General features: G+C 38.4%; 2 protein-coding genes across 2 annotated transcripts; both read right to left on the minus strand.

The window, feature by feature from the left end:
* Window positions 1-13,036: 13,036 nt before the first annotated feature.
* On the minus strand, window positions 13,037-30,360 carry LOC148016872 (uncharacterized). The gene is made up of 4 exons (XM_087662650.1): window positions 30,080-30,360; window positions 13,905-14,010; window positions 13,645-13,793; window positions 13,037-13,551 (listed from the first exon to the last, which is right to left on the minus strand). The coding sequence occupies exons 1-4, from the start codon at window positions 30,218-30,220 to the stop codon at window positions 13,447-13,449; spliced, it is 501 nt and encodes a 166-aa protein (XP_087518776.1). The 5' UTR covers window positions 30,221-30,360; the 3' UTR covers window positions 13,037-13,446.
* A 26,780-nt stretch (window positions 30,361-57,140) lies between these two features.
* LOC148016873 (pentatricopeptide repeat-containing protein At2g33680-like) lies at window positions 57,141-62,085 on the minus strand. Its single transcript, XM_087663110.1, has one exon. The coding sequence runs from the start codon at window positions 61,649-61,651 to the stop codon at window positions 58,754-58,756; it is 2,898 nt and encodes a 965-aa protein (XP_087519236.1). The 5' UTR covers window positions 61,652-62,085; the 3' UTR covers window positions 57,141-58,753.
* Between the last annotated feature and the right edge of the window lie 10,004 nt (window positions 62,086-72,089).

Below are 72,089 nucleotides of genomic sequence, written 5' to 3' on the forward strand. Positions count from 1 at the left end.
AACTAATAGTTCTTTATCATATGTGCTATAATTTTGCCCATATAGTTTTAGATTGCAGCTCTCGTAGGCAATGGGATGGTCATTCTACATGAGTACACTACCTATTCTTGATACATTGGCATTAGTAAGAACCAAAAAGAAAGGGTGATTAAAATCATGTAATTGCAAGACAAGAGCATAAGTCAAGGAATATTTTGAAGAGTTAAAAGATTTTCGTTGATTTGACTTCTAATAGGAAACAATATTTTATGAACTAAAAGCATTACTAGCAAAGCATTTTAAAAAAAAAACTCACAAATTTCTTACAAAACAACCTAAGCAAAGAAAAGATAAGCTTCATGCACATTTTGAGGGACATACCATTCATTAATAGTACATACTTTCTTTGGATCAACACTAATGCCTTGGATGAAAACAATATGACCTAAATATTCAATTCGATCTTGAAAGTATACGCTTTTTACAAGGTAAGCATATGAGTGATCAACCTTTAACAAATTGAAAAATACTTTTAAATGTTCTTTATAGTTGCTTTTTGATTTACTAAAAACTAAAATATCATTGAAAAATACAATAACATAATGCTGATAATCAATAAAAACTTTATTCATAAGCCTAGCAAAAGTTGCAAGTGCATTCATTGAACTGAAAGGCATAACCACAAATTCATATGTTGAAAATTGTGCAAAAAAAACAGTTTTAATCATGTCAACAATATCCATTCTAATTTGATGGTATCTAGACTTTAAATCAATTTTGCTAAAGATTGAAGCTCCCTTTAATTTATTCAGCAAATCATCAACATAAGGTATAGAATACCAATGTTTAACAGTGACTTTGTTAAGTGGCCTATAGTTAATACACATGCAGTATATTTTATTTTTCTTTTCTACTAGAAGTATAGATAAGCCAAAGGGCAACAAGCTAGGATGAATGAGGCATCTATCTAGAAGTTTAGTGACTTTCTATTGAATTTCCTTTTGGTGAAGTGGACTATACCTCTATAAGGTGCCTTATGTGGAGGAGAAACTCTAAGAAATAATTGCTTGTGATCCAACTCTCCTCAACAAGATGGCAGCTAAGGTGGATAGTCATTGGTAAAACTATCCTTATAGGTAGCTAAGAAATGCTTTTGTGATTATGTAAGAAGTGCACTCTCAAAAATCTCAACCTTGGTGACATAAATCATGCAAACTTTGCTTTGTTTTTTAAGAGTGCGCTTGGCCTCGGTATGTGAAATCAAGGGAAATAACTCTAAATCAATATTGCCATGCAAAGTGATATGCTTGCCTTGAAATTCAAAGGTTATCAAATGATTGTAAATGAGCCACAAGAAAATAATGTTTTTCTTTATATAAGAACCCATAGTTATTTGGAGACATTCAACTTCACGAGTTGCATTGTAGTAGTCCTTGAAAAGTAGATTTTACCTTATATAGTGATGGAGTGGTTTCCAAATGCAATCTTCAAATCAATTTCTCAAAAATATGTTAGCTATCGTCATTATGCAAGATAACTACATCAAAACCTTGAACAGTGCCATGCATCTTTAATAAATCATGAGGAGAAATGTGTGTACCTTGTTTACCTTCAATTGTTGTCTCTTGTTGAAGAGAGTCAATTGTCCAGTTAGGAGCATATTCTGGCACTTCTTCTATGTTGTGTGATTAAGCAATAATGTTGTTATTGGTGCTCTTGTTGTTGGTGTTTTTGGGCAATTTAACTTGGTAGTTTATGTGACGATGGCCAGGGCAACCGAAAATAGAAATAGGTTAGTTTCACCTTCTTACATTATACATTGAGATTTGCATTTTGAAAATTTACCTTGGGTGCTTCAACTTGTTGTCCATAGGGTCTCTAGGTACAAAATTGGGTGGATGAGGAGGTGGAGCAGCAATTGAATGGAAAGGAATGAAAGACTTTCATGGATTGCGGTTGGTGTTATAAAATGATTTAAAGAAAAATGTTGTATGAAAAGGATATGTGCAATAGCTTGGAATTCTTTTTTAGCATTGTGTGCATGGAATATGGCAGATTGTAGAGAGGAAGGCTTAAGACAAGGAAGTTTAGCTTGTATACCTAAGTCTTTATATTTTTGTTGGAGCATGTCTTTTGGAACTTCTTCTAACATTCACAACAACAAAAGTTGTTGCCAAAAGCACTAAGTATAGGTAACTACATTGTCACCTTCATGCATGAAAATTTTGCCCAATTTCTTCAAGCATTAAAATGGAATTAAGAAGGTAAGAAAAAATCCTTGAAATGCTTTTGGGATGCCTCCCATATAAGAGGATGATCAGCTCCTTGGTAGAGTAGATTCCACCATAGGGATGCCTTATCAGAAAAATAATTTATGATACACTTGAGATTATCCTTCTAAGAAAAGGATTCTTGATCAAATCAATCATTAAACTAGCTTAAATATATTAAAACAATCTTACTATCTTTCTTACCATCAAATTTTGTAAATTGGAAAAACTTACAACCAATGCATTACTTCTAAATTTGTTGCATATCGGTGAAGACACCACAAAGAATACACGCAATGTAGTCATCTTCGTCTCTTGAATAGATAGCACACTTTGTTATGCTTCCTACTCATGAAGGATGTGAGTAACTTTGGCCAAGTTGTGATCCAAGAGATCAATTTTTGCTATTAAAGGGTAAAATCTTCGAGAGAGGAGATTCAACATTCATGTCTTTAGTATATTCGAAGGCTCTAGCATCTTCAAGGAATAATATGCTTGTTGAAAGAATATATGGATGAATAAATCCGAAAAGGAATATAGCGTATAAATAGGCTTCGCAAGAAATAATAATATTTGAAATATCCTTTAGACAAATCATAACAAAGGAACATGAGTTTTATGACAATTGGCTCCTCAAGTTCTTAACAAATAACTCTTGATATGTATACTGGAATGAAGAACACCACATCCATGCAAAAATAATCTTTAAGATAGCTTGTAGCACAAAATTCTCTGTGTATGAAGTGATCATTGGTTATTTTCAACCCTTGTTTGAGCAAAAATAGTGGCTAAAGACATCTCACTACGTATGGAAACAATACTTCAGTGTCCACCCCCCCCCCCCCCCCCCCCCCCCCCCCCGCCCCCGCCCCCCCCCCCCCCCCCCCCATTTGGCACAAGAATAGTGCTTGGAAGGGAAAATGTTTGTAAAGGCTTAATGAAATAATAGCCTTAATGGAAGAGGGGTATTATGTAATTGCTCCCCGCACCCCCCCCCCCCCCCCCCCCCACCGCCCCCCCAAAATGTTGTGTATGGCCGCCAAGGGTTCAAAGAAGCTTAAATAAGCTTTCTAATATTAAGCTTATATAAGCTTTTTCTTAAAGCTTGTTGATTTTGGGTATGCCATTGTAGATTATAATGCATCATTTTTTACCATTTATGGCAATGAGATTATCAGGCTAGTTTGTGCCTACTATCAGAATTATGATGTCATCATTGCGTGTTGACTATTGGAGTGGCAAGAAAAATCTCAGATGGTTTCGGAGCCTTTGGAGCAATAGGAGTACAACAGACATGCCAATTATACCTCCCTCTCTCTCTCTCTCTCTCTCTCTCTCTCTCTCTCTCTCTCTCTCTCTCTCTCTCTCTCTCTCTCTCTCTCTCTCTCTCTCTCTCTCTCTCTCTCTCTCTCTCTCTCTCTCAAAAACCACTATGGAAGAGAAAAACCACTTCAAGGTGATATGGAGATTAAAGCATGTTTGAGAGAGAAGGAGAATTGAAGAAAATGACCTTTGTGAAAGTCTATTTCACCTTGGGAAGGGTGAAAGAGACATTTCCATACTTGAAATTGAGATCCTCTTTGTAGCAGCTCTACCCCATAGTCAATTGAGTGATGCCTAATGGTGGATAGGGAGAAGACCTTGATGAGGGATGGGTGCCTTAAGCTTGATAAAGACCTTGAAAATGGTCCATAGACCAATCATTGTACTTCCTTTTCTTAACATTTGTAAGGCTTTACAATAACCACCAAAGGAACCATGTAGCATAAGAATTTAATTTCATTTTTAAGCTAGTATTGTGTCCTTTGATGGTTCTTCAACCCTCTAAGGGCCTTAGATCTATATTCTCATCGTCTATGTGGGGCATAATGTATCTTCTATGTGAAGAAAGAGAAAATTCTCTTTGAAAGCATTTCCATTCCTTTCTTAGACATAAGACCTAATCATGAATGCCATAAAGATACACTTGTTTGCTTGGTTATTGCAATTACATGATCTTCTACACTGGATACACGAAGAGAATACAAGATTCCACATTTGGCTCCTCTAGCTATAACAAGCGAGTCCTTATGAACTTTCTTGGACTGATTGCCAAAGATAGTAAAATACTTCAAGTCATCAAGATGAACAATAGAAATCAAGCTCTTTGTGAGCTTCAACACATGTAGTACATTCTCAAGAGTGAAGGTAGAGCCATTATGAAATGAAAATGGCACATTTTCTATACCATGTCACACACATAGTCATTTACAAGGTGAATAGATCTATGTCTATTGCTATCACATGGACAGAACCACTCACCATTTGGAGCTAAATTACTCATGGCTATCCTAAAGGTATCCCATGGCATATGCAAGGAATAGAAAGATTTCCTTGACCTCATCAAACTTCAATTTATACGCCTACATTTAGTTGAATATTATATTAAACTCATTGAGATGAGAGGCAATATTGGTACTCTCCTTCGTCAACAACTCAAACATATGCTTCATCAAATACACTTTGTTTGAGGTAGTCTCCTTCTCAAACATTTCACATAACTTTTTCCATACATCATGCACATTGGTTTCATTTACAATAGTAAGATAAATTGGTTATGCTAGGTGCAATCTCATAATAAACTTAGCCAATCCACCCAACTCTATCTAGTCATCTTTAGACATATCTATATGGTTTGCATCTATACCTCTTATCAGCCTCAATTGCTTCTTTTGTATTAGGACATCTTGGATTTGTTTTTTCCAAAAATTAAAGTTTGTGCAATCAAATTTTGTAATGTTATAGATTCTCCTTCCCATAGAGGATGATGAAGCCATTTTTAAAATTGCAACTAATTGTCAAGGAGAAGTAACCAACAAATCAATAAACTGCAAATAAAAAACTAGTGGAGTTTCTACAACAATTGCTTAATATAACCAAAATTGAGAATAAGCCAAATGAACCATGATGAGCAATGAGGTATATAATACTATCCAAAAGTTGTGAAAATCATAGAGTGTATATACAAGTCATATACTACAACAGTACATATATCACAATCTCTCTTTCAATAATAGTTATTGCATACAATACTAACTAACAACAAAGCCCAAAACTGTAAATATTGCAATTGGAAACCTTTGTAAAATAATTTCCAATCAAACGCAGCTTATATCTAGCAACATGTAACTTAACTCAATAACCCGTATGCAATGCTTATATAGTGGATGTTGTAACATGTGACTTGATTTATAGGTTTCAAACAGTATGTGTATAAAATAGCCTATGCAACACTTATAAATAAAAAATGGAGCTCTTCCAAATTGGAGATAAAGATTTTTTCTCTATTTTAAATGAGATCTTGAAGTTTTTTACTTCATTTTGGTCAACCTCTTCGTGCATATCAAATCTTGTCCAAAAGGGAGATCGTGAAGATTTCTACTAGATGCATTGGCTAGAAACTCTTAGTGACTCTGATACTAGTTGATGAAGCTGTATGGAGCATGGACAATGCACAGAGAGAGAGAGAGAGAGAGAGAGAGAGAGAGAGAGAGAGAGAGAGAGAGAGAGAGAGAGAGAGAGAGAGAGAGAGAGAGAGAGAGAGAGAGAGAGAGAGAATGTGCTTCTTTCTTAGTGCCTCAATAGCTCTCTTGTATTAACTTATCTCTCAAAGAATAATGAATGAGTGCGTACACGTGTAGTTAGGATGAGTAAGTAAGATGGGTGATCAATCACATTGACCTTTACCCCAACACATAGTGCTACTAGATTTCAATATGGTTGGTGCATGTATGAAATGCTGAATTTTTCGCAATCATGATGTAAATCTGATTGTCACACATAGAGACTTTTCTCCATCACATGTAAACATACAAGTTAGCATCCTACACACACCTTTTTAAGTTTAAGCTTTAAAAAGACTTATCTGTTTGTACCATGCTCTAAGGGTTTTGTTCAGCTTATATAATGCTTTTTTTAGCTTACAAATTTTGTTTCTAGAATGGGGGCCTCAAACCCCAATGGTTGCGCCACATATACTCCTCCTTCAGATCCCCATTTAAGAATGTTGGTTTAACATCATCTGATAAACTGGCTACTTCTTATAAGCACCTGTTGCAAGTAGTATGCAAATAGTGGTCATTTTGACAGTTATGTAGCAAATGATTGTTGAAAATCAAACCCTTCAACCTATAAGATCTTTGTGTAACCAATTTGACTTTGTACCTTTTTAAGTTGCCATTAGTCTTGTACTTTATCTTCGAGACCTACTTGGTATCAATGACCTTTCTATAATCAATCTTTATTCCTAAGTTAGCAAACAAAGTAATCCAAAAATTATTACAGAATCTAGAATCACGATTAGAAATAATAACTTTGGTAAACCATAATTAGTAAAAACAGTTTTCAAAAATAATTGAGCTTGAGATGCAATTAAAGTTTTCTTGCATGGAATAAAATATGCTTGTTTACTAAACATGTCTACAACAGTCCAAATCATATCATGGTTAGCTTTAGTGTTAGGTAAACCAGTGATAAAATCCATAGAAATCTATTCCCATGGTCGTGATGGAATAGATAATGGCATCAGTAAACCATATTGTTTACCATGGTGTCTTTTAACTCGTTGATAAACTAAACATTCAGATACAAAGTTAGATACATCAGTGTCCATATGTGGCCAATAAAAATCTTCAGTCAATATACGCAAAGTAGATATAATTCCTCTATGACCTTGATATGGAGGACAATGAATCTCATTTAAAACAAATGATCTAAATGGAACTGTCACACATAATCTCTTTTCATAAAACATGAATCCATTATTGTAAGATAGTGAATCAATAGGAATCCAATTATTTACAACTAATTTATTCCAATCAGCTTGAAAAGTAAGATCCCGATGATAAGTATCTTTCATAGGGATAAGGGAATCAAATGGTATCACAGAAATATTATGAATTGTTGGTCTTTTACTTAAAGCGTTGACTACAACATTCTCTTTTCCTGGTTGATATTGTAGATTGGGCTTCAAGTGTCGCATCAATGGTACGTCGTATAAGATCTTCAGGTTGCGGTCCATCTTTGTCGGTGGTAGTTTGTTGCAAATTGGCCAATTGAGCTTGCAAAGCTTGTTAGGCTCTTCGTTCTTCATCGAGCTGCATCATAATCAAATCCAACTTTTGTTCCATCGTTGGTTCGGGTAAATCACCTTCAGTCATAAGATCGTCCATGTGTTGTTTAGTCATCCTGTAAAATCCAAAAGACCTCACACTCGAAATTTGATTAGCGGAATGAGCGTAGCTCAAAGGCGGGTATACAAGGCTTATATATTTTGTTTGGCTTTTATAGTCTTTCTCTTTTGCAATTGCGGTATTCATTATCTTCGTAGAAATTGCGTATAATCTTCGTATGACTTGCATATGAACTTTTGTGTTTGCTGAAACTGGTTCAGCAAGTCTGCAAATAGGAACTGAGTCTACTAGAGAGCAATACCATGATTCTATACTTCTGCATATGAACAGCCTTTATGGGAGTTATTGAGTAAGTCTGTAGTGACTTCTGTGACTTGCAGAACTTGGAGAAGTAAGTAAGCTTGGTGGACTTGGGAAACTTAAGAGTTTAAAGCTTATGTGATTAAGCTTGAAGAATCTGACTATGACGATTTCGATTTTAGGAGGGGGGGCCGTTTTTCGCCGCCAATTCTGGCGTCAGGATGCTGCGTTCACAAATCGAAAAATTTGGGGGCCCTTAAGCTTTTTAATAAGCTTATTAAGCTTTAAGATAAAACTTTTAGACTTTTGGCTATGGAGCTTATATGTTTGTCTAGTTGAAAAACGACTTGAAAAATGAGCTTTCCACGTGGTCCTCCGCCTCCTTAGGCCGATTCTTCGCGATCAGAGAGTGCAGAAGGGGGTTCTTGACTGCCAGAAACACACCAGTATTGACCGTTCGCAACGAAACTGACTGTAAAGCTCAATCATTCCAGGAGTGTCGCCTTCGCACAAGATGGTAAGGGATTGGAAGCTCTCGATCTCAGCTTCGCTCTGATACCACTGGTGCACATATCGAATGCCGTAAGCGCACGTAGTGAGCGTCAGAAGGTCCCCAAGAACAAAAGAATTCTACTTTTTGCACACAAATCAATGTAGAAAGCTTGTACGACATGAACAAGAGACCAATTGGGTGCAATCTCCCCCCATGCCTTGTGTGAGCGCTCCACGAAGCATGTATTTTATATATTAATCATCTTCAAGCTCAAATAATAGCCCAAATTACAAAATAGCATACTTTAGCTTTTGAGTTTGCTTTTGTGCCAAATAGAAATAAAGCTAATGGGCACCCAGAAAATCAGGTATACCCAAATACAAATATCTAAATCGTGTGTCCATGCGCATACAAAAATAATAAATAAATATCAAGCGCCTTGATAAATAAGCGCGACAAAATATATGTGCCATGCCTAAGACACGCGCCCATTAAAATATTGATGATAAATTTGAATACACGCTATCCTCCAATGCTTTCCACTGCCACCGCTGCTCGCTCTACACATCAACTGCTCGCTCTACATATCAACTGAAGCATTCACAATCGTTAGTAAAATAATACAATTAAATCGACAAAAGTGAATACCTAGCAGTCTTCAGCTACATAAATAAATTGGTTAGAAATCAATCCCAACCTTAATTTATCACGAGTACGCACTCTAAACTCATAAACGTTTATTAATTAAATATGTATTTTGCGAAATCACCCGCTATGGAATCACCCATGTTCACATAAAATTAACAAAACGCCCAAAAAGGATAGACGTCCCCATCGACTTCTCGCACAAAGAATCCACTTTGTGTATGAGCCCCAGTAATAAAATCTTACGGAATCCACCGTGGAATATGCCTCCTGGCATCATATTAGCCATTGAGGCCATATTGACTATGTGAGGAGAAGCCTTTCTTTGCTCCAATATTCCTAAAACCTCCTTGATCCATCCTCCATTTTTTCAATAGATGTATGCATAGAATTATTTCAATCATTGAGCTGCTTCATCCATCACAACAATGGATTTTTCAGTGGCGTGATGCAAGTTGAACTTTCTTCTCATCGTCTAAAGACGATGCTTCCTACTCCTTAAGGGTATGGATAGTTCTTTGAACAAGTTCATTGTGGACCACTTCTTTGCTTGATGATAAAGTGGAAGAACTTATTCTTTCTCGTTCACTATATGTCACTACTCCTTGAACATCACATCACGGTACACCATGGTTTTTTTTTTGCCTCTTGGTGTGCAATATTTTACTCATCACTATCCAAAAAGACAGATTTTGTGCTTTTTGGTTTTAACTTGATCCTTTTATCCTTTGAAACATATGTATAACATTCACATCCAAAAGTTTTGAAGTGTGAGACAAATGGCTTCTTACCAATGTAGGCCTCATAAAGAGTTTTTCCCTTAAGAGCCTTTATGTAGCTTTGATTGAGAATGTAGATTTTAGTATTTATAGCTTCGGCCCAAAATTGGTTAGACAATCCCTTGCCCTTAAGCATGCACCTTTCCATTTCCACATATACTAGCGGTGGCTATAAGAGCACTTAGCTCATACACGTTGCTTCTTCTTTCTCTTTTACCAACAACTTTGCCATCACTCTCAAGAATTTCTCCACTTGATCTGATGAATCTTGCTTCATGGCTAAGATCAACTATGGAAGCAACTCATGACATATTTATTTGCATCTCTCAAACATACAATACATTTGAAATATTTTTCACTTCACTATTTGTAGCAGCAAAGAAAATAGTACTTGAGCCCTTGGCATGCCATTTTACATCGTTCCCAATTGTCACAATAATGGGTCCTTATAGAAGCTACATAGAACTATAAAGAGATTTCTTGGTGAGGTATCACTATCCAATGCCTATGAGTCAGTGGTAGATATTGTACCAAGGAACATATTTCTTCAATGGTTATCATGAATAACTACAACTGTACTATCCTTCACTTTACTTTTTAGGGTATTATTCTTTTCATTTGGTTTCTTAACATGACAAATTGCAAATGTCTATTCTTTCTTCTTATAATAAAAGCACTCTCCTTAAAACTTCTCTTACAATCATTCTTTTTTTGTCACCGTCACTTTTGGTGGAGAAATCATCTTTGCCTTTTGCATTGGCAAAGAATGTAACATCTCCACTGCTTTTTCCTTCTCAAGACTTAGGTTGCAACTCCTCTACTGATAGTGACAAAATTCCCAAAATATCAAAGCTTGAGGTCTCATCTAAGTGTTAAGGGCAATTACCAATCCATCGAACTTTGATGGATAAATCCAAAGATACCTCAAAGCTAGTTTTTTGTATCCTAGCGCCAAGCATTTGGTCACGTAGATTCTTAATTTGAGTAACGAATACTTTTGTCATCTCTTCTTTGGTAAACTTCTCGAGTGCTATAGCTAATTCTCTAGGTTTTTTATTCTTGTTTGATTTCATAGATTGGTGATCAAATTCTCAATGTTTGAATCGTTGGTATAATAGCACTGCTAGCTAATGTATCAAAGCTGGCTTACAAATGCCAACATCACTCCTCTTTACTGTTGAAGCTCTTGCCTCTTACGTACTCTTTACTCTTTAGAGCTCCCTAGGCTCTAATGCATGTCAAAATTACATGGCAAAATATAGAGAATTTAAACACGGAATAAAGAGTGCATAAGAGATATGAGAAGAATGGAAACTTCTTTGATTCCAAACAAGCTAATGCAAAGATGGCTCTATCCACTCATATGCTTCCATTGTGAAGCTTGGACAATAATTTAGATAAATGATAGATGAAGAGCTTAAGGCCAACTAAAAGAGCTCCCACTATGTAAAAGATAGAATAGTGATGGCTTTAAAGGGTTTCTCTTTTATAGCCCGAGAAGGAAATCAAGTTAGCTTGTCTAACCTTCCATATTATGTGTATTTCCTAATCGATCACAGAATATTTCCTTTACCAACAAACCGAGGATGCTTCCCTAGTTGGTTCGAAAATATTTCCTTTACCATCAAATCAAGGGTGCTGCCCAAAGACCCGCATTAAGGACACCAACATCAAGGGCTGTCTCTGTAACCCTTCAATCCCAAAATAGAAACTACTTTATCTAATCCAAAGCCTAGACCCACAGAGATCACCTTTTGCCATTTAATCGTATAGACCTTATCTAACATACAAGTCAAATAACCGAATTAAAGTTATATCAACCATGTCTTCAAAGGGCTTGATATAACTACAAAGGCAATTTCTAATCTAAACGAATAAGATAAGTAGAGAAATAATAATTTCAACCTATCAAAGGGTTTAAAAGGGCTCCATCTAATTGGAAGATTATAATGTAAGTAATCCTTAATTTTGAGTTCTAGAGGAATATCATTTGGTCCTATAAAGTGCGCATATATATGGCTTAAGAGATTCAATCTCTTGATGATGTAGCTCTAAAAACCCAATTTACATGTGAATTTAAACTCTTTGCAAAGAATACACAAGGGTCTAATATGGTTGATAAGTCATAGTTTTTACTTTGTTTTAGCTTTCCACCATGAATGCTTGTCGATAAGAAAATGTAAAAATGTCATTAGCTTGGATTTCCTTGCCACATTTCATTGCTATCATTGATGAAGATGCAAGTAAAGAGAGAAACCCACATGGCAATTAGGTAAGTAAGACATGGTAGTGGTTATGTAGATTACTTCATCTCTCATTATTATCTTTTTTCTACAAACAAAAGAAGATTGGAAGTGGTAATATAAAGCCTATTGGCTTCCATAAGAAAAAGATAGCTATGCTCGTCTATTAAGGTGAGGCAAATAGATACCTATCTCACCTTTTAATTTTAAGCTAAAGTTTGGTGGTGTAAATTATTGAGTCATAATAGAGCATCCCCTATTTAAAAGGGAAAATTTTTATAAGGCATCCCCATAAAATAATCCAAATACTTACATAAGACTAAACCTCCATCCAAGTCCCTTGCATGTAGAATAGCTTGTAATGTCTCAAAACTTTTAAGGCTTGTTTAGTAAGGGTGCTTATTTTGAAGAGTTAGTCTTGCATTCATGTTGTCGAGGTTCTTCAAGGGTTTTGATAGAACCTCCATAAATCTCAAGGATGCAAAGGTTTTGAAGTGCAAGTTCATCTAGTGCAGTAAGAAGACCAATGGTAAAACAAGTGCCAAAAAGGAAAAACCTTGGGGGTAGTTGTGCAACAAGAAAAGGGAATATGCTTAGAAAGCTTGTTGATTTGCTAAAAAGTGTCATTACTAACTCACGAGTGTACCACTACTTTGAGAAATCCCCCAAAATTGTATTTTTTGTAATTATGTAAGAGATTCTAAAATTTAAAAAAATCCAATATCAAACTCATTTAACTCCTCTTGATTTCCCCTAAATAGTAAAACGTTCTAATTTCGGAAAAAATACAAAATGTGAAATCCACCCCACAAATATATCTTTTTCACTAGGCAATCTATAGTTTACCCTGGAAGAGAAAATAGTTTACACAACTAATGTCAGCATCTTTCGTTTACATGAAGGTGCATTGCCACTATGTATTATCAATGTTGTCGAGATGAAGGGAGGAGAAAAGAAAAAGGAGCTACTAAGCCTTTGTAATCTAATAAGCACCACACCATCCGTGGAATAGAAGAGCAAAGATATCCTATAGAAACTTCTAAGATTAGCTATAACATTTAAATCTCTATCTCCCTCATATGACCACTCGGGAGGTTAAGCCTCACCTATATATAGATCAGCACATAGACAGAGAGAGACATTAAGCCGTGGATCATAGACAGAGAGAGACATTAAGCCTCACCTATATATAGATCAGCACATAGACAGAGAGAGACATTAAGCCATGAGCATGATCCACGCCCTTCAACTATAGAGCTTTGTTAATGGTCTACAAAAAAGATAACCAGCAATGTGTCCAACCTGTTCCTTGCTTATCAAGGGAAAACCTATGAGGATGCTCTCCGGAAGTTCTTCCTTAATGTCTACTGTACCCAAGTGTAGACCAGCAACCCATTTCACCTTCCACACAATTTTCGGCCATATTGCCCTGGGTCTTCTACTATCAGTAACTTAGGAGAATTACCACCGAACCTTACAAGTCCACAAGACTGCTGCCATTAGAAGCACTGTGTTGTGACTGCATCGGTTGCACCAGTGAAAGCACATCATAAACTCAGATCAATATCACTCCACTTTGTTTTCTTTAGCACTTGCTAGTCGGGCTCGATGCCTGAGTTCTGCTCTTTTCCATTTTATCATTAGAGTTGACAAAGACACCAAACCATTTACCTGCAAACCAATCAAGTTCAACGCACATAAACCTGAACTGAACACATTCGTTTAACTTGCTTGAAACATACTTTCATAAACCTTAATGCTTACCAAAATCAGGCATGATACACAAAGTAGTGGACCTGACCAGACTGTTGACATGAAGATGCCATGATGATCGAAGTACGGCTGGTGAGCAAAAGAAGTCCATTTATGGGCCAGAAGCCTGTTCAATCTCTCTGCCATGTACACACCAAATACTGCAAGCAAAAGTACATTGTCACAGATCAAAAGACTTGAAAATAGTGCAACTCTACAACAAACATATTCACAGATTAAGAAAGTAATAAGCAATTTTCATTTATGCTTACACGCAGAGAAGAAAAGTGCCATTTGTAGATTGTTGTTTTTCCTTGTTCTAATGGCGATGAAGAACAGAACCACATGACATACAAGTAGTGAGATCAACCATGGTTCCTGTAATCAGATAAAGGACAGCTGAAATGATATAAACACACATCCCCAAACACTCTCAAATTGGAAACCCACAAACTTCACAATTCTTTACTTTAGAATGTACACGTGAACCACATTGATGACAATAGCAATATATTAGCAACATACAAGCCTGCAAGCAACCACACGAAACGAAAACTTTCATTAGTGTGAGATGTTTTTTACCTATAGCTGTCAAATGATCTGTGGTTCAAAAAACAGGTTTTATTTCAGGCTTCTTGCTGATGCTGCTGTTCTGTGTTTTTTGCAAAGAAAACTAGTTCTACAAACAACAATGAAGCACTCAAATGTAAATATGCATATTGTGAAAATGAGCCAAGTGGTGGTTTGCACATTGTTACCTTCCTAGGAGCTTTTCAAAAGTCGGAAATGAAGTGAAATATGCAAATTTTGATAAAGACCAAGTATTTACACAACTGACTTCTTTCTACTAAGTATTGTACAGAAGAACAGCTGTCCATGTAACCGGTCTATGACTCACATAAAGCGGTAGTCCCTTCAATTAATACCTAGTCTTTTCACATACACACACAAATAGAGACCTCACTCCCTCGCTTAGTACCAGATTGGCCCCGAAGACCGGTGCCCCTCTCGGTATTTCTTTATCAATAAAAAGATGGAAGGTTACAATTTATATATAGATATATGTGTGTGTGTGTGTGTGTTCCAAAGTACAAAACCTGTGAACAGTTGGCTTTCATCTTTTCTGAGTAAATTTCACCTGCATAAGGATAGTACAACATATCCAAAACAACATCGAAAGTAGGAAAACACTTTTTGTGAGCATAACTCAATGATTCAAGTGTAGAATTGCAATCTGCCGAACTCTATATTTACTGTTTCTTGTCCTGTTCTCAGCCTTATTCCATTCCAGATCTGTTCCATACCAGATGGACTACAAACCCTTTGACCCTGGCATCATTCCAGTAGTAAAACAGTCTCACAAACAGCACTGAATGAGAGCTGAAAACCCTATATTCCCGTGTGGCGTGGTCATCACTTTCTTTAGTTCCTACATTGGAGAAGCCATCAGCTGCTTCTGAACCTTGACAGTGAGGCTCTTGCCTCAGCAGAAATGCAAAAAAAACACAGAACTATACATTCGATGGAATCACGCCATCATGCAGAGCTTTTCCTCTAAGAATAGAGAGAGAATTGACCAAAGGCAGCAAGCTCTACCTCCGTACATGAGTCAGAGATGAACAAGTATTCTCCATAGCTGATATACTTGCAGTAATCTGCCCTCAGCCCTTGAAAACTTCACAATCAGATCGCACCTCTTGCTTATAACGTTTTTTTTAATGCTCTCTCTCCTTCTTTTGGGAACTTGTGCCCACATTGTGACACATGGCATACATGTAATAATTTTCCCGTTTAAACCTTCCGATCTAAAATTCTCCGTGATCGGTGCAAAATTTGACCTCGAGACAAACCAAAGAATTAATCCTCGTGCAAAAACGAAAATAATGACGCGAACAAATTTTGGGGTCCAAAAATAGTAACTCCCTAAATTTTAGGGATAGTGACCCCTGCATTCCTCAAGTTGTTTTGAGCAACTTTTATCATTGCAACCACATCAAAAAGTATAATGTGGCTCAGATACGGTGACTTTTATTCCGTGAGCATTCTCACATGTGCATCTTTTGTCTTGGCCAGGCTCATTGTCCTACACCATCTCCAGTGGCTAAGCACACAGTCCCAAACCACTGGCATTCTATTCTTTAGTGCCCATTCAATATGGAACCGGTCCCAAGGCTCAAACAAACCATTGGTCCAATTTGTCCCAATGGCTACCTCTTCTGGCCATGCAAAGATCCTGACTTAATCCAAGAGAAATTTTGGCGTAAAGAGCAACATCAACTAAAGAAAAGAATAATAAAATATTTATATAAGTAAATAAGGAAAGCAACTGCAAAAAGTATCACCACCTGGTAGCATACCCCCCTCTTGAAAGAAGCAAGCGATCTGGAGTGCATGCCACACATGCTAATGGATGACACATAATGATAACAAGATTCTCCATGTTATTAGTGCCATCGCATATATCACTTGCTAACAGATGACACAAGGCGATGGTAGGAGTTTCCCCACTACCATTTGTGCCATTGCAAGTTCAAGTCTCACATAGGTGGAGAATCACATCCTGTATCCAACTATGGTTACTAAGAGCCTTTCTAATATACATGTTTCCAGATGCAACAAAGGGCGACAGCACATATCCCCAAACTATTAGTGTCACAACATGTATAATCATTCAACTGAAGTGCAACAAATACAACTTCAAAGCACTCAGATTTCATTCAATGATACATATGTTAATGCTAAGTATAAACCATACATTGTGTATTATCCGATAAGATGCAGTATTCAACTGTACAGTAGAGAATGTGAATTGTTTCAAAAAGCATTCTAAGTCACTGTAGGTTCCAGCAAGAAAGCTTCTCGGTAAAGTTGCAATAACTGAGACGAATCTGCCAATTCAACCTCTTCCGTCCATTTGGCATCCATTGGTGAATAGTTCTTGAACTTCACTAAAAATCTTCTTATAACTCTACCTTTCACTTTCCTATCCTTATGTGTCAAGATTTGCTCAAGAACTAGAATCTCATCTAATTCCTCTACTTCAAGTTGTTCCTCTTGAACCGTATCTTCTGGCACTTCACCAATAAAAGACCTCACATGAAATGCATTATGAATTTTTCAATTCTTTGGCAATTTCAGCCTATATGCCACGTCATTGATCTTCTTTGAGACTTGAAAAGGGCCATAATAATGCATACTCAGCTTTGAAAACAAACATTCCTTGCCCTTCTGTTTTCTCAAATGTGCCTTTTCAAAACGCAATAAGACCCAATCATCCTTTTTGAACAAGAGTTCTTGACGATGACTATCAGTAGCTCTTTTTTGTTTAGCTTGTGACTTTTCTAAGGCATACCTGACCTTTTTATATGCTTCTTTCCAATCTTTTCCATAACGATCTGCTTCCAAAATGTTATCTTTTGTCTGCAAAATGGGAGGCACTTTCTTCCTTCCCAAGAAGTCTTATGATCTGAAACATAACACTTCAATAGATCTAAAACAGTCGAGTTTGCTTCTTCAGACTGTCCATCAATTTGTGGATGGAAAGGATATGAAAATTTCAGCGTAGTGTCCATGTTTTCAAACAATGCTTTCCAAAACAAGCTAGTCATTCTCGGGTCTCTATCATTGACAATTGACCGTGGCATTCCATGGTACTTGAAAATATTATGCATAAATATCTTTACCATGTGTTCTAACTTAACATTTTTCCTAACAGGAATGAAATGTGCATGTTTGCTGAATCTGCAAATGATAGTCCAAATTCCATCATTCCCTATCAAAAATGAAATCCATGGCAATACTTTTCCATAGCCTTTCTAGAATAGGCAGTGATTGCAATAACCCTAGTACCTTCAGTTTATCAAATTTGACCTTTTGGCATACAAGGCAAGATCTGGCATATGCATCAACATTAGATCTCAAGGCAAGCCAATAGAAGAAAGTCTCTATTGCTTTGACTGTAGTATCTATACTACAATGTCCTGCATACGGGGGAGCATGACTTTCTAATAAAACTTTTGGCCTTAGCTGTTTTGTAACGCATAGTCTTCCATGCATCATGATAAAGCCTTCTTTGAACACATAATGATCATGATGTTGGCCATTGATCAGTTCATAGATTTCAAAGAAATCTTCGTCATCAGCATACTGCCCTTTCATATCATCCAATTCATGGTGATAAGAAATTGAAACAGGTGATACCTGTGGTTTGCGAAATAAAGCATCTGCAACTACAATCTTCTTGCCTTCCACATGCACTATCTGAAAATGAAACATAGATAGGAAATTTGCCCAACGCATGTGTTTCTTTGACAATTTAGCCTGTGTGAAAAAGTATCTAAGTGTTTGATGATCCGTTTGCACTACAAAATCGGCACTAAGCAAATGGTGCTTCCAACTAGAAAGTGCATGGATCACAACCAATAACTCTTTCTTATAAATTTGGTAAGTCCTTTCAACGACAAAGAGTACTCTACTCTCGTATGCCACAACTCGGCCATTCTGTATTAATATAGCACCAATGTTATTTCCACATGCATCACATTGCACTACGAATGGCTTAGACAAATCTGGCAAAATCAGTACAAGATTTGTAGTCATTTTCCCCTTCAAACATCTAAATGCCGATTTCTCTTTGTCAATCCATTGCCATTTGACATCCTTCTTTTCAAGCACATGTAAAGGAGAAGCAATCTCTGCAAAGTGTCTTACAAATCTTCTGTAGTAAGAGCATAGGCCAAGGAAACTGTAGACATCATGAACGGTTTTCAAGTCTAGCTAAGAGACATTTGCTTCTATCTTTGTAGGATCCATCTTCACACAATCTTTAAAAACTATGTGTCCAAGGAAGTGAATCTCTTTAAAAAAGAATTCACTCTTCTTGCCATTAAGGAGCAATTTGTTACGCTTAAGCTCATTAAAGACTATAACTAAGTGTTTTCTATGCTCCTCTTTATTCTTTGAAAAGATAATCATATCATCAAAGAATGTGCCAACGAAACTTTGATAAGGGCGAAAATTTCTATCTATCATCATGTTAAACGTGGCAAGAGCATTGGTTAATCCAAACGGTATGACTAAAAATTCATAGAGACAAAATGTCATTCTAAAAGCAATCTTATGGATATCCTCTGGCTTGATTCTGATCTAATGGTACCCACTTTTCAAATCTATCCTGCTAAACATTCATGCTCCCTGTAATCGATTAAGAATGTCATCTATCCTTGGAATCGAAAACCTATTCTTGATCGTGTTCTTATTCAAGGCTCTATAGTCAATACACATTCGCCAAGAGCCGTCCTTTTTCTGAACTAGCAACACAAGTGAACAAAACGGAGAACTACTGGGCTGAATTAGTCCCTTCTCTAAAAGCTCATTAACCTGTGTCATAATCTCTTTCTACTATGTTGCATTGACCCTGTACGGTGGCCTATTAGACGGACTAGTCCCTGGAATAAGATCTATGGTATGATCGTCAAGCCTCTCACGGGGTAACTCTCCTGGTAATGAATCTGAGAAACAATCACTGAATTTATCCAAGAAAGCCCTTCTACTTTCATCTAGTACAGACACATTACTGTCAACTTCATTAACTTGCTTTGCAAAACCAAGTACGCAGAAATATGATTTTTCATTATAGAAGTAATTGTAGAAGCAGAAACAACTGGGACAGACTCTCCTTTAAGCTTCACATCTAACATGTGAGTCTTGCTCCTATGTACAAGAGTAATCGTTTTATTGTAAGTATCCAAGATAACATGCTTCCTGTCGCACCGTGGAATACCCAACAGAACATCACAGCCCTCTAAAGGCCTAATATAAAACTCCTCTATATCCACATAGCTCTAGATGTCCATACGGAGTTTTCCAAGAATGGGAGTGACAGGTTCAGTTTGTCATGGGCATGCCAAATCAGCCTGTCCAACTAGTCCCATTTCCTTGAGACGTATACCCACCTTAGCTGCCAATGCCAGTGAAATAAAGTTTGCACGAGCTCTAGGATCAAAGAAAATAAGCACTTGTGGAATCTCTAATCTTTCCCCAAGCTTTGCACAATTCTGTAGCATCATCAGCTAATTGATCTCCCACCATATCAAGCACTAAGCCAATGCTGGGCTTCTTTTTACTTGGCGCATCTTTATCCTCCGCATCTTTAGAAGATTGATGTGGACACTTAGAAGCAATATGGCCTTTCTATTCACATATAAAGCATTTCCCAGCCGTCTCACAAGTCTCCACTTACTCCCCTACCCAAGGTCACATGCTTTCTAATTCTTGCTCACAAATTTACTTGACTTTCCTTTTGCCCTTAAGTCCAAATTCAATAATTGTGACTAAACCATTGAATCAAGACTCTACAACGACTCAAGATCTCCAACAACCTCACTTGTCATATCATGCTTCCAAACCTTTAAATGCATGAAGCTACAAGTTCTCATCTGCTTTCATAGTATGGATATAAAATTGCATGACATTGGTATGGTGTATGGTGTCTGAAATGGAAAGGTAAATGGTCTAAATGGTAATGGAGATGTAGCAAAAGAAATGGGTCGAATGGATGGGTTTTGAAATTGAGATGTAAATGATGTGGATGTGAATGCATAAAATTGATTCTGTTGGTTTAATGATGAAAATTGAAATGATGATGATACAGAATGCGTAAAAGAGAAAACACCACACTCATTTCAACTTTGAGAAACATAATTCAAAGGAGCAAAAATGTGAAAGAAGAGTTGCTAGACATCTTCGTGTATAAATGTACAAGAATTTATCTTCAAGAGAATCGTTTCCATGATCAATATATGGTATTTTTCCTCATATCTTTACCGCAATGCTACAAAGAAGTATATCTAAAAGAGGCAAAAGGAACAAAAGTAGAAACTTGTGTACCTTGCAATGAAGTAGATGGAAAAGTCTAAAAGAAAGGTACATACTTTGGATCTCTTTCTTCAAAAGGGAGGCCCATCCATCCCTGATAGAGGTCTCAATGGCCCTACATCATTAGATTTATATACAACATCTAGCAAGAAAGAAAGCATATATACCTTCATTGAGTAGCTATTGTCAAAGTCCTATTCTTTTCTCAAGCTCTTTAATTTTCTTGGCTCTGTGAGCCATAATCAGCTTCAGCTCCTCGTTTGCGATAGCATAAGAATGTGTCTCTCCAAGATAGTTAAAAGTATCTTTGACCATATCAAAACCTTGCGAAGTTGACTGTGGAAGCCACTCCTGCTCAATTCTCGACATACACTCCTCTAGAGACTGAGTTGGTGTGAAAGTATGCGATGTCATCTTCCCTTTGTTATTTCTAATTCTAAAGATGGAGCTTTCCAATCAAGGACCTAGGTTTTTTCAAAAAGCATGGAGTACCTGGCTTTGACACCACGTAAAGAAATGATTGACTACAAAATACAAACACAATCATACGACAAACGCATAGACTGATAAACAAACATGATTAGAGTTAGGGTAACACAAAGACAATGAATGCGAAATATGAAAAAAATCTGAATAATGAATAAATACAATGCTCAATGCAGCAAACACACTATGCTATGTGAAATATTGACCCCAAAATCTCGTGTCTCTAGGACCGGGGCAAAGAGTATGAGTAAAAGAGAGTGTCATACTCCAACAAATCCCAAAACATAGCAAACAGCCTCTAAACATGTCTACTAGTAGCAAATATAGCTCGGCTAGATCAATGACAAACACTGACATACAATGAAAAATAAGCAAATACAAGCAATTTTGATGATGTGGCAACTCAACGAAACCTACAAATTGCAAAACGTATGCCACATGGCAATGTAAGACAGCAACAAAAACAGGTAAATGTAGGGCTCTTGTTGATCTCGATCGCTGGTGATAGCTTTGTAGGGGCAAATGCAAGCTAGAATGACTAGTAGTAAACGCAACAGTCTCCATGATGACAGCAGATTGGAAACAATCGCCAACAATAGTAGGGGGCTGGAAAGCAAGCATCTAATGATGAATAATAGTAGGCAACAGCTCAACTAAGATGTCCTTTGCGAATGGGATATGGACATAGAGACAAGGTATTTGCAAACTGCAAAAACAAAATTAAGGTTGAGTGGTGGACAGCCCATCTATCTATAGATGGCTCCTCCCAAATTAGGATTTGGCTTATGGAACACACTCTCTCTATAAAAAATAATAATTTAAAATGAAAGTTTGGTAATTTAATTACTAAAGCTTGTTTTGGGGGGTAATTAGCATGTGATGCACTTTTAGCTCAACACCAACTACCCTACATTTGGAGTTGTTATAACAACCATCCTACTGTCCAACATCATCATCATCATCATCCTACAACAACCAACCTACTATCCAACATCATCTACCCTACATTGGAGCTGTTACAGTAGCCACCCTACTGTCCAACATCATCATCATCATCCTCAACCTTGTGTCTTGCTGTGGATAGTCTCCTATAACTTAATGACAAATCTACATCTGTCGACAACTTCATAGTTTATCAATCCCGCATTGAACAAAATTACAACATGCATCAATCTCAGATTTACAGACATCGATGCCTAATTTAAGCTCCTTAAAACAGCCCCAAATAGTACTTAAAAGCATTTCTAAAAATAAAATGTTTTATTTTTAACAACAACATAGAACACCCAAAAATCATCCATAAAAGAGTATTTTGTGGACATCCTATTTCATCTTTGATTATTCAGCCATCAACTCTTTACTTCCCACTCTGCTCATATCCTAGAGAAGGCTCCTAAATTGATCAGAATCTACCTAAACAAAGAGTTATCTAGCAACACAGTCTTATAGGATTCAATAGTATACTTTTTCCCGAAAACCCAACCACATAGATGACAATTGTCATTCAAAGGCCCAAGGTATCAAACCAGCACCTAGAATTAAACCTTCACCAACCAAGGGTATTCTAGTAACACCAAAACCAACCTCAATCCCATTTGGCAATGGTGAAGCCACTCCATAATGGACAAGAGAAAATTTTCCCAAGGCAATAGCGCACATTCTCCACCCTTGATATTCACATTCATCAATGGATTACCATTGGTGCTATAGATTCAAAATCCCCCCTCAATCAATGCCTTGTAGCTTATTTGGCTGGTTCGGTAATCATTCTAGTTTAGGCTGGATTCTTACGATTCCTAGTTCTTCCTTAAGATCCTTAGGCTAGTCATGCTATAATCATGTAAATTAAGTTAGGTTTTGTTAGCAGCATGTTTGTCATGCCTTGTCATCTCCTGCTTGTGAGCCTCAGTCTGAGTCAGACGAGGACTTTAGGAGCTCTGACTTGTCTTATCACTTGTTTTGACGGAGGAGGTAGCTCATTCTAGAGCACTCAGTTTATTGCATTTCAATGCATTTTCTCCTCTAGTCGGGATTTTATGTGCATTTCCCGGGGCAGTTTCTGCATTCTTCAGCTTGCCTCACCTACTGGACATTGTCCACCCTTTCCGGGATTTTTTTGAGCATTCCTTGCATTTTTACCAGTAATAAATGCTGGTCGGACATATTTATGGCCTCAAATTTCAAGTCGGCCAGTTTTTGGGTTTTTTGGCTATTTATAGCCATTTCCCACTTGGCAGTCAGTTGTATTATCATCTTCCCTCCTTCTTTAGCAGGTGCACACTCCGACTCCGTCATCTTCCTCCGTTTTCGGTGCTGCCGTCATCATCAGCCTGATCTGGTGCCCTCACTGACGCTGTGGGCTGCGTGCAGGGACTGATCAGTCCACAGTTTTGTATTCAGCATTCATTACAGTCAGTGCAGATTTTCTTCCTTCATTTTCTGATGTCTCTCTCTCCTCCTCTGTGTTCGTGTTCCTTCTTCTGTTGCGCACTCTCACATGGTATCATCGCCTAACTGAGAGCACGGAGGACCTAACCTTGTGGAGAGATACCTCACCCCTCTTCTGCTGCTATCGCCTCATCTCCAATTGCCCAGGTGGCCCCTCCAGGTGGCCATTCTTCTTGCGTTTGCTGCAGACGACTCCTCCAGAGGCTGCCACGTCATCAAACGACCCCTCCTGCTTGCGTTTACCATCAGGCGGCCCCTTCTTCAGCTGGGCGACACATCATCAGGCTGCGTTTTGCAAATCTGGTGGTCATTTCCACTCCTGGTGGCTCATCTCCTGCTGGTGACCCACTCCCAGGCTGCGTTTTGGTGTTGGCGGCTTCTATTCTGGTGATCTTCATCAGATACCCTTGCGTTTTGCAACTCCAGGTGTTTGTAGGCCTCCCCCGCCTACGTTTTGGTGATTGGTGACCATACTGCTGATCATTATTCGGCATCAGCAAAGTTTTCTTTGGTGTTTGGTGTTTTGCAGATTGGAAGATGTCTTCTCATCAGTTTATGGGCTTTGATGACTCAGATGACGAGCTTTTGTCTCGACACTCATCTAAACGGAGGTGTGATTTCTATCATGAGGACCGTCGTCCGGAGTCTATTCCTCTTTCCCGTCCCCCTTCTATTCATGTATCTCGGCGAGCCCCTTTTAGTGGGCCGAAGATGCAGCCTTTGGTACCCCCTGTACAAGTACCCGTACTTCCTCAGCTGCCCGCTCCAACTTTTCTCTATGGTCCTGCAAGGTGGAGTGTATCTTGGACTCCTTCGATCTTTGGGAGCTTGTTTCTGTTCCTATTCCCCGGCCTAAGGTGGATCCCGCAGATGGAACATCTATGGATCGTGCAGCCTTGTGGGATCGGCTTAATTCTAGAGCCAGATCTTTCCTCTTTGTAAGTTTGCAGGATTCTGTCCTTGTTAATGTTCACAGGTTGAAGATTGCAACAGACGTGTGGAGAAAGCTTGCGTCTCTCTATCAACAGAAGACGTTTGCCCACCGGATATCTCTCGAAAAGAAGTTGCGGATACTCGCTATTGATGGTAGTCCTTCCATGAAGGACCACATCAACACATTACAGGATATGAGGGATGAGCTTGCATCCCTCGGTCGGACGATATCTTCTGAAGACATGGCTATGATTCTTTTGACTCAGCTGCCATCGCCTCGGTTTGATGTCTTCTACACCAGCCTTCTTACATCGAGGACCCGTGAGAAGCTTCTATGGGAGGAGCTATCCCCGCTTGTCTTGGAGCATGACGAGCGACTCAGAGAGGTCAGTGTTAGTGGATCCGACTCCACTAGAGCCTTTGTTGCAGGTTCGGGAGGACAGAAGAAGAAGAAGAAGTCAAAGGTTAAGAAGAAGGACAGTTCTTCAGGCTCTGACTCAGATTCAGAGAGACCGAAGTGCCCACACTGTGGGAAAGGGACACATCCCGAGGAGAAATGCTGGAAGAAGTACCCTCACCTTTGTCCAGGAGCGAAGGGTGGATCTACTTTGGAGCCTTCTTCTACCTCTACACTAGCTGTTACCCATGAGTCAGTGTTCCTTCATATCCATGCTTTGGAGGAGGATCCTTCTTCCGTGGCTGCAGTGTCTTCTACACAGCCTTGGTTAGTGGACAGTGGTGCTTCGAGTCATATGACTCCCCGAGGTGATTTGTTACAGAATCTCCGTCCATCAGAGGGTTCAGTCACTGTTGGTGACATTTTATCGGTGCCTATTAGTGGTGTTGGCACATTGCCTTTGTTTACCGACCGACCTTTGAGCTCCTTTTCACAGGCCCTACATGTTCCGGATTTGGGCCTTCCCCTCCTCTTAGTTTTTGGCCTTACGAGGCTTGGCACACGAGTGATCTTCACCGAGCATGCCGTTGTTATTGAGGATTCTCTTACAGGAGTTGTCTTATCTACAGGTTGGCAGGAGAGCGGGCTTTACAGGCTCCATTCCCCTTCTTTGATGCAGGGTCCTCCGAGGCAGTCTATTGCTACACCCGTTCCCGCTTGTGCACCTTCTATTCCACAAGTTCCTTCCCATCCCCCACCCTCTCCTCCGGTGGTTCCCTTGTACCTCCCATCCCTTTCAGAGGGGGACGATCTCGGTGATGCGGCTGTGGATTCCCTGGCCCCTAGTGTTTTAGGGGGGGATTCCCAGGATCATGAGGAGCTCCTTCAGCAGCAGTCTCCATCGACGGACTTCGTCGACCTTGGCATTCCTCTTGCCACCCCAGGATCCATTTCTCCCTTGGCCTTCAGACACATCCAGGATCTGAGAGGGGGTATTAGCAATCATGTTTGTCATGCCTTGTCATCTCCTGCCTGTGAGCCTCAGTCTGAGTCAGACGAGGACTTTAGGAGCTCTGACTTGTCTATCACTTGTTTTGATGGAGGAGGTAGCTCATTCTAGAGCACTCAATTTATTGCATTTCAGTGCATTTTCTCCTCTAGTCGGGATTTTATGTGCATTTCCCGGGGCAGTTTTTGCATTCTTCAACTTGCCTCACCTGCCGGACATTGTCCACCCTTTCCGGGATTTTTCTGAGCATTCCTGGCATTTTTACCAGCATTAAATGCTGGTCGGATCAGCATTAAATGCTGGTCGGATCAGCATTAAATGCTGGTCGGATCAGCATTAAATGCTGGTCGGACATATTTATGGCCTCAAATTTCAGGTCGGCCAGTTTTTGGGTTTTTTGGCTATTTATAGCCATTTCCCACTTGGCAGTCAGTTGTATTATCATCTTCCCTCCTTTGGCAGGTGCACACTCCGACTCCATCATCTTCCTCCGTCTTCGGTGCTGCCGTCATCATCAGCCTGATCTGGTGCCCTCACTGACGCTGTGGGCTGCGTGCAGGGACTGATCAATCCACAGTTTTGTATTCAGCATTCATTACAATCAGTGCAGATTTTCTTCCTTCATTTTTCTGTTGTCTCTCTCTCCTCCTCTGTGTTCGTGTTCTTCTTCCGTTGCGCACTCTCACAGGTTTGTCTTTTCTTAGGCCAATCTAGCTAGATCTTTAGGTTACTTCATTTGGACTCTTAGTCTACATAGAATATCTACACTCAAGCCTCTTTAGACTACCATAAGCGAAGTCTTTCCTTAGCCCCTTTTTTCTTTGTTGGAGCATTCCACTCTTATACACACACTTATATCCATTTAACTCTTTATTTTTCTTCCTTTGCTTCCACTTAGACATCGCCTCATGTGATAAAACCTTGGCCCATTTACTAATAGCTCCCAAGCTCAAGAATTAGCTCATTTGGCTCTATAAACAATCCATCTAATTATGTTTCTTTCTATGCTTATATCGTATGCGTTGTTTAAGATCAACATACGCTTTATCTCACTCCCATGAGAAATAAGGATTCTTGGACAACCCTCCACTCCTTGATCATCCTTTGTATCACATTGAGCACACTTCGTTTGTTCATTTGATTCTTTTCAACATTTATTTTCTCATTTCTCCATTTATGGTTTTTTAGTTCATTTGTTATCGTGCTCTAGGCTTTGTGTTTTCTTTGCAAACTCGTGTATCCTCACACTAAGTGGAGACTTCAAAGGCTTGCCATTCAAACTACTAAGCAACAATCTATCATGGACTAGGAAAAAAGTGTATTCCATGCCAGAGAAGTGTAGGAGTGCATAGGACTATATACTAGTTGCAATTCTATAAGGATTTGTTGCATGCAAGCCCTACATACATTGTAATTGTTGTTGTACCATATGAGTAAAAGGATCATTTCTACCTTTTGGGAACTAATGTATCCAATTCAAAAGTGAAAATGACCTTTATAATTTCATCTCTCTTCAATTGCATCTTTCCCAGATTAGTGTTCTAAATTTTGACTTGATGCACATTCATATCGCTCCAAAATGTGCTCTAGATACCAATTCAAACTCCTTTGGCTTATTGAAGTTCCTAATCTTGGCTTTTATTTTGACAAATGTACTAGCAACCTTCTTGTCAATGACAGGAGTATTTTTCAGCCTTAGCAAGGAGGTTCAACATTGTTGGTCAGCTCTACCTTGAGTAAAATTGAGTACCTCGCAAAAGGTTACAATAGAAACCTTGAGATCTCAATTTTTTAAAAATTAAGCATGCTAATAGAATCCTCAATGTCAAAATCATGCTTGCTAGTCTCTTTGAGAAGAGCTTTGAGTATAGCCTTGAAATAGTGCTGAATGTGAGTGCCTTGTGGCATTGTATTTAAGCTATCACTATGCCAGCAGCTACCACTAGACATGATAGTAAAAACACTTATCCTAGCTAATGTTGATTACTCAATTACAAAATCAGGCAGTTTGTTTGTTGAAAGTTTGACATATTGCTGTAAACTAATGTTCAACATTAGTATCTCTTGCCATTATATTTAAGCTATCAATGAGCTAGAAGCTAACAATGAGAAACACTAGATCCTTAGATTAAGGCTTATTTTTGTTAGCAAAGTATACACCTCATGGGTTAAGAGTCTGTTTCATGGGTTAAGAGTTTGTTTTAGTGTGCATTTTGCATTTTATATGAAAGAGTGTTATTGCTAGCCGATTGGTTATCTCACACCTATTTTTGGGGCTGGCCGATTGTCATCTATTTGGCACTACTTGTTTGTTTAGACAAGCACTCTCTCCCATTATCAATCATCATCAAACACACATCCTTCAACACAGCTACATCTTGGTGTAGAGAGGAAGCCCTGGTATTTACTGTTCTTGTGCCTTGGTGTATGGATTCCATTTCCCGAGCATTCTCTCTTAAAGTTACTATGTTCTTTGCAGCATTCTTCTTTCTTCTTCATGCTCATGCAGTCTACCACAATAGTTTCTCTTTGCTTGCATTGCTTCCCACTATTCTAACATGGTATCACAGCCTATTCTCTATTGTGCTATCTACTGCTGTGTTTCAGTCTGATCATGTAGAATTTGCTCTACCCAGCCTGTGTTTCCTTCTGCTCTTGATCTCACTGCTCCCAACAATTGCCATGGTGCTAGCCAGCAGTTTTGAGCCCCAAATGACTCTAAATGTGCCTGTATTTTGATGCTGCCTGGCTGTATTTTCACTTCCGTCTCTGTATTTTGCTCTTCAACTGCCAGTCGGGCCTCATCTGCTGCAGTTTTCTGCTGGACAGCTGCCAATTCATCCAAAACAAGTTGCATTTTGACTGATCGGCTGATGATTTCACTGCTTTCAACCTTTTTCTTGCAACCATGCTCTGATTCTGTCATCCTCAGCCTGCACATTACTCCCCGTTTGCATTTACAACCTCATTTTGCATTTTGAATTATAGTGCTTGTGCTGAATTGGTGGTTTTTGGCCGAGTCTGGGCACGTACTTCTCTCTCTAGACCCTTTCTAATTCCTCTTCTCTACATCTCTTCTCAAATGGCACCTCCACATTTCTCTACTAATGATAAGCTTAAGGGGCCTAATTATCTCACCTAGAGTGATGAAAGCTTGGTTTGTGCAAAAGCATCTATGGCATGTTGTTCTAGGAGCCATCTTGCATCCTCGCATGCCATATTCTATTCCAAAACATTAGGGCCAAGACAACTATGAGGAGGTGATGTTTACTTAGGAGACAAATAATGCTCGTGCCTACTCTACTCTTCTCACATGCATCTCTTAAGAAGTCTTTTTGGCAATTACCGTTTGCAAGACAGCTTCAAAAGTGTGGGAGAAGTTACACCTTATATATGAGGATCCATCAGCCATGCAAGTTGTGACCCTCCATGGTGAGAGCTATGAAATCTCTTGGGCTAGAGTTTGCTTTAGTGTGCACTTTGTATTTTATACCAAAGAGTGTTATTCCTAGCTGACTAGTATTCAAGCACCCATCTTGGGGCTCACCAACTAGTCTATTTGGCACTACTTGTTGCCTATTATAGGCAAGCACTCTCCCACTATCTGTCATCATTAGATACTCATCCTTCAGCACGACTACATCCTCGTGGAGAGAGGGAGACTATGCACACTATTGGATGCCTAAGCCCTTGAACTATTCTTGAACCTTAGTATATGGATTCCATTCTCCGAGAGAGTTCTTGTATTCTCTACATTGTTCTTCTTTGTTCTTTGTGCTCATGCAATCCATTATAGCAATGTCTCTTTGCTTCCATTGTTGCCCACTATTGTGACAATTTCTCCATATCAAACCATATTTGGCAATGTCTTTGTTGAGATCTTCACGTGCAGCTATACAATATTGTTCCATATGTGTGTCTTGTGCCATTGTACTTAAACCATTAATGAGCTTAAAAATGCCAAACAATATTAGGTTGATGCTAATATCTCAATTTCAAAATCATACAAAGAAACCAGCTGATTTTTAAATGTCAAGATCATGCTTGAAAGTTTCTTCCTTGAAACCTTCGAGCATACAGCAGCAAAACAGAAGTGCCTCATGCCGTTTGATTTAAGCTGTCACCAGATATAAACAGTGAAAACTCACGATCCTAGGTTAATGCTAATTTCCCAATGACAGCCGCCAGCGTCTTTGTGAAGAGCTTCTGGCATAGCTTCTTTGTAGCTGTTCAATGATGCGTTGTGATAACTTTGTTATTCTACAACGGAAAATCAGGGGAGATGAAACGAAGCATACCGTCCAATCGACAGCGTGGATGAAACCGAGAACGGATTCCTTGAAACTTCCTTTTGGCTGCTGCTGCTGTGGATTCTTCTGGTACCATTGCCTGCGGATCTCGGCAGAGAGCTCTTCCACGAGAGAGGCGATCTGCTCCATACTGCGCTCGCTCTGTGTCTCTCTCTCTCACTTCATGCTCGAAGATCTGCCTAAATTCGAACTTCAAGAAAAGGCCATGACTAAGGTCGCATTCTCACTTAGCTCAAATCCCACAAATGCCCCAAAAGGATAACGCACCCCCACCCCGCCCCACTCGAGTGACTCTTTTCACTCGCTCCACCCCCCGCCCCCCCCTCCCACACACCACACACACACACTCTCTCTCTCTCACATTTAGATTAATTTTTTTAATTTAATCTTTCTTTTTAATTAAACATTTTTAAAAGCTTCTTTTTAATTTAAAGTTTTTTAAACATAATTTGTCACACACTTTGAGAGGAAGATAGAAGAAGAAGAATGAGTCTCTCTCTCTCTTTAAACTTTTTAATTTTAACTTTTCTTTTAATTAAACATTTTAAAAGTTTTTTTTAATTTAAATTTCTTTTGACATAGTTTTTCACACAGTTTGAGAGGGAGATAGAAGAAGAAAGAGAAGGATTGAAAAAAGAAGAAGAAGAAAGAGGAAAAAACAAAGAGAGGGAAAAGAAAGAGAAAAGAGAATAGTTTTTTTTAACTTAAACCTTTTTTTATATAGTTTTTGACTTAGAGAGAGAGACAGAGATAGAGACAAAGAGAAAATATATCATTTGAAAGAGAAAATAGGGGGAGAGAAAGAGAAAGAGAGGAAAGAGAAAAATAGAGAGAAGAAAAAATATAGAGAAAGAAAAGAGAGTGAGAGAAAAAAAACTTGAAAGAGAGAGGAAAATAAAAATAAGGAGAGAGAGAGAGAGAAAATTATAGAGAGAAAATATAAAATTTAAGAGAGAGAGAGAGAGAGAGAGAGAGGAAAAGAAAAAGAAAAAGAGAGGAGAGAGTGGGGAGAAGAAAAGGGGAGAGATACCAAAAGAAGAAAAGTGGGGAGAGAATAAAAGGAGAGAGAGTAAATATAAAATTTAAAAGAAAAAGAAAATAAAAAATTTAAAGAGATAGAAGAAAAAAAAGGAAAAAAGAGGAAAGGGAGAGAAGGAAAAGAGAGGAGAGAGAGAGAGAGGAACAAGAACGAGAACAAGAAAGAGGAAAAGAGGAAGAGAGATGGGGGAAAAGAGAAAAGAGAAAAGTTTAAGGAAAAGAGATGTGTGTGTGTGTGTGTGTGTGTGTGTGCGTGCGATCTCATATTTGTGTGTATAATGGAAGATCATCACTTATCCTTATCTTGCATTTTTGTACGTTGCCAATGTATCATTTTATGAAGTGAATCAAAAAAATGCAAATGGAGACCCACAAAGAGAGAGAGAGAGAGAGAGAGGCAATCATGTAATCATGTAATCTTGTACCTTTTTTCCGTAATTAATACAATTACCTTTTACGAAAAAAAGAGAGAGAGAGAGGCATGAAGGTACCCACCCTAACCCACAAACTAAGGGAGACCTATGAGTGGGTAGGTGCCACATAGGGGGACCTACCCACAAGTTGGGTTCCCCCTATGTGCACCATGGAGGAGAGTCCCTAGGTTAAAGATAAACAAAAGACCAAGGAAGTCTTTTGCTAAATAAGAGATCACCAATCTCCATGTTTTTGCCTTTTTGAACCCATCATTGCAAAAGTGTTTTCTTGTCATCTTGATGGCTAATGCAACTTCCTACATTGAGTTGGTAGTATATAAAATGAATGGATTTGTGAAATAATGATTTTATGTGCCCAATTAGAGGGTCTATTACTATCTCTATGAATGAACCTTATAAGTTCAAAAGGGAGATGATTTTTCTTATTGAATCTTTTTAGCAAATCTCCATTCTTGGAGATAATCAATTCTATATTGAGAAAAGTGGTATAGACTAAAATGTAATGACCATCTTCTAGGAGTATGAACTCGTTATTGGAGAAATAGAATTTTGTGTTGCTTATTGTTGTGTTGAAGAAGATTAAGGGGTTTGGGACATTGAGAAGAAGAAGATCATCTTAAAACCAAAAACAATGAGAGAACCATTTTAGGATGTCCCATCTTTGTTGCTTTACTAGTCTTAAGCAAAATTTATATTCAAAGTAGAAAAAATATAAATTGCACCATAAAGGTGAATAGGAGAAACCCATAGGAATGCCTTGGGTCTACTTAAAATTTTTCCTTTTTAATTAGATATAAGTATGATTGATAAGCCAACTATTGATTGAGATAACTTATTGGAGATTCAGGGAGAAAGATTTTCTTTTGTTGCCCCATGAACCATAGGTGGAATTTGTTGGGAATTTTATGTATAAGGAGTTAGCAAATTCAAAAGACCAATAGATTATGGTGCCTAGGATGGTCTTTAGGCCTTCAAATCCATTGTGAGGAATGGATTCATAACATTTCTTCATATCCAGTAAGCATGCACTAAAGATATCATTGGGGAGGTTAATGACAAGGTCAATAGCTGAGTCAATGAGCTAGTATGATTGGATACGTAGACTTGAAGTTAATAAAATTTCCAAGTTAAAGGACCCATACATAGCTTGAAGCATTACCTTGCATGCGTTGAAAAGGGATGCCTAGGTGGACCATACAAAAAATTGAACACTATTTTTTGATACAATAAAACTTATTTCAATATTTGTACTTAATGTTTTTCCATATATAGACGTGGAAATTGAAAACCACATTTGTTTCTTTGAAGTTACAATGATAACTATGGTTGTGAGTTTGTATCAATTTAATATTAGAATGTAATAATTTTGAATTGCAACTAATATTTTGACCAATAAAAACACATTTTTCTTTATCATTGTTTTCATTATATTTTGGTGCTTCTCCATAATAATCCATGTTGTGTTGACTACCTATGTTTTGAAATTCTATTATTAAAAAATTATATTGTATTTGTCAGATGATTGGTTTATCTTTTTTAATCAAAATTACAAAACAACTTATGATTATAATACTTTACCATTATTAAATAATCTAATTGTACAAGATAATTAATATTTTGATTTGTGCTCTAATTTGAAGAGTTTTGGTTTTGTTCAATTAAACAATGCATTAAAGGTTCCCAAAAGTTGTTCAGCACATGAAAAAGTAACAAAAGAAGTTTGTTGTTCTAGTTATCTGATCATGGAGAAAACTTATTTCTTTAGTGATATTCCATAATCAAATGATATTCAAAGTTCTTCAAATCTTTGAATGCTATATTTGACTTTAACTTTTTTATTAAATATTCGTATTGTTTTGAACATCTTTAACTGTGAGTTGTTTACCATTAAAGTGTGCTTTTAGGTATTCTTATGCATACTAAGTTAGTACTGAGTTAATAACTTTTTTGTTTAATCTTTTTTAATGCTTTTAAAAAATATTGGCATATGTTGTCCAAATTATTGATTATAATGTGAAAATTTCCATTTAGCTTATTCATGATACATACATACATACACACACACACACACACACACACACACACATATAATTTCATATTTAAATATATCTTCATCATATAAAAGAGTTGAAAACTTGAATTCTTCACAATCTAAATTGTTTAATATACTTAAAGGGTTATTATCCTTGCATGGTGCTACAAATTGACATTTCATTTTATAATTTATAATCTCCTCAAATGTTAAAATATTACATAACAAACTATTTATTTCAATATTATTTGTTGTATTCCCAAAATTTTCCATTTCTAAAAATTATTTTAACAAACTATTATTATTGCTTATTTTATTTTCTTTATATAAAGTACTAAATAAAATATATTTAAAAACATAACTTATTTGTTTAGGTCAAACTTTATCCAGTACGTAAGTACTTTACTATTTCATTTTTGTTTTATTTATATTAGCAAGCTCAATTCATCATCTAAGAAACTTGGTAATATATATTATATTATATTTATATTTGTTGATACATTAATTACCAAACCATGATTAAGATATTATTGTTGATAACCAAGTTCATGGATTTACATAAGTCACATTCGTACTGCAATCAATCTTTATTCAATTTCATTTAAACTTTTCATTGTGTTTATTTTTAAATTGAATCTTATGTTATACGAAAAAAAATTGACATTCTTTTTTTCAAATTACATAATTACTTCATTTATATATTTATTATCATGTATTTAGTATTTTTAATTATAATATATCAATAAATTTTCAATATATTTGGTAGTTTTAACCATATTTGCTCTAAACTTTATAGTGTCACAAGTCATGCATTGCAAGTTTAGAAGATCATTTTTTGATATATAATTTTATTGTATTGTTTACATTAAAATTATCATTCATAAATTTTTATAAGTCATTTTGATTATTCACATTTATTTATGCATTCTATTTTATTTATGTTTAGTTTCTTTTTATATGATGCTATCATTCATTTTATTTAACTTAATATATATATGTATATATTAAAAATGTAACCATAATATAAGTGTGTATATATATTTGTATACGCATGTTTGATGTTCTAATAATATTTTATAAATCATGATTTTGAGATTTATTGTAAAAATATTTTTTTTAATTTTTATTTTGGATTTTTATCATAAACTAGTAGTATTAATTATAATTGTATAATCTTTATAACTTTAGTAATATAGATGTATGTATATATATATGTTTAAAATTTTACCAAATACTATAATATAAAACGATCTAATAAATACTTTATATTTAAAATTATCTCTACTCTATTAATATATATTTAGACATTTGAATTTTTTTCTTGGTCATTTTAACAAAGATTCATTGTTCTTTTAAGCATACATAGTCATAATTTCATTATTTTGCTCTAAATTATATTAAAAATGTGTCACAAGAGATTTCACAAACATAATGGTGTTAGATTATTTTCTAATGATGCATATGATATAGAATCCAACACACACAAAATATTGTATTAGAAAAAATAAATCAAATTTAGGTAATTTGATAAGCAAACTATAATAAGTATGTTTTAAAAGAAATTGAAAGTCATGACCAAACTACAAAGTATATTTCGATTCTATATGTTTATACAAAGTGTTTTTTGTTTCACGTTTGTTTGAAAATCAAAACTTTTGATACACAAATTTTTGTTTTATTTGCATACAAAACCTTGAGTACTATAACGTTCCAATAAGGAGACCCCCCCCCCCCCCCCTGCGGCCTAAAACACCATTCTTCTTTGGAAAATGCTACTTATTTTTCATGTGCGATTTCAAACATGCCACATATATAGAACCTATATAGTTTTTCTCTTATTTCAAGAATATTTGATTTGACTAATTCAACAACACTCAAACCTAGTAGCTCATCCACAAGTGCTCCATGTAATGTTGGTATCATTATTTTCATTCTTGACAATTCCATTCAATTTCATATGTAAGCTTAATGTCATTTTTTAATTGCATTGTAAACATATGGCAAAATGATGTTCTTCTAGGTAATAATGATCTCTTTCATAGTTGGAATAAACTTTTTCATAAATTGTGCCATCGACCTCAATAAATTCTAGAGCTCTAACCACCTTTAAAAAATTTAGTTCTTGTCTCGAAAGCATGATATACCTTGCCAAATGGAAAGGGCTATGCAATTTGAGTTTGACTCATTGTAGAAGAATCGTACTCGGGTTTTGGTTTCCTTGCTAAATGGAAAACATGCATTGCCATGCAAGTGGGTGTATAAGTTGGAGCACCCCTAGTTGCCATAAGCTAGTATATAAGGCATGATTGGTTGCAAAGGGATTTTAATAGGAGAATGGAGTTGACTTTGATGAGATCCTCTCTCCTTGGTCAAGATGATTACCCTCCTTCACCTGGTTTTGGCCTTGGTTGCACAAGTGGATCTAGACATGTACCAAATGGATGTTAAGACAAATTTTCTACATGGGGACTTGCATGAGGACATCTATATGCAACAACTTGAGGCCTTTGTGGAGAAGGCTAGGGAACACCTAGTGTGCAAGTTCTGAATCAGTTTCTATGCACTTAAGTAAGCATCTAGGGAATGGTATCATAAGTTTGATGCCTTTATGCATTTACAATCCTAAACTCGTAGTGCTATAGATTCATGTCTTTACACAAAGAAGGTTTGGTGATGGTAGCCTTATCATTTTGGTATTATATGTTGATGATATGCTAATTTCTCAGAGTGCTCATGATGAGTTGGATGCTTTGAAGACTCAACTCAAGAGGAGCTTTGAGATGAAGGACACGGGGCATGCTTCTCACATACTTGGTATGTGCATTATGTGCAACTTCTCTAAGGGACTCCTCTACTTATTGTAGAAGGAGTACATCCACAAGTTACTTGAGCAATTCCGTATGCAAGGTGGCAAGCTCATTGGTACACCTTTACCTTCCCATGTGAAGGTCGGTCAAGTAGATTGTCCCTAGTCAGATGATGAGAGGGCTAAGATGGTTAAGTTCCCATGTGCATCTGTAGTGGATAGCTTGATGTATGCCATGATAGCTAGTAGACCTAACATAGTATTCACAGTGGGAGTTGTGGCTCATTATATGGAGATACATGGCAACAACATTGGGACGCTATGAAGGGTATCATGAGACACCTTAAGGGCACTACACACTTGTGCATTTGCTTTTATGTTAGTAAGGGCTCATCCAATGGTGCATTAATTTGAGGCATAGATCATGGCATCCGAGCTGGCTATAGTTGTTTGATGGCGTGGATTACCAAACTGGTCAAGATGGAGATGTAGAGTAGCATGGGCTATCCAAGTTAATGGGGGTCAACCTTGACAACGTGTGTGACAGTGGTATGACATTTGAGGCCCCAAGTAGCAAACGTGGGCTAGAGATGGGAGGCTGAGGGGCATGTAGGAGTAGAGTGAGTCCGAGTAGGATTTTCTTGGTTGAGTTTAAGCAAGACTATTGTTTGTCAAAGTTTGAGCATCTAACTATCAATTGAGTTAGCCCATCAAAGTAGTCACCAATGGGCTGAGTCAACATGTTTGAACGTCTAGTGACTATGGGCCAAGTGGACTCATCCACTTGGAGTTGGCCAAGGGTGGGCTATGGGTGGCCAAGTACCCAGGAAAGGGTCGAGAGGCTGAGGATGTGAAGGTATCCTTTGTGACCAAGGTGAAGTAGAGAGCTAGTTGACTTAGGTTGTGGGTTGAGGGGTGCAAATGGCATGAAGGAGTTGATTAATGGACATGTTGGCCGTTATTACCATGAGACAACCTTGCAAACAGATCAATGGACCGAGTGGCCAAGGAGAGTAGTGGTGTTTGAGGGGTGAGAGATTTTGGGGTGGGAGCAGACTACCATGTGAGTGATGGTCCCATCCAAAGGGCTAATGGGGAGGGTACTTAGGCGAAAGTGGTGGCCCTCATTCAAGGGTGATGTGGATGCCACAAACCAAAGCACAAATAAAGGCCAATGGCGATGGATGAATAATAGACAAATGGTCGAGAAGAAGGTACACTTGGCCTCATTAGGGTGAGACCCTTAGGTCAAGTTGTAGGGCTGAGGCCTGTCCTGAGGGGGGTTGACCAATGGGCCAAGTGAGAGAGTGCAAAAGAAGGCCGAGCTTAGCATGGCTGTCCATGAACTAGAAGTATGGGCAAGAGGTTTAGGATGCTGGGCTAGAATACAACAGTTGAAAGGCCACTTCTAAGGCCAATCTCTATAAGATCAAGACTACATGGCATTTGAGCCTGCAGATCGGCCATGAAAGGCACTTGTCCTCAAGCCATGAGATGGTGTTAAGGGGGAATAATAGATCAAGTTGTTGGTTAAGGTGGAGAAAGACTTGTAGTTTGGAATTGTTGTTGGCTTCACCTTCTTCACTTTTTCATCTATTCTCTTGTTGCAACTCTTCCCTACCTTTTACCTTTTCTTCCAAATCTCCAAAAGAAAAAACCCATGAGATATCTAGAGACCAATTCAATCTAAGCTAAGTCCCCTCCTCGCCCCCTCTTTTTTCTTGGAGAAACAAATATATATATATATTTTTTTGGGGGGGGGGGGGGTTCAATATATTTAACAACTTTGGAATTCTCTCCACTTCTAAACCCTAGTCTATGCTAAACTACACAAAATAAAAAATCAATACACATCATGAATAAATCAATCTCCTTTAGATCCACCTTGCCTAAGCTAATCCGTGCAGCATTTTAGAGTGCAATAGAGAGTATATGCCTTGTTGGTTGATTCTGTTTAGTCTTGACAATGAAATCAAAATGTCAGAGCTTTTTCAAGCTCAATGTTCGGATCTAATGAAACACTTATTGGTTTAAGCCCTTTGAGCAATGTGATTATGGCTACCTCTCACATAACCATTTCATACTCTCATGATTATCATAGCAAAGCCATTGATTTACCTTCTCGCTATGGTGGCTCCATGATTCAAGTGATTCTCCTCAAGCAACCCCATCTATATAGCTACAATTGCTCCAAGTTTGCTTTAAGAAGAAGATGAAGATGAAGAAGAAGAAAGAAGTGATGAAGAGCTTCACACATTGATCCTTCACTCTCCCTCACACTCCCCCTCCTCTCTCACATACTCTCTCCACACAAGCAAGAAGATAGAATCAACGAGCAAGAAGAGAGCTCCCTTAAGATTTCACATCATAAGAATGAACTTATCCATTCATTTTTTGGCCTTTTATACATAGGGCTTTGAGTTGGACTGCCACTCAAGTTGGGCATCCATCCCTCCTTTTTAAGTCCTTGGGTAGTCTTTCCTACTTTATGCATACATATTTGGTTCACAATGACCACTCTAAAAGCAAATGGAAGCTAGTGCCCACAGCGTTGCCAAGTTGTAGGTCTTCCTAGGAAACATTACAACTTAGAAAGGTGTTGAGCTCAACTCTCAAAATATTATGACAAATAATTATGTGACTATGGATATTAATGAAAAACTATTATATATGTGGCAAGAATGTCCTAGAAGGATTAATTTCCAAAATACTAATGATGTCTCACACTTTTGTTGGATTTGCACTTTTATTTACTTTTTTCCACCTTGTAGTATCCACCTTTGCTAATTCTTCCACTTTTCCCATTTTGCAATTAATACTCTCTTTTTTCCAACATCATTTAGACAATCATATTATCAAAATCTTTGTACCATGCATGCCCTTCATATATTTTCAATTACCTCATTCCCCTATAGCTTATCTTTCAACATGCACATTATAGCCTGGTCCAATCATTCTAGCCACCATGTTTAAGTTGCCACATGTCCATCTTATCAAGCAAGGATGAAAATATATCAATGGTGTTTGGAAGTAGCAACTATTTATCTTGCTATCTCAACTAACATGGCATTAAAATGAACCAATGACCTCACTAGGGAGCCTAAATGGAAGTTGAACTAGTCAATGAGCTTATTGGCCAAAAAATCCATACATGATACAATCATTTACGCCCCCAAATTTAGTCAACTATTCTAGGTTATTTTGAATTATAGCTTATTGTTATTAGTAGCTTATCTAATTTCCAAACTTTCAAGCTCAGGTACTTTCTCCTTGAAGTAGGGTTCCATGTTAAGAAAAGTATTTTGCAACCAAGATAGTGGAAAAGAAGAGGATATATATTCAAAAAGTTGAAATTTATGATGGGTTTCACAGACTTTATGCTTATGATTACACTCTTAAAACCAACCTAATATCTTAATCCTTGTGTGTGTAGTTGGATATGAAGGGTCCTAAAGCAAGGATGAACTTTGGCTACCCCATGGCAATAATAACTTGTTCAGGTAAGGCTACTCTTTGGTTAGATGAGGGTTCATTTACTCACTTGATGAGGGTTTACTCCTTGTTGGGGGGGGGGGGGGGGGGTTCACTATATGTAAATCTTCTATATCAAGTGCATTCAAGGCCTAAATACCATTATCTTTCCTAAATAAAACACACTACCTTTTTATTTAATATGTAAATAACCCCTTTATATGGCACCCTTTTGCATTTAAAAAATGTGTAAAAATAATATTGAAAAAAAAACTCTCTTTTGAATCCATGTGATATACCTACATATCTATGTGACCTCCCCCTCCCCCCCCGCCCGCCCCCCGCCACCCCCCCCCCCCCCCCCCCCCCCCCCCCCCCCCACCCCCACCGCCCCAATCCCCAAGGTTTATTCATTGGTGAGGTGAGGGTTTATCACCTAAGAGGTGAGGCTTTGTACAATGTAAACTACTTCTTACAAGATAGGCCAAAGTACTATAATAGCCCCAACCTGAGTTCATTAATCACTTGATGCCTAGAGGAGCTTACTGAGGCTATCAATGGATAGACACATCTATAGCCAACATGAAAGTTTACTTTTGCTTATGGAGTGCTCATGTGTTTAGCCACAGTTAGTGGTTTAAGACAAAGGGATAAGGATAGAAGCTTCAAAAGATGAATGTAAACTTATTTCTAATTAAGTGTTATTCAATAAGGAATCGTATGAATAAATCTAGCCTAACGGATCAGTAAAACAAGCTTAGTTTTACATGTTCCCACTACATGGTAATAGAAATTGTTTAACTCACGAAAACTAACAATGTGTGTTAGGTGGAAAGTGGATGACTTAACCTAGATTCGAACAATCTTACTTCTAAGGATGGTGGATCCGATAAGATAGATAGCTTTCCATACCTAAGGTGAATCCAAAAATTTGTAATTGCATAGGATTGATAAGTGTAATCCCCTAATCTAGCATACAAAAGAACACGAGTAATATCAATTCTCTATAGAATTCCATATAATCAGCCCCAAAAATGTCATGTTATGTTACCAAGAGATACATCTTTTGAGTTATATGCCGCGTCTATTGAAAGACAACCTTATATCTACAATGGTTAGACTAATGTTAATAGGGTAGTCCATTTACGCCTCAATACTTGGCACAATCTGACAGATATGAAGTGTGGAATTCAATTCACCCTAAGATCTCTCACAATTTCGAGGTAGCTTGCTTAGCCAAGTGTTAGATGGCACTGGGATTGGGCCCTATTTCCCATGCAAGTGGTGCACAGATCGGATGCCGTAAGCGCGTGTAGTGAGCGTCAGAAGGTCCCCAAGAACAAAAGAACTCTACTTTTTGCACACAAATCAATGTAGAAAGCTTGCATGACATGAACAAGAGACCAATTGGGTGCAATCTCTCCCCATGCCTTGTGTAAGCGCTCCATAAAGCATGTATTTTCATATATTAATCATCTTCAAGCTCAAATAATAGCCCAAATTACAAAATAGCACACTTTAGCTTTTGAGTTTGCTTTTGTGCCAAAAAAGAATAAAAGCTAATGGGCGCCCAAGAAGTCAGGCGTACCCAAATACAATGTCCAATACAAATATCTAGATCGTGCGCCCATGTGCATACAAAAATAATAAATAAATATCAAGCGCCTTGATAAATAAATGTGACAAAATATAGGCGCCATGCCTAAGACATGCGCCCATCAACGATAAATTTGAATACACGCTATCCTCCAATGCTTTCCACTGCCACCGTTGCTATCTCTATACATCAACTGAAGCATTCACAATCGTTAGTAAAATAGTACAATTAAACCAACAAAAGTGAATACTTAGCAGTCTTCAGCTACATAAGTAAATTGGTTAGAAATCAATCCTAACCTTAATTTATCACGAGTGCACACTCTAAACTCATAAATGTTTATTAATTTAAATATGTATTTTGTGGAATCACCCGCTATGGAATCACCCATGTACACACTAAATTAACAAAACGCCCGAAAAGGATAGGCGTCCCCATCAACTTCTCACACAAAGAATCCACTTTGTGTATGATCCCCGGTAATAAAAGTTTATGGAATCCACTGTGGCACGGAATCCACCATGTAATATGCCTCCTGGCATCAGCAAGGTATTACAAAAAGTGTTGGTTAGAACCTTGAGCTTAGCAATCTACCAAAGGGATATCCCCTTGTGGACCACTAAGGGGATATGACACATAAAGTTACTAAGATTAGGGGCTTCATTAAAAAAGGAACATAGACCTTGTTTGTGAAAGCACTTCATACTCACTTTTTAACCAAGTTGTGGCTGTCAATGCCCTGTGGTGGCTGAAGCAAGATGTGTGTCCTATTTTCAAAACTCCACTCACAACATTCTAACATCATGTACTTCCATTGTTTGTTGAGAATCTTATCAACCAAATACTATATCTTGTTATGACATTGGATAGCTAGCCATCTTGGGAACGATCATAGGTTATGGAAAGGCTTCTTGAAGTCCTCGTCTACTATCAATATGTTTCTTAAATTGAACTTAGAATTACGGTTTGAAAATTAAATGCACACTTGAAGAACATCAACTTATCTATCTATGGTGCATAGACACTCCATTCTTTTGCATTTGGTATGTGGATTGTTGCATGCTCATGAGGGACTATTAAACCGTAGGAATAACCCAAAGTGCACCTTCCGAGATTGGGATTGGGATTGATTTTTATCAATTTGTACCATAGCTTGCATTTGAAGGGTGATGGAAGTAGGTGGCTAACATCATATAAGGGGTCTATAGTAATTGGGAGAGTTAGTCTCACTAATTATTACATCGACTTTAGGCCTCATTAGGCAAGGTGTGGGCAGTGGTGGCTTATATCTTATAGGATGCATGTAGGAGTTTGAGAAGTTTTTCTCACTAGTTATTGCACTCACTTGATTAAGCAAGGTGTCAGTAGTATTGGCTAGACAACCTAGCTAGATTGTGATATGGTCAAAGGGCCACTTTAGTTCAAGAGTCAATGCATTGTAAACACAATAGCTATAGTTATACGAGAGAAAACTCATCATAGCTTTTGTGTTAGATATGCTCAATGACCTACCCTTCCAAGGTGCCACTTTGATTCATGGTGCTTTAAATTGTAAGGCCCCCATTATGAGGAGAAGCCATGTGTAAGCCTAGACATTGGTTGGGTCCTAACTTGTATGATAGATGAGGTCTATGTGACTAGATGGCCAAAAGGTGACCTTTATGGATCTAATTTTTGGGTTAGATAGAGTAGTTATGCTAGTAGTAACTCAAGGCACAATGCATCAAGTTGCAAGATGTGGCAGTTATTAGAGGGACCCTTATTTTGGGTCCGAGGGCCATGGAAGCGGGCCTTGGCTCACAGGTCTCCCTCCCAAGCTATAAAAGGAAGACCCCTCTAAAGACATTGTGATCTATCTTTCATCTAGTCAAAATTCTTCTAGCTAGCCTTAAGCTCTTCACTTATATCATCTGCTGGATCACCATCTAAGCTTCATAGTGGAAGTGCATGAGTGGACAATGCCATCTTTGTATTAATTTTTTTGGAATTAAAGAGGTTACTGTTCTTCTCATATTTGCTATATGCTCTCTACTTGCTTAGATTTTGTCTGTTGCACCATGTAATTTTTACACATATTGCATTGCATCACAAATATGTGAGGTGCAACACAAGCTTTTAGAACCCATGGATTCCATCATATTAAATAATCTAATATGTTCAAAGAGTTTACAACTTGCAAGCATTAGATTTTACCCAATCTATGCCTTGATTCAACCTTAAAGGTAAAACATGAGATTTGGCTTAGAAGTACTTTAAGGGTTATTTTATAGCCCCCTAGAAATGGTTAGTTGATTCTAATATTTGCACTTCTTGAGGGATTGGTTCAATATGCTTTAAAAATTAGTTTTTATCATGTATAATATGTTGGAATATAAAAGTGATAGCATGAGAAGGTGTGCACAAGAGGGAGAGAGAGCTCAAGTACAAGAAGAAGATCTTGCTTAATGAGTTGTTCACAAGTACAACTGGTACACTCTCTCTACCTTTGAAAGTGACCTCTAGGCTATTTATATAGCCTCACTCTAGGCTAGGGCTAGGGTTTCCTTGTCCAATAGCTCATTCATATCTTACCTTCCCTTATACACCTTTGCTTACACGGGGTTCCTATGCTACACTTCTAACACCCCCTCTTAATGCTAGGGTGGCATTAGATTACATAGCATGAAAAGGGTTCCCCCCCTCAATGAAGTAGTGGGATGCCCTTATAAAATAGGCTACAAGGATGTTTTATGAAAAGATGGTACAATGGGGATTAGAAAAGTCAATCATGAGGTGCTTTGGAGACATAGTTGGCCTCCAATTCTTTGGGAACTTCAAGAGAGTTTGGACATTTTCTTGTGATATGCCCTATTTGTTTACATTTGTTACACCATCTTATTGGGATATTTTTCCAGCAGTTGCTTACAACATGTCACTTTTTATTGCAAAAAGAACATTTAGTAGTCATAGTATGGACTAAGAGTTGGTTTGTCTAGGTAGATGCTGTTGTAACAAATGGCATATCATGAGACGAAGAAGCTATCAAACAAATTTTTCCTAAGAAAACAGAGGCACAGTCCCTAACAATGGGCAATGTTAGCTAATTTCTGAAAGAAGCAAAGTCTTTGTCAATGGGTGAATAACTCATGCATGAACCTGTATTGACTTCTAAAGTCACCTCTAACAGTGAGATAAAAGCATGGATGTATTGTTTTCCCTGCTACATCATTGTAGTAGAGACAATGACAAAGATAGAGACAGAGACATAGACCCTAGCAGAGACAGAAATAGAAGCAAAGATAGACGTAGAAGTAGAGGCCGAGGACACAATAGAGTCTATTTTTCTCTTACAAAGCCCCCATTGAGGTAGAAACAGATTCTGAAGAGGATGAAGATGACATTGCATGTGCATGTGTGCATGTGTGTCTCATATTCTACATGCTATATTCTACATGCTTTTTGTCTCTATGTACTCCCTTGCTTTAGATATATGAAAGTTTGTGATATAGCCTCAATAGCATTCTTAGCACTCTCTTAGATTCATTTTTTTGTTGGTCAGTAGGGGTTTCAATTAAACACTTGATGATTGTATACAATTGCTAGTAATAACAAGGACCAAGAAAAAGATGTATCGCATGACATTTTTCATTGAACTCTACAATTGGTCTCATGATTTCTACGATAGTAAAAAGAGGTGTCTCATTACTATTGGTGTGACTTTCCTTATGGCTTTCAAAAGTATTGCAATGGCATCTTCTTCAACAATTAGATCTTGGACTGAAGCTAATGGATCATTAGACCCTTCATGTGGGAAATGAACTTTCCCAGGTCTTCTCCTTACTTGTATTCCAAGATGAAGAACTCAATTTTGGAAAAGATTTTGGAATTCTTCCCTCTCACGCACCATACAATTTCTCGATCTCATCCCATTTCTCTTTTATAGTTGTAAGCTGGTCAATATGGTGAATTAAAAATTCATCTAGGTGCAACATTATTATGGTTTGGGCTCTTTCATCATTTTCAACATCCATAGGTTTGGATGGACCAATGGATTTTGTCCCTTTGATGAATGGCCGATAGTCTCTCTCCATCATTTTATATTTTACTAACACCTGCCATGGGTGGAAGTCTCTCCCATCAAACTTGCAGATTTGAGGTTTCACATCAACATATGCCATTTAGGAAGGTCTTACCGATTGCGCAATGGCAATGGCAGTGCCTATTCCTTTACAAGTTTGGTACTACAAGTAGAAGTAATCAAGTTGAAAAACAGCTGATGTGAACTCGAATAAATAGATTAGATGAATAGAAGAAAATGGTCTATGTGGTGTTTATACTTGACACATAGCCTTACAATGATCAACAATGAGAGTTAAGCTTTTTAAGATGATCCACTTAATCTTCTGAAGATATAAAACGCCTTCCACAATTGAGTTAAACCAAGATTATGAATTAGAAGTGGAGCATTATTGCTTACAAGCATTGTTCTCAAGTTCATACCTTACTTGAGATGTGATATGTCGACTTACTAATGCCCATTAAGTGTGTCTAACCTATGGAGGGAGCTTACAGGTCTACAAAGAACTCTAGATAAGGTTAATCAGTGATTAGAATCATTATTAGTGGCTTCTAGGGTGATTTAGGTTGAAGTGGAAAAGCTTGAGGCTTTCTGGCTATGGCTACTAGACCGGTGATAGTTAGGGTTTTGCTTTGTGTGAGCAGTAGGGATAGAATTAGACCAAACCCTTTTAGGGTAAGATAGCCCACTTGGGGGACTACAAATGCCCCATGAAGGCTTAAGGTATTGCACCTTGTGATGCCCGTACTGCAACTCAAAGTGTGTCACTATTCAGACTACACCAATTTTGGGGAAAAACGCAATGCCGAGCTAGTGCAACCCCAATGTTGATATGTGATGCGGTAAGATCCTATGCCTAAACCTAATGAAGAAGTCTCCAAAATAAATCAAGAGTAGTTATGGCCTTCTTTGTGCACACCAGCTCCTCCAATGGAGGTAGGTTTGAAGTGGCTATGATGGAAAGAATGATAGGTTGAAAAAATGGAAGTCTTTTGTGCACTTAAGCCAAGATCTGATTGTAGGAAGCTCAACGGATTAGAGATGGCTCTAATACCATTTTGGAATATCAAATTGAAGCATGAGAAGGTGTGCACAAGAGGGAGAGAGAGCTCAAGTACAAGAAGAAGATCTTCCTTAATGAGCTGTTCACAAGTAGAACTCGTACACTCTCTCTACCTTTGAGAGTGACCTTTAGGCTGTCTATATAGCCTCACTTTGGGCTAAGGTTAGGATTTCCCTTGCCCTAAAGCTCGTTCACACCTTCCCTTCCCTCATACATCCTTGCTTACTCAGGGTTCCTATGCTACACTTCTAACATAATATCCCTATTATATTATGAAGCATTTGAGGGATGTGTAATGATGACAATATAGACTTGATAACTATAAGAGGGATCCTCAATATAGACTTGATAATTAGCTGGAGCTTCTTGATAATTAGTGAAAATATAGACATGATAATGAGTTGGAGTTTCCTTAATACTCACTCGAGGGTGAGCAAGATTGAATGCACATTATTGCCACCTTGGGATGGAAGAGCTAGAATACCGATGGGCCTATGAATGCATGAGTCAAAAAGACACACAAGATACTTCAGCCCTCGTGTTTGAATCTCACTTGGAACCAATTTCAGTTTTGCTCTTTATGATGGCTCCTAACTCGGAAGTTGTAACTTTCCAAGGCTACCCTAGCCCAACAAATAGGCTTATGTTACACAAGATCCTCTGTCTATAGTGGCCATGTTTCAATAATCAAGTAGACACTAATCTAACCATCTTTGAATAATTGTTAAACAACCCCACATGGCAATGGAAAAACCTACATAAAGTTCGATTTGATTTCCACAATAGTCTCTTCACCTCAACAAGACATAGATGCTAAGGAAGTGAGTGACTTCAAGAAGTATAATCACTTTAGGACAATGATGATTTTGATATTGACACACTAGATTATGACATTGATGGCCACACCTTGAGAAGATTTATATGGGCCCCAAACTTAGAATTGGAATGGCTCAAATGCCCCAAGGTGCTTGACTACAAACAAATGGGACATTAGCTCAACAATCACTAACCTAGACCTCGAGGTATTCACAATCAAAGATGACATAGTGAGAGTCTAGAGAACATCATGACAAGTTCTGACTTTGATATGGATGGAAGTAGTGATTCTAACCTAAAAATTCACCAACCAACCCAATATGCTAAGTTTATGACCAAACTTCCAATCTATTTAAGGTGTAAACACTTAAGACAAAACACTTACAATAGTGAGTTAGAAACTTAAAGTTGGAAAGAACCACAATACTTGTTCCCATGATTCATAAAGTTCAAAAAGAGTGATTGGGTGGTTGTGTTGCTTGGTACAAAGCATGAATGCACATTTAACAAACCCATTGAGGGACCGACAAAGGTCAAGGAAGTGAATATTAGAGTGCTTTGGGAATTCCCTAAGCAAACATACATTGCTAGGGACCTTAGTGCAGAGGATGAAGAAAGAGATTGATTAACTTACTGAAAGGAGATTGGGATGTTTTTTCCTAGAACTACTCTAACCTTAAGGGTATACCATTGCAATTTCTCTCCCACACAATTCCCCTTAAGGATGATGCCAAGCCTATTAAGTAGCAACCCTACCCTATGAATCCTCAATATGCTCATCATGTTAGAGAAGAAATTGATAGGTTACAAAAAGTGAGATTCATCTACAAAATCAAGCATACCAATCAAGTGTCATTGATCATTGTGGTACTAAAAAATAATGAGAAATTTCACACATGCATCAATTCCAAGAAGTTGAATGCTACAACCAAGAGAGATCACCATCCCCTACCATACAATGATCATATGATAGGATGGGTAGTAGGGAAGGGAGACTACAACTTCTTAGATAGGTTTTCAAGATACAATCAAGCACAATTCCATCTTGATAATAGATCAAAAACTACCTTTGCCATCGAATGGGGGGTGTTCCCTTATTGTCATGCCATTTGGGCTAACCAATGCAATAGCAACCTTCTAGAAGCTCATATGCACAATCATTAAGCACATGATAAAGAAGTGGCTCAAGGTGTTTATCAATGACTTGTGTGTCCATTCTAACTATGAAGAACATCTTGACAAGCTTCACTTAGTCTTTGAGAGATGCAAGCAATATAACCTCTCCTTGAATCCTCTCAAGTGTTAGTTGTAGGTCAAGGGTGGCATAAACTTGGTCCATTTGTGTCCAAAAATGGAATTGCAAATAGACACTATGAAAATTAAAGTCTTAATGGGTCTCTTTGCATGCACCAAAACCAAAGGGGGTGCAGTGCTTCATTAGCCATACTAGGTATCACCATTGCTTTGTGCTAAATTATGCTACTATTGCATGACCACTCTGTAAGGTACTAACTACCTGGGCCTAGACAAAGGAATGCCAAAAGCTTATTACAAGTGTTGGAAAAGGCTCTCTTGACTGTTACTATCTTAGGAGCCCTAAATTGGATGATAACATTTCCTGTACATATCAACGTCTCCAAAATTGCAATTGGAGCAATGTTATGCTAGTTTGGTGAGCATAATATGGATTTCCCTGGTTAGCTTTGCTAGTCAATAGCTCACTACTACCAAAATGAACTATTCTATCATTGAGAGAGAGGGCTTAATGATTGTTCATGCTATGAAAAAGTTTCAATGTTATCTCCTCACTATGCCTTTCACATTCTTTGTTGACTATCAATCATTGTTGTACTATGTAAACAAGCCTTGTGCCATGAGACACAACACTAGACGGCTCATGCTACACCATATGAATTTACAATCAACTCCTTGATCCTCATCTATTCCATTTAATCAAGAAGCTTAGCTCTTTAAGGCTGATCTCACATCTCATTGGACTGATGATATTGTCCATATTCTCGAGAAAGGCCTACCTGAACAACAATTGAGAAAGCTCAATTAGCATGCCTCTTGATCAAGTCTCGGCCTTACTAATTGATCACTAGTTAACGATATCACCTAGGGCAAGATGGTCTCCTTTAGCGGTGTGTTTATAAGCATGAAATTGAGAATCTATTACAAAAGGCACATGGTAGCTTATTGGAGGACACTTTGATGCTAATTCCATAGCAATGAAAGTGCTTCAATTCCAATTCTAGTTGCTTATTCTCTTTAAGAATGTGGCCATATTTGTCAAGCATTGTGACAAGTGTCAAATAACAAAGTTACCCATTTAGAAGGATAAGATGGAACGCACACAGATGATTGCTCATGAACCTTTTGAAAAGTGGAGTAAAGACTTCATAGGACCCATCAATGTAGCTACACAACACTCATAGGATTGATACATCATCATAGCTATGGATTATATGACTAAATGGGTTGAGGCCAAGGCAACATGTAAAAACTATGCACAAACCACTACACACTTTCTCTAGGAGCAAGTCATCTCATCTTTTGGTTGGTCTATTGAAATCATCAATGACCAAGAGACACACTTCCTTAATGAAGTGATTCATCACTTTACTATCTACATTTTTGATCATCCATTTGAAGTATAGTCCTTACTATCCTCAAGCGAATGGTTAGGTACAAGCCATGAATAAAGTTCTCATTAGTAACTTGATCAAAATGGCATGGGCATTGCATTTAAACTCGGATCATAAACTCATGGCAGCATTGTGGGCCTATTGGATAACTTACAAGACTGCCTTAGGAAAAAATCCATTCCAACTTATCTATGGCATAGATGTCATTATGTTTGTTAAACTCCTAGCCTCTAGCCTACACATTGCTAACCAAGAATGGTATAAAGGTACTAAAGCATTGCAACATTGCCTAGAAGATCTAGAGTGCTTGACCAAAACACACTTGCTAGCCACTCATGCCCTACTTTGCTACTAAAAAAGCATGATAAAAGGCTTGGTTTGACAAGCATGTCAAGCAATGATCCTTCGACAAAGTAGACCACATGTTTCTTTACTTGATTAAAGGGCCCAAGCAAATGTTGAAACTCTGAGGCCTTGAATCTTTCCACATTTTTGTAATCAGCAAGATAGAAAATACTGACCTAGAAACCCTAGATGGATAGCCCATTGGCCATTTTAATGATAGCAAAATAAAGAAGTACTATCCACATGGACACTTTATGGCCAATATGTTTTTAAAGCTTTGCTACAACTCATGATGCCTTGGGCCACATGGTATTTTAAAGATCTTGTAATGTTTAACAAAAAATGTATGGTAGATGGGACATGCAATGGACTTTAAGTAACTAGAAGGAGTTGTTTACTTGAATTGTATGAAGTGTTGCATTGGCAGTTGTATCTAGTATAATTGAGGGGCCAAAAATAATGTGTTATACAAACTAGGAGTACCACTAGTAAATCAGTGTAGAGAGAGCTCTCACTTTTTGAGGAGTGTTACTCATTGTTTTAGTGGAAAGGGGAAAAGACAAGGTGCAATGGCTAAAAAACACCCTCATTCTCTATCATTGGTGCTAACAGCCCCACCAGTAATAATCAGCATATTCTTTCTCATCATTGTTCTCACCTATCCGCACATGCTCGTGTTGCTTCTTCATTACTAGTCTAGCTGCCTATTGTACCTGAGACAATGGCGAAGACAAGGAAAAAAAGGCCCCAAAACTCCCTTCCTATCAAGAGAAGGCGACAACATCACAAGGATGTGTAGCTTGAAGAGGAGGAGTGGAGTGATAGTCCACTTAAGTTGACTCCATCAAGAACAAAGGATGCGACTCTAAAGTGTGCATTGATTGTTTCTAGTGAAGAGGATGGTGAGGCATCTAGACCCTTAGTTGATTTGGTTCTTTACATGGATACGTTAGACCCTAATTGTTAAAGGCAGGGTAAGGGCATAACTTAGGGGTCTATTAAGTAGTTTTAGAACTTTGTAATTGATCAGATGTGAAAAGTCATGAGTAGATTATGAATCTTTTTGGGAAGTTAGAAGGAGGAGTCGTGAGATTTTGTGTCCCTATTTGTTCACGTCAGTAAAACAGATGAGCCTGTGATGACCGATGTTGTGATTTTTGAAGGAATAGAACAGATTTCTTTGCCTGTATTTCTATATGTATTCAAAATTGTTAATTGTTTTGAATAATCGATTGTTTGAATTGCAAAATGACTTCTGTTCAGTGCAAAGTTGGTCTGTAAGTTGAAGTAATCTTTAATGGGAAAGCTTTTCGACCCCTAACACTTGGCGATCCTATGAATTAGTCTTTGGGCATCAAGTGGGATGTTTCAAAATGGAAAAGGTGCAGAAGATTCATGAATCAAAGGATACAGTCAAAAATGGATTCATGGCTTGAGGAATTTCACTATTGGACTACTGAAGAGGAGGAACGCGAATCCTTTGCACAAGCTTTGTTATAGGAGTTTCAAAATTGGACAATAGAACATGAGGAGTTTGAGGCATATAGTCAGGTATTTCTGAACACATAGTTTCTTGATTTACCTTTGGACATTATTGGAAAGATCACGGAAGTAGTGTGGAAAGAACATACAAAATAGGTTGATCCTTTTGGTTTGAAGAATACAGGCAATGTGTTCAGACAAATTTGGCATAATCAAGATCTTTGGCAATTTTGTCAACCTTATGGGTTGAGTTATACATCTAAATTAGTCAGGGAATGATGGAAAAATCAATGTGGCTGTGCAAGTCATCACTGTGAACATTGTGCATCTAGATCTCAATAGTAGAATAATTTGATGCAGAACAAGTGTATGATGTATGCCTGTTGAAAAATACAGGGGTGAAGATTTTGGAACCTATTATACCAGGCTACATGCAAAATTAGAACACGAAGAGAAACAAAAGAAGAAAGAACAATAGAGGTCCAGCAGTGGCAATCACGTGGATATCCTAGATTTAGGGTATTTGAGCGATCAAGAAGTACAGACTAAAGAAGTAGGCCCTAGTCATACAACAAGAGATGTCTTGTTACTGATCAACAATTACATGTGCATAGTGAAGAGAGTGGAACAACTCAACTTCTATAAAGCATTGTAATTTACTATCACTTTCACAATGGTGAATACAATATCATGATGCTTGGTACTTTCACTTAATATCTTTGTCATTGTTAGTGTCGTACACAAGATTGTGTTTATGAGTCCAAGCTAATCTATCTTGGAACCTAATTCACTTGTGTAACAGTTGCTCTACATTGTTTATGTTAACATGAATCTAGCCTTCATCTTCCATCCTCTATAACTCCTGCCATGCTCTAGATCCACATTCTTAGCAGTCAGAAGCTCGAGCCATGGTGAAGGATAATGCTAAGGAAATGGCCAATTTCATTATGGAGCAAATAGTTTGCCATTTTGGTCCACCAAAGGGGATAGTGTCTGATCGAGGTACACATTTCTTGAACAAAGTTATAGTAGCTTTGACTAAAGCTTTGAAGATTAAGCACAACAAGACTACCATGTAACATCCTCAAGCGAACGGACAGATTGAGAGTACAAATAAGTAGTTGGTGGGAATCTTATCCAAGATAGTATCAGAAAGTAAGCGCGATTGGGATAAGAAATTATATGTGTTAGTGTGGGCTTACATCATGACATTTAAGAGAGCTACATGCCACACCTCGTTCAAGTTAGTGTATGGGGAGGAATGTGTTTTGCCATTGGAAACGGAAGTGCCCATTATGCATTTTACTCTTAATTAGTATGGCATTGCCTATCACTGAAGACTAAGTCTATACCTTAGATTTTAACAGAGCTTCTAGAGGACCTGCTAAACATGCGAGCATTGGTGTGGTCATTAAAGATCCCTGACATAAGGTTATGAAGATGGGAGTCTACTTAGGATCCTCTTTTACTAATAATATGGTAGAATACAAGGCCTTGATCATGGGGCTGAATATGGCCCGATGCGGTGGTATCTGCCGATTATTGGTAAAAGGTGACTCGCAATTAGTAATCAATCACCTGAATGGGACCTACAATATGCGAGATTCCATTTTACGGATGTACCATCGTGCAACCTTGGATATGTTGCATATTTTTGAGACAATGACTTCTCAGCTACTTCCTCAATAGTGGAATCACTTTGCGGATTCCTTGGCTAACTATTCTTTCATTGAAGATATCTTTTTCCATTGTCACCCAGGGGAACCCTTACAATACCTCCTAACATTAGCCCTAGACTACCTTGGGATCTTCTTGCTGGCATGTATATTTTGGCCGTCGATTGTTAGTTTGGGTTATGAATCAAGTAGCAAGTGAGAACCTTCCTACTTTGTCATGGACGCATAGGATTGTGAATCATCATATTCATCGGACACACATTGCTGTTTATGCAGGGAGGTTAGCCAATAACCTAATTCACTTAGTATAGGGCTTAAGGAGCCCTTATCCTTTGTCAATTTTGTGCCACAATAGAGTTATGTCAAGACCAAGGGTTTGTTTCAACAGTACACTATTGAATGGTAGTAAAGTGTTTTATTCGATAAGGCCAAGAGGGTCGTTTCTATAGGGTTCTAATGTTTTATTTCATAAGGCCAAGAGGGCCATGTGTCTATTTGGTGTGGGTGCGTTTAATGGTTTTCTATTTTAGTGATTGCATCAGACATGTTTGACAGAGTGCCTGGGGGGAGCCTTTGCTACATGAGAGCTTCTTGTGGCCATTCCAAGTGGTGTCGTCACCTTTTTGAGTTTTTCTCTTAAGTTGATAATGTTATATGTGTATGTGGGGGTTATTCTCTTTTTGTTTATGGGGACCATCAATCAAGGCATGAAATCCTAGGGTTTTGTTAGGTATATCTAGGGGATATTTGAGTAGTTGTCTACCTCCTGTAAAGACATTGTTAGGCATTGAAAGACTTTATTTAAAAGGCAGTCCTAGTGACCCTGTTTTACTAGCCTGCTAGGCAGTTGTTCTAGGAGTCCCTGCAAGTGTGAGGTAGTTAGAGAAGCCTGCCAAAATAAAAGAGAAGAGAAAGTTTTGAATATATCTAAAGATAAAATTACAAAGGTGTGTTAAAAGGGGTTTTAACCCCTTAATCCAAAATAGAAAAGAAAAGAGGAATAATCCTAAAAAGCCTTATCGCCTTGCGGAGGCCTAGTAGGTTCCTGGAGACAAGTCAAACCCGAATGCCTTGTCTTCCTTGGAGTAGCAGCTAGCCAAAATAAAGCAATAAGGAAGTTTGGAGCGAAAATAAAAGTGAGTGAAAAAGAAATGGATTATGTGTCTCTTTGCGAGAGCATAGTGGGTTCTTGGGTATCGAGTCAGATCTAAGGCCAATGCCCTGTCTCTATGGTCACTTAAAGTTCATCTCCCTCCTTTTTACACGTCTGAGTATGGAAACTTTGAAAGACAGGTGTGTTAAAAGGAAATATATGATGATGACCAAGCTATAGGAGTCCTCACCTAGTAGGAGTTCTTGGTCCAGTTGTCTTAAGTTAGGTAGGTAGTTCAGACCACCACTAGGATGACCTCTTGGATGGTTCTTTTAGCCAGCCCGTGTTGAAGCAGTTGGTCAGCGACTCGCTCTGGATTTCTGTCAAATTATGTTGGGCCTATCCCTTGCAGATCTTCATGCCTTGATTTTGTCAAGGGAATAGGGTGAGAGCTATTCTTGTGCTTTGTTGAATATATTTTTTATGGCAGCTTGATGCTTTCTATGGTTATTATTTGTGCATCAGCTCATGGGATTCAATAGGCTGTCACCCTATCCCGTGGTCGGCAATGATAGTAGATTTTAGAGATAATTTTTCAAGCAGCAAAGAGGTCGAGAGGCCGTCAAAGACCAAATTTTCATGCAAAATGAAATGGTTGTGGATTGATGAGCTGGAGTTTTCCTAGATGGAGTTCAATGCCAGGAAGCCAACGCAAGTCTCGGTTCATCGATCGGAGTGTGTTTAACCCCCCATTTAATCCCTGTAAGGTTTCGTGTCATGAAGCAACTATATGATCCGAAAGCCGGAAAGTGTTGACAATGGCCAACTTTATAAATTTCGACATCACAAAGTCAGCCTTCTAGATGGATCTCAAATCCGAGGGCGCTTTTGCCCCTTAAAAGTGAAAAAACCACTTGGTGGGAAGTGTGAATACAAAAAGTTAAACCAATTTTTTTTTAAGTTTAAGCTTACGAAGGAAAATACATGACTTTTCACAAAACATGGGGGTCTGCAACCATCAAGGGAAACAAAATTAGACTTTTTGCATCATAAAAATTAAAAAAATAAAATTTGCAAAGTAGGTTGTTGCAATTCACAATTTTGGACGACTTTAATTTTCTCAAATTTGGTATTGATTAGGAAGCCTCAAATGATGTGCAACACATCCAAGATATACTTTTACACCTAAAGAAGATCCCTACCAATTTGGTAGCCAACCGAGTAAGTATGTGGGAGATACATGCTTTGGAAGTTTGATGTCTATAGTAGACTACGCACAAAAAAGCAAGACAACAAGCTATACAAAGTTTTTTTGGGATAGCAGATCCTAATGTTTTCAAGAGGATTATAGTTTGGAACCAGAACTATAATTTTATTTTAGAAAGCTTGGCGATCCAAGTTACAAGTAGTTTTATACAGAGTTATCCTAATTAATAAGTTTTTTAGAGTAGGAAGTGACTAATCATGGTGGGTGAAAAGCACCGACTGAAAAGCACTGATCCGAGCAGTGTGGTGCATGCTGGAGGATGCGCAAGTTTAGAGAGGTTGGATGTCGTGTGGTATCATATCTAATAGGTGAAACAATGAAAAAGTCCACCTTTATAGGGAGTTCACTTATATGCCTACTAACACTTGTTGGGTTGTCTACATGAGAAGTTGAGTCTTCTTTATGTTACTTGACAAGTTCGCGTGGCTCATCCCTAAGTTTAGATGTTTGTAAGATGCTTTATACACAAGAAGAGTTTTGTCTAACCTTAGTGTATACTTTTAAGAACCTTAAGGAATTTTTGTGTTGAAACTAGAAAAATTCAACACAACTTCAGGGAGAACCAAGGCAGCATCTACTTGGATTTACTAATAAAAAATATGGAGTCTCGCCCAAAAAAGTGTGCCCTACCAAAAAAGCACTTTTTCCCTAGTGGAAGCATCTAAAAGTAATGTTTCCCACCTTGCCATTTCCACCTTGCAATCGTGGCTTCTACCTAAAACCTTGGGACTCATGAATTGTGATAGGCTATAAACCTTCCAATCAATCCATAACAAAATCTACACTCTACAAACTCGTGACCTTATGATGCCTATTCAACCTACAAGATACAATAGCTCACATACTAATGAGAATCTACTTGAGAACTACAACTCTAGCAACCAGTGTGAATAGGAGTCAGAGGAGGAGATTGAGGACAATGAATGAGTAGGGCATTCAACACAATACATTCGCTAAGACTTCAAATTGACTCTAAGTGGTTTCCATAATCCATTTATGTATTGAATGTTTGACTAGGTTCATGAAGCTTGAGACTTCTTTGACACTTTGTTGCTTCTATGATTCTATTCATGTTTGCTACTTTTATTCTTGCTTTAAACCAATATTTCATGTTTTCTTTTAAATATTATGTCGACAATCATTGATAATGATATTAATAGTTATAAATTGAAATGTGATTTAGAAATGGTTAATGACGCCTATTTTCTTTACGGTTTGACATTGTTTGCATGCTTATAGTGTACAATTTGATCATTGGTCATGTAGATAATGGATAGGTAGAATTGTTTCTTTGAGTATTTCATGTATATGGATTCTATAACCCATATTTTTACTATATAGGTAAGAAATGTTTTCCTTAAAAATTAGCACTGTAGGAAACTTGTTTGAAACCTGTTCCCTACCTAGCCCTTTCCACAACTCCTGGTTACTATGCACACTACATATGCGTGATGAGAATCAGCCACACCTTCATCTCTCAGAATCCTGCTAGAGCCAAACAGCATGGCATTTAGCAGCTACAATATAACTTGAGAGCACATAATGGGAATAAAGGATTGCCTCAGTATGTCCCAATGAAAATTCAAGTTCATGATTGTTTCGACATATATTAGGCTAGCCAGGTCATACCAGGTCTCTGACCGGTCCAAGGAGGGGAAATCCTTAAAACCTTGCTTCGGTCAAGATTTGCAGCTACACTCCAAGTGCATTGTCCAGCCCCGTCATATTTTTCCTACCCAAACTTCATGGATGCATCTTCGCGGCTCTCAACAGTCGTTTGAAATGTATTTCCCATCATTCATAGTCCTTATATCTGATTCCTCGACTCCATGGACATCCACAAAATCCATGCATTGGGCCAAGAAGTATCATACTGATACAAAATCAGTCCATATCATTAAAAGCAACCTTAATCACCAACCAAAGAGGCAAATTCCCTGTACAAAGTTGTCTTCAAGTCTATGCCCATGTTTGTAAGCATGCTCAGTTAACTGTATTAAAAGATTGGCTGTAGTGACAAAAGTTACTAGCATTGCTGTAAAAACAGCAGGGTGTCTCATTCTGTTCAGAATTAATCTTTTTTCTTCCTGTGGCAGTTTGGTATATACAGTTGGTTCTCTTTAGTAACAATATCAACCCCATAATTAGAAGGGTACCCCTTTCAGAGCATCAGCATGTACTTCTGATTTAGTCTGTAACTCAAACTACCATGACCATGAAAAAGTACAGCTGGTGTCTTTGTTGGGACAGCCAATGTATCATGTAAGTGACTCTCAAAAGCTCCCATACAGACCATTGTACAACATGCCAGAAGCCACAGTAATGCCAGCGTTGTAAGCATTTGCCCTCCATATACTGGACCATTAGACTTGCACTTCCAGTGGCTAAGAAGAGAGTTGATTCATTTCAATGGTCAGGTGTGTGATATATGTCACAAGCTGTAACTCTCCTTTGTGGTTATGTAACTTTTCCTCTCCAAAAACACGGCAGCTTAGCACCCACGCAGCTCTTTCCTCGAGGAAAAGTAAAGAAGTGTCTTAGTAGGGTGCTATAGAAGACATGCAAGCAGTAAAGGAGGTGTACATGAACACTTAAGATCAAATGCGATTGGTATGATTGTAAATTTGATGGGCTGTGTAAGGCAGAGGTGAGGAGTCCAGCAGTAGTCCAGCAAAACATTTACTGCAAATGTTCAAACCTCGGTTTACACCATCTTGTAATCTCAATGTCCATGGTTTTCAAGAGAAACTTCAGGTCTTCGCATCCCTTGAATCAGCATGCACGGGGCATGTCGACCCTAAATTTTGAAGTGAATCATGCAAGTGTTTTGTGCAGCCTTATCCATACTCCAAATGAGGTACATACCCTTTCAGCTTCATTTGAAATTTTAAGCCTGTTAACTTCGGGCAGATTGCATCACCAAGAGGGCAGAGTGCGTTTCCTCCTACAAATCCATACATATTATCATTTATAAGAATAGAAGCCTTTCCAGGTTTCTTCCAAGCTCCTGCTCTTTCTCTTAAATCATGCACTGCAGCTACATCTTTCCACATCCCAGAATCTGAGTGTAAATGAGCCATGAGCATGTATCCAGATGCATGTCTGCAATCTAAGTTAACAAACTGCTCAAAACAGTCTAACCCTAGCTCCACATTGCCATGTGTCTTACAATGACCAAGCAAAGATGTCCACCCTACAAGATTACCTTTATATGGTAAAGTTTGTAATGTGTCTTCTGCTTCGAGTAAACGCCCAGAACGACCAAGAATGTCAACTAAGCTGTTATAATGGTCAGTAGCTGGAACAATGCCATGTAAATGTTTCATAGAGTCTAAGTGTTGAAATGCATCAACAACGAGGCCCAAATGACTGCATGCAGAAAGAAGACTAACATATGTAATGTCAGTTGGCATCACTTCTTCCTGTTGCATGCATTTTAGACACTGTAGGACCACGTCGTAATTCCCCTGCTGAGCATATCCAGTAATCATTATGCTCCAAGAGACAACATCACGCTTTGGTAATGCGACAAACACCCTGCTAGCATCATCAACACTGCCCAATTTCACATACATGAAAATGAGAGCATTCCCAGTCAAGAGGTCCACTCCACCAATACATTTGATTATTTCAGAGTGAATTAATTGGCCTTCCTCTAGTGTTAGACTGATGCATCCTTGTAAAACACTAACAAACGTGACACTGTCAGGCTCCATTGCTGCTTTATGCATCTTACAAAACAATCGAAGTGCCTCTTCACCATGTTCTTGCTGAGCATAGCTTGTAATGATTGCATTCCATGCCACCACATCTGGCTTTTGCAACATGTCAAACAGTATGTGAGCATCCTTAAGGCATCCACATTTTCCATACAAATAAATGAGGATACTTCGTACATGAGAATCTGTTATAATACCTGATTCAATAATGCTGCTGTGAATTAGCTTGCCAAATGCCAATGCCTCTACACTGCAGCAAGCTTTCAAAGTGCTCGCATATGTGACATTGTTTGGCTGAAATCCCCCCTGCAGCATCTGCCGGAAAATGCAGATGGCATCATCGCTAAAGCCTGCATAAACATAAGCTGCAATCATTCCATTGTAGATTGTGACATTTTTATCTGACAATCCATCAAACACCCCGCAAGATTCTGTGATGCTGCCACACTTTGCATACATGTCAATGAGTGCACTCGCCACCAGTACATCCAGATCACAACCAGTCCAAAGAATATATACTTGTAGGATTCTGCCTTGATATAAAGATCCTAGGCTCGAACATGTTTTAAGCATACTAAGAAACATAACACTGTTTGGTTGCTCGCCCTCCTGCTGCATTTGTTGAAACAATTGGAGGGCAAGAAGCCCATTACCTAGTGAAGCACACCCATCAATCATGGAGCTCCATGTGATTACAGTTCTCTTGGACAATTTGCTGAAAATTGACCATGCATCTTTCATGCTCCCACATTTCGCATACATGTCAATAATCATGTTTGTTAGAACCTCATCTAGATGATCACCATCTATGATTGCAAAGGAATGAATCAGCATGCCTTGGACTGTTGCAGCTATGCCAGCACATGCTTTCAACAAGCTGACATAAGTAACAGTATTTAGGCTTATTCCCTCATGTAGCATCTGGGTAAAGAGTGAAAGAGCCTCTACACCCTGTCCATGATCAGCATATCCAGCAATCATAGAACTCCATGTTACTATGTTACGTTTGGGAAATTTCTCAAACACCCATTGCGCATCTGGAAGGCTGCTGCACTTGGTATACATCCCAATGAGAATGGTTACAATCATTGCATGTGAGTCATACTCATCTTCAATGATACAAGCATGGACCACATTCCCTAGATGTAAGGCATCAACTTTTGTACATGCTTTCACAATAGGGATAAATGTTGCCTCAGTTGGCTGTACATTGTTTTGGATCATTATCTGAAAAGTGTGAAACGCACTGTAACTCTGTCCATGCTCAGCATATCCTGATATCATTGTGTTCCATATAACAATATTGCGATTTGGCAGATTGCCAAACACCCTGCATGCCTCCAAGAGTCTACCCCCTCTAATATACAAACAGATAAGACTGCTCCCAATAAATACATCACTATCAAACCCATTTGCAATAACTGAAGCATGCATAAACTTGCCCTTTTCCAAAAAATCTATTCTACAGCAGGCTTTGAGAATGCTAACATAGGTGTACTTGTCTGGTTGCAGGCCTTCTATCTGCATCTGTTGGAACAACTGGAAAACTATCTGGCTTTGCATGACTTGAGCATAACCGACAAGGAGTGCATTCCATGTTGCCACGTCTGGGTTTGATGTTTGATCAAACACACTTTGTGCATCAATAATACTTCCACATTTAACATAAAGGCTGATAAGGGCATTTGATATGAAAACACTTGAATTACAGCCAAATGTCATCACGTTGGAATGAAAAAGTCTCCCTTCTTTTAGGCCAGTACATGCTTTCAATGCACCAATAAAGTAATCTTCAACATGTTTGACATTTTGCAGAGCATGATAGTACGGCTGAGAAGCCTGCTCTTCCTGACCCAATGTAGCACTTTGCGCAGCATTGAGTGAACGAACATTGACAGAAGCTTGGCTTGCAACAGAAGTACTCAAATCAGATGCAGAAGTCCTAATAGATGCAAACGCTTCTTTACCTGTCACTGCATTTGTTGTCCTCCCGATAACTGGTTTTATTAGAGACATTGGAGCCCAGGTGACCCATCAAGTCACTGGCAAAACTACTCTGGTGGCTCACAGAGACAATGACATCATATCGTATCGGTTTGCATAGCTACAACAATCGCAGTCCTGGGACATACGATGTGGCTTTTGGGAGGTATGCCACATTTTGCAGTAAGACATACTCAAAGTCTGCCCTTCTGGCATCTTAGAGTGCGCGGATGGAATGCAGGCAGCCGCTGTGGGGGTGCACAAAACCTCATGATCATGTCGCAAAAATACATCCTGCCCGATATTAGGAAGCTCCTGCTATTTTGTGGTTCCTTTTTTCTGCGTTTAACGGGATTCTGGTTGAAACAGCACGAGCTTGAAGGTATCTGACAGAAGTTGCCCATGACTGTTCCTGAAAGAATGCGATCCCTCTCTCTCGCCCCCCTCCTCCCCCCCAAAAGCTGACAAAATGCTCTAATCTTGGAAATGAACACGACCACCAAAATATTTTCCAAAATTATGTCCAATCACCATCATGCATTCAACTAAAAAGCTTATCAAGGCAATGTTCCACTACTTTTGGAGAGAAAGAAGAAGAAAAGAGAGGTTGATTATTATTGTTAATATACATGGAAATGTCTTCCTGGCAAGCACCATGGCCAACATGGCAACCAGTGCAATGGGGGTTGAGGACACCTTGAATGACAAACACTAGTCTTCTTGGAGAGCAATGTTGAAGGCCCCCAAACACGTGACCTTAGGGAAGGAAAGGTTCAACACAATACGCTACATTGTGGGTGTTCATGCTAGTAGGAATTGATGCCATGGCCATCATGGACAAAGTACACATGGCTGCCATTTGCTCCTAGATGGGCATGCTCTTGCATATGTTGGGGGCCAAAAATCTCCAACACATTCGTCTAATGACCAATATGGGTCATGATGCTTAACATCTAGACTATCTAAGTATCAATATCCCAAATATTGATCACCATTGACTTCTCTTTTCCTTTACCCACAAATTCAAAAAGCCTCATCTATAGTGCTCTCCACACACACACACACACACACACACACACACTCTCTCTCTCTCTCTCTCTCTCTCTCTCTCTCTCTCTCTCTCTCTCTCTCATACTAGCTTGGACATCACCTACAAAAACAATTATCGCCTTAGCGGCGGCGCATCGAGCTGGAGCATGAGAGGGGGGATGGAGGAGCCAGCAAGTGCAGGCGGACACATCAAGGGGGGGAGGATTCCCTCCCCTCCCCTATTTAAAGAGGGAGGGCCGCAGGGTTTCGGAGGGGAAGGAAGGACAGAGTGCTGCCCCGCCTGTCATAAGAGAGAGAGAGAGGTTTGATTCGCCGTGCTGCTGACAGTAGCCATGAGGGAGAGAAGGAGCCGATACAGTGGGCAAGTGAGAGCTGGCCGGTCGCCGCCGAGGAGATCAAGATAAGGAGACACCCTGCCACCATCCGTTCGCCTACACACCGCCAAGGTGGCCTTTTGACGACTGCCACCAACCCCCACGTGGCCCCTAAAACCCCCACAGAAGCTTCAAGGAGCTTCTTGAAGCTTCTAAGGGGGGGCTCCTCTAAGCCCCCCTTCCTATACCCATAACCCTTCTACTCCATCATTTTTCCCCGGGTTTTTAAAACCCTCAAACCCCCCCCCCCCCCCTCCTATACTCATATTCCTTTTACCCTTCACCCCCCTCATAATCTTTTTTTCCCTTCCACCCCCCATACTCCTTTTAACACACCCCCTAAGCCCTTACCCCCGTGTACCCTTTTTCCTTCACACCTTCTCCCCGTGCTATAATCCCTTGTGTTACCCTTCAAATTTTCCCCCTAGGTTTGAAAACCCCTAAGTCCTTTCACTCCCATGCCCAAAAATCTCTCAAGGTGCGTATGTTGCGAAGCCACACTCACGCACAACTTTTTTTTGCCGTGTATATACCCTATAGGACCTTTTTAGACTTTATAAACCTTCCCCTCTCCGAAGAAGCTAAGAACCTAAAGGTCTTATTATTCCTTCTCGTGGTCAACTTTTTGAACGACTTCTTGCCTCGAAAGAGAGACGGTGGAAATCCGAAAGAAAGAGTAAAAACTGCCTTCACGTTCGAACTGCGATGCCGCCTAAGAAAGTCCAAGGAGTAGCTGCGGGAGGGTCATCTCCCGGTATCCATGTGGATATCTCACCTCAAAACCAAGTTTTTCCTTCTTGGTTTTATATCGGTTTTAATTTAATCATGCAAGATGAATTGTTTGGGATAAGATATATTTTTGTCCTAGTTATTTACGATGAAGGAGTTTAGTTTAATTAAACATGCAAAAATGATAATATAATAAACATAGTTTCTTTCAAATAGCATCATGCTTTGAAACGAATTACGAGCAAGATTATCTGGCTACTGTAGTAGTATATTTCGGCTAAATCTTGAAGGTATAAAAGCTGCATCTTGCACCATTAGCCCCTATTCCTTTTTGCAACGAATCATCATAGAAGATGAAATTCATGAAAGGTTTCTTACGTTGCTCGAATTCTAGGAAGTTATCATTGCTAATTGCATATCTTAGCAAGGAAAAGATTGTTATTTGGCATGAGTTTCGTTTGCAAGGAAAAAGGAGGATTAATTGAATTTACCTAACCTCAAAGCATTAAAGTTTAGGATTGAAAAATCAATCGTCACAAGGATAACAAATCGTGCCGAGGTGATCTCAATATTACCTTCTAAAAGATAACCGAATTAAGGTAAACTTAGAAATACCTATGCTATGAAGTATGCCTTGGGAATAATTTAAAGGCCAAGAAACGTTTATACCTTAAACACTTGACTATCCTCCCTGATTGTAGGGTCAATAAATTCGTAAATGTAAAAGAACTAGGGTTTGTCCCTGAGGTTCTTAAAAAGAGACCCTAGGTCCGACAAACGTCAGCTTAAAGAAACTAAAACAGATTATTTCATCACAGGACTTGCGCAGCAAGTACGAAGTCATATAGTCTTGGGGTTGATTCACAAGAAGAAAGGGTAAATATCCTCAACAGGGATGGCGGATCCTTACACAAGTTATCTTGCAAAAGGATGTATTCTTGGATATCCTTCTAAATAAGGAAAGTTAAAAACTGGAAACTAAAGTATCCAATGAACTTTAGGGTTGACCAAGTTGGGTTAATAAGGTATGCCCTAACCCGGAATATAAAGGATCTTGCCAAGTTGCAAGACACCTTGGAACGAGTGCTGATGCATTCGAAAGGAAAGAATCATTCCTTAGCAGTTTGCCAACAACAAGATCGATTAATGAAAGTGTTTGTGCTTGCTAGAGAATTTAGAGCACTGTTTGATTTATGAATTACAAATTAAATGAATATCTACGCTTCAGGTTGAAGGCCTGAAGGGAGAGGCAGTTTTAGTTACCCCCGATTGCCTGCCTGACCCTAACCAAGGGGGTTGTTGACCGTGCCAGGAACATGGACCGAACCCGCTGCAAGAGGTCTCTCCGTTGAGTTCTACTTGGAGTAGGAGGACGCTTGGGTGCCAGGGGGGGCTCTGGTCGTAAATCCCTCGCCTTCCGGGTCCTGCACAAGAGGCTAACGTGACTCGGGATTGGATCTCGAGGCCCACATACTAGTTTACAGGCAGAAGCTTGGAATAGTGATCCCTGTGGATTATTGGATAGCCTTCTGGCAGATTATGGACAAGCCTACGGGCGGAACTCCTTGTATTTCAAAGATAAAAATGATGATATGTTAATAAAGAACTTGTTTGATATTGTTTTTCTATGTCACGTGATAAGATTACGTGAAGGAACCAGTGCTTAACGGTTTAATTAAAGAAGCTGATTGTTACCTGTCAAATTAATGTGTTAGATAATTACATAACTAAAACAAACCGAGGAAAGTGCGGACGATGGGCCATGGGTCCGTCCTACGGTTGGGTGGTCCCGGTTAGCCGGGAACTTTTCTCAAAATCTCGGAGAACAGCGGGATGATCGTCAAAGGAAATGAATAACGAAAGCGATGACCTAGAGTTATATCCTAATCGATTTACGTTGTTTTAGGGGAACGGAATGGGACTATGCCTTATGGTAGAAAGGTTGAGCTTTGCATCCCTCTCGTTTCCCATTCTCCTTGAACCAAGTGCAGTGTGAATCTGCTTCGGACCTGGCATTTCTGCCTAAAGTAGTTCGCTTGGGTCCGACGCTAGTTGCTGTTAGGTAATGACCAATCAAGAAAACCCTAATTCCGGTCGATCCTAAGTGGGAACGGCCAAGATACTTCTGCAACGTGGCAGACGCGGAAAGACCTAGATCGCAAATCCCGTAACATTCCATGGGAGTGCCGGGCAGAGATTTCTAGACATTCTTTCCGATGGACTGCTAAGACGTGTCCTGGATGATACTAGTGGACACGCTACAATACTACACCAAATGAGAAATTTCCAAAATTGGCAATCAAAACACTAGCAAAACCAATCCAAAATATACAATAACTATGTCTCTTGTAGCCTCAATTACAACAAAGACACGCACAATGTAGAGCATCTAAAACCTTGAATAAAATTAAAAATATGAGCTTGAATAATTAATTGTATACAATCTTCATGTCTCATAGGGGTTGTGGTAGAGCATTGAACCTTAAACATCAAGCTTGTGGAAGCTTGACGAACACACACTAAACATCGAAAGCTTATATGTGACCCTGCTCTCTCCTCATATAAGAAGTAAGAAAAACCAAACTCATGAGAAGGGCCCTTAGTTCCTCACTCTTCCCCCTTTTATAGGTTTTCTCCTTTCATACGCGACACGAGTGTTTTTTTGAAAAGCTTAAATATTTTCCTTTAATGTTTTAAGCTGTATTGAAAAGCAATAATGCTTTTCTTCTTTGAATGCTTTTAGTTCCTTTCTTGTAACGTAGACCGCTACTCTCCTTCTAGTAGCACATGCCCTCCTATGTTCTCGGACCTGTGCACGTTATTTGGCCTCCATCTACTTTTGAAGATTTAGATTGTGACCAAACTCATCAATCTCTCTTGCTAAGTTTGATTCCTCTCACATAGATTGTGCATTAGTAGCAACTGTTGATGCAGTATTTGCTCCTTTGTGTGACGAAGATCTAACAGCATTTAAGGCTACTTCAACTTCCATATTTTCATCCTCATTATTTGTTGACCTTCTCTCATTAACCACAATTTCATGTTCTTAATGAAGCCTTTGCATATGCTCTTCTAGCTCTTCAGTCAAATGACCCTTACTCTTTAAGAAATCACAGAGCTCCTCGATATAGTTACATAGCTTTTTCATGTAAACATATTTTTACCTAGCAAGGCAGAAAGAGACTTTTCAAGCATTGAGATTTCAGGCAATTTGGTAGACAGATTATCCTCAACTCTGTGAAGCCTTGCTGACTTTTTCCCAGCCATGTGTTTCATGTGCCCTTAAGCAAAATTATAAGGCCTCTTTAAGCTGGAAAACCTTAGATAGTGACCATGCTTTGCCATACTCATTCAGCTCCACCAACATACGCTTAATTTGCCGTGTAAAACCCACAATAGTCTTAGCACTAGCTCATTTATGTTTTTTGACCACCCTCCTAATACTCATTAGGAAATCCACCAAAGGCTCCAATTTTTGACTAGTGGTAAAATTGGGGCCAATGTAGACACCAGAAGGTGTTGCAATGACTCGCTCCATTCTACTAATAACATCATAAGGAAAGTGCACAAGGTTTGTATGTTGTAGTCCATGCTGCTTGAGGCACAATTCTCATCAATTTGTTGATGCTAAGTAGGTAGCTAGAGATCCTCAACTACCCCAGTTAAGTGTGCCCGGATTGTTGAAAGCAACTTTTTTCCACTAACTTTGGCACTAAGTCCTTGTCTGGATCATCAAGACTCACTTCTTCACCATTCTCTGGCATTCCATAGTCAAATAAAAGAGAGTGCCACTTCATATTTGTGAAGTCTACATCACTGTAAAGAGGATCCCATTTAAGAAGTTCAAGGCGAACATAAGAGGAAAAAAGGGATGGTGCACTCAATGAGACATAAGCATCCCTATAGGCTACAGGATACAAAGTCTTCTAGCTTTCAATCCTTTCCTTCACTAAAGCCAATTGTGAAAACTCATTAGTAGCATCTCCAAAAACCCTCTATGCAGTCTCCAAAACCTCTACACAACCAAACTGAAAGGATTTTCTTTTCACTATCACTTTCATCATTGCTGGACTCACCTTCTAAGCGTGCTCCACCAAGAGAATCACCACCAGAGGTAATAGTTGAGGTTGCTCTCCTTTTTCATGCATTCATGTATGGTGTTATCATCTCAATTGCCATTAAGGCATCTTTAAAAATTAGTGCCATATCATCGCCATTGGGGTGGTGGTCTTCATAATTGGCATCACCATTAGCATAGTAAGAAAAACATCATTCTTTACCAAAAGAGCTATGCTAAGATTTTAAACTTAGCCACCAGACCTATGTCACATGCTACTGGTACTGCCCCACATTGATATTGTCCTCCATAAGAGTCCATGCTCGATAGTCCTACATTCTATCAATCATGGGCATTCACATGATCACTCTAAGCAACTACCTTATTGTATACCTACTTTTCATGATGTGTAGACATAGCCTTGTATCACTAATGCCCACATGACCTCACATGTTTGCAGATCATGCCCTTTTGCTATCCAATTTGTCTTCATGATAACATCATTGTGCTTGAACCCAAGATACTCAAGCTCAAAATCCTTTGTTGTCATACAATCTTGAAATTGAAAATAGTTATCCATAGATCCAAAGAAAAACCATGCTGCTCATGGATAGAAAACATTAGAACATTTCCCTAGGAAGCATATAAAATTTGTGTGCAAGGACCACTTACTCTCCCCTTGCCCAAAGGCACAAAACCATCTCCTTTGTCTCACATTATGACTAAATCCATGCATGAGTTTTTGTATCTATAAGCCCAATGAGGACTTCAAAAAACACCTATCACAAATGATACTTTAAACTTTGACAAGTCCTCTTTCTTTTCCAAGAATATTGGTGCCGATGAAGGATTGACCTCAAGTAAAAATAAGCACTTTGATGCTTCCTAATGCCCCTCTATACTTCCAAACTTGTCATTGCTATATCCTCCAATTATTGTTCTCATCATAGCACGTGCAATTGCTCTTTGAATGATAGCCTTGTTTTTTTTCTTGCTTTCATGCAACGTGTCCTAGTAAAAATATGCTTTTGAAAATGAACTCTGTGCTCAATCATGCATGACTTTGAGAAGAAATGCAAAATTGGATCCATGCTATGCAATCATACAAGCAATGCTACACAGGAAAATATGAATGCATTGAAAAACATAGTCCCTAGCCTATCTACATGTGCCCGTGCATCATGTAAGATGCAAAGACAATTCCTTGATTACTTTATGATCTTTAACCTCACCTCTCATTGCCGAGCAAGGAAAAAAATGTTGTACCCTGCTCCATCATCCATAATCTCACATTCTCTCAAAAAAATAGTGGTCCTCATGATATTGACCATGTAAAATAACCTATCTCACAACTATAGGTGTCCTTCACGACCCTCAAAACTCAGCCAAGGACCTTTCCCACTCAATTAGTGATTCCTATTTTGGTGATGAATATCCCAACTCTCGTGTGTGTAAAGAACTGTGCATGGACAATGAAAGGTGCTCTCTCAAGTGCACATGCATCTAAGATTTACTGCATATATAGCTGTAGTGATCATCATGTCGTGTAATGCTCAATGATAGTGTAAAACATGCATCAACCCAACCCATGGCATGGAAGTAATTGATAAAATCAGGAGATGAACCCCAAGTGCAGTGTATTGGACAAGTGCAACATGAGGTGCTCGTGAACCCATAATCCTTGTGATGTGCAAGAGTATGAGTAAGAAAATATACTTGTTTTAAGATGTTCGATAGCTATCATCAAAGTCCTACTCCAACCTGTCCAGAAAACTTCGATCTCAACCAAGGCTATCAAGTTTTCATGTTAAAAAATCCAAGTAAAATGACAAAAACAATTCCTGATCTAGACAAACCCAAAAATTCAGTTGCAAAACAACAAAACAAATAATCATACAAATGACTAAGATAACAAAAATCCTACCTATCTAATGTTTCTTTAGGGGTTTTTAGTTCACACAAAATTGCTTGACACCATCATCTTGCCAACTTATCTTTCTCAAATGGGAGATACAAACACCTGAGTCATCTTAGATTTGAATTTCTCCCAACTATCTACCTACTGATTTTCCTTCTTGATGTACCTCCACCATATGAGTAAAGACCTCAAGGTGAAGTGTAGCAAAGTGAATCTTTTAGTCATTTTTTGGGAAAATGTCAAAGTAGGAAAAATCAGCCAGTGTGATGAAGGATAACCACTATATTTGGTTAGCACAATCTTATCATGGAGTTTCCTCTCAACAAATCCTTTCTGTTCATTAGTTACTTGGGGTTACATGTCCGTGTAACTTTCATTGGGGTTTGAAAGATTAGAGACACTCCTATGATAGTTGGTTTGAAATTTTCATGGAGGAATAGGTGGTTGGATTCTAGTGATTTGAGGAGGATTCGATCCATAAATGCTCAAAATAGGCTCATTAGCTCTAAAAGAAGTCTCCCCAATCTCATAAATGCTGTGTGGTAATATCTGGTTGAGGATTATTATTTGACGGTTGGAAGGAGTGTTTATCTCTACTCTCTTTATCTACCATTTGTCCAAAGAATCTCTAGTGGAAGAAGCAAACTTCTCCAAGGAATCCTTAGTAGATCGGGATGTGTGCTCCATGACTTTCTTGGTTTGCATATTGGATTTAACTAACTGTTCAACTAGCTGATCCAATTTAGAAACAAATTCCATGTGTTTGATGGAATGCCTAGTCTCATGGTTACAAAGAGTGGCATTAAGAGTACTATATGCATCATATTCTTGCAAATCTTCATCGTCATAATGTGTCTTAGGTATTGCCTCATGTGCTTTCCTAATTTGTTGCTAAACATAATCATTAGGCTTGTTCCTTCCCTTATTTCTAGCCATTTTTGGTCACTAGTACATTGCAGTCCTCCTAGTGGAACCCCTCATACAACTTTTGACTCCGATATCAAAATCAAGAACTTTTGGTGGAAAATGAAGCCAATAAATAGCTCTTCAAGATGAGCTATAACAATCAATTTCAGAATCAAAATAGAATATTATGGAAACATTCCACTATTGTCCAGAACAGTCTTGCACCCTATAAAATCATTGATTTAGTGTATCCATCTCCCTTGAGTCCAAGATAAGTTCTCCCAACCCTATGATACCTTGTAGATGACCTATAGGAGCTGAATACAACCTACAATACCCTATATAGGTCTTGAAAATTCTTTGAATTACTTTGTCACACCTATAATCAAGCAAGAAGCCTCCCAAAAGTGGTCCCAATTCACTTTTTGAGTAAAATACCCCGTGTAAGACCTGTAACCAATCTGGGATAATGTGTAACACCTATAGATGACTAAGAATTCATCCAAATGGAGACCTAAATTCCCTATTACCATTAAATACATCTATCCCTTGCTCTAAGGAGTATAATGGTTGAAATTTCTCCTGTAGTAAATGTGTAATAACATGTATCATCCTTGTAATTGATCAGTGGATTTCCAATCAATGATATCCAGCCAAAGTCTTTAAATCTTCAATGACTCCACTCATACTATCTATGGTGAGGGATATAATGGCATGACAAGCTCCCTATACGGGCTTCGAATCACCGGGAGGTAGGCAAATTTTTCCCCTGGGTCATTTGGTTGCACCTCTTTGGGATCTTTGATAGTGGGGAGAGTCACCTCTCTATTGTCCCACTATCTTCCTTGGCATCCACCTTTTTCCTCTATGGAAATATCAACATGGCAGAAGCATTCTAATTAAGCAATCAGGAATGAAATGCATAACTAAATATTGCTTTTAGCCTTCAATGATATGCATGATTAATCAATGAAAGATTGGAATGAAGAAATAGAGGTTGGCTAGGGGTCTTACCAATGCAATTTAGTGACTCATTGATTCAAGTACTTACCCTTTACAATATTTCTTTCTTGGGCAAATAAAATAATACAACCAAATTAGGGTTATGCATCAAGACAATGTAAATAGCATCCATGATGAAATAGGATTGAAATGAATGCAAAATTTCAATGAAATCTTTCTAATCAATGACAAGACCACTAATCTCCAATCTATTGATCAATTCAAAGAATTAATTGATTAATAATCTCCTATCAACAAGTGGACAAGCTTAAAAACAAGTGGATATTGAGGGATTTTAGAGATTAAGCAAGTAAAATACCTTGATCAAGCTTGAAGCTCCAATAATCCATAAGATCAATCCATACATACTTGAAGAAGATTAAATTCATGAAGAATCAATGCCCTAAGCTTGCTTGACCACTTGAATGTTGATGA

Source organism: Lygodium microphyllum, chromosome 22, assembly GCF_053477565.2.
Source record: "Lygodium microphyllum isolate KBCC chromosome 22, Lygodium_microphyllum_v1.1.10, whole genome shotgun sequence".
NCBI lineage: Eukaryota > Viridiplantae > Streptophyta > Polypodiopsida > Schizaeales > Lygodiaceae > Lygodium > Lygodium microphyllum.

Excerpts from the sequence above, each read along its gene's own strand:
- LOC148016872 (XM_087662650.1), bottom strand. The coding sequence starts at position 30,220 with ATGGAGCAGATCGCCTCTCTCGTGGAAGAGCTCTCTGCCGAGATCCGC. Across the intron at positions 13,794-13,904 it reads GGCACTTTTCTTCTCTGCGT|TATTTGGTGTGTACATGGCA; the intron begins GTAAGCATAAAT and ends TTTTGCTTGCAG. Across the intron at positions 13,552-13,644 it reads GTGTATCATGCCTGATTTTG|GTAAATGGTTTGGTGTCTTT; the intron begins GTAAGCATTAAG and ends ATTGGTTTGCAG.
- LOC148016873 (XM_087663110.1), bottom strand. The coding sequence starts at position 61,651 with ATGTCTCTAATAAAACCAGTTATCGGGAGGACAACAAATGCAGTGACA.